Source organism: Ovis aries, chromosome 3, assembly GCF_016772045.2.
Source record: "Ovis aries strain OAR_USU_Benz2616 breed Rambouillet chromosome 3, ARS-UI_Ramb_v3.0, whole genome shotgun sequence".
Taxonomy (NCBI): domain Eukaryota; kingdom Metazoa; phylum Chordata; class Mammalia; order Artiodactyla; family Bovidae; genus Ovis; species Ovis aries.
The window spans coordinates 13,467,175-13,539,263 of NC_056056.1; the positions used below are offsets into that span (position 1 = coordinate 13,467,175).

The 72,089-nt window shown below is 45.7% G+C and overlaps 1 protein-coding gene, 1 long non-coding RNA gene, 1 other non-coding gene and 2 pseudogenes across 4 annotated transcripts in view; 3 read left to right on the plus strand and 2 right to left on the minus strand.

The window, feature by feature from the left end:
* The first annotated feature begins 25,843 nt into the window (after positions 1 to 25,843).
* Positions 25,844 to 26,788, plus strand: LOC101121338 (olfactory receptor 1L3-like; annotated as a pseudogene).
* A 7,110-nt stretch (positions 26,789 to 33,898) lies between these two features.
* On the minus strand, positions 33,899 to 35,248 carry LOC101121591 (RNA-binding protein with multiple splicing 2-like; annotated as a pseudogene).
* Positions 35,249 to 48,739: 13,491 nt separating this feature from the next.
* Positions 48,740 to 72,089, minus strand: part of PTGS1 (prostaglandin-endoperoxide synthase 1) — a 24,629-nt gene continuing 1,279 nt past the window's right edge. The window contains 9 exon segments of one of the 2 annotated variants that reach the window (NM_001009476.1): positions 48,743 to 49,867; positions 51,498 to 51,645; positions 57,775 to 58,061; positions 60,407 to 60,653; positions 62,572 to 62,655; positions 62,767 to 62,948; positions 65,542 to 65,685; positions 66,042 to 66,182; positions 66,611 to 66,727. In NM_001009476.1, the coding sequence (NP_001009476.1) occupies positions 49,512 to 49,867; positions 51,498 to 51,645; positions 57,775 to 58,061; positions 60,407 to 60,653; positions 62,572 to 62,655; positions 62,767 to 62,948; positions 65,542 to 65,685; positions 66,042 to 66,182; positions 66,611 to 66,727 (1,706 nt within the window). In that variant the 3' untranslated portion in view covers positions 48,743 to 49,511. 2 annotated transcript variants of the gene reach the window in all.
* TRNAS-GGA (transfer RNA serine (anticodon GGA)) lies at positions 50,822 to 50,895 on the plus strand. Its single transcript has one exon. It is a non-coding gene; the product is annotated as a tRNA-Ser (tRNA).
* Positions 70,580 to 72,089, plus strand: part of LOC121819000 (uncharacterized) — an 11,197-nt gene continuing 9,687 nt past the window's right edge. The window contains exon 1 of the long non-coding RNA XR_009600104.1: positions 70,580 to 70,764. This is a non-coding gene — a long non-coding RNA (uncharacterized LOC121819000). The remainder of the gene's footprint in view (positions 70,765 to 72,089) is intronic.

Consider the following 72,089-nt stretch of genomic DNA (forward strand, 5'->3'; position numbering starts at 1 on the left):
AGGCTATTGTGGACACTTAAAATCCATTGATGATGGTCCATCGATTGGCTCTGCCTCTGGCTACAGTCATGATGCTCTTCACCACTATTTCTCCTCTCTCATATGAAGATTCATCACTTTCCTCTCTTCCAAATGTTGCTTTAAATTAAGCCTTTTCCCACAGATATTTCCTAACAGATTTTTCTTTTGTTGAGAATTAGCCTCAAAAATCTTTCACATTTCTGTATATTGCTAAAAATAATTACTTAATTTATTTGCTGTTGAGTGTCCTTGACAATGTTTGAAAGAGGAAAGAATGAATAGAGAGGGAAGAAGAGGAGGTGTACCTTTTAGCTAATTTCCACAATCTGAGAATCTTTATAGTTCCTTATTTTTCTTTTTAAAAATTTTTTCTTGCTTAAAAATTGTTTTCATTATTATTCTTTTCTTATCTACCCTTCCTTTATTATATTGCTATGGCTTTATTTCTTTTCAAATCCATTTTATTTTTTTAAGTTCAGTTCAGTTCAGTCACTCAGTCATGTCCAACTCTTTGCGACCCCATGGACTGCAGTATGCCAGGCTTCCCTGTCCATCACCAACTCCCAGAGCTTGCTCAAGCTCATGTCCTTTGAGTCAGTGATGCTATCCAACCATCTCATCCTCTGTCATCCTCTTCTCCTCCCACCTTCAATCTTTCTCAGCATCAGGGTTTTCTCCAATGAGTTTTTTTCCAACGTTTTTTTACCAAACAATAAAAAATGCTAATGGACAGAAGGAACAAGTGCAACAATGATAACATGAAAATTATCCATTCCACAATGGGGATTTTGGAAACTTTGTTACTTCCATCCATCCATAAAGTTGTGTGTATAAAAATATGTGATTTAATATTTTATTTTAGAAATTCCCACTTTTAAAAGTCTGACTTATAAAAATATTATCATAAATGTACATACAATATTGAGGATTTTTTTAAAGTGAGTCTCAGTTTAAGAGATAAAAACTAGCAAAAAACCTAAAATCCCAATAACAGGAAAAAAGTAATTATGACCAATTACATAGAATGTAACCATATTCAACAACTTGAAAGAATCAAACAGATCTCTATTACTTCTTTGGAAAGAAATTAAGTAGAAAAATAAAGCTGTAGAACAAAGTGTAAAAGCATTAACCCATCATGGTTTAAAAAATTATATGAACGTGGGACCTCTGTGGCAGTCCAGTGGTTGGGACTCCATGATCCCACTGCAGGCAGCTTGAGTTTAATCCCTGGTTGGGGAAAGAAGATCCTGTGTGCTGCAGAGAATAGGCAAAAAGTAATAACTATTATATGAATATGTATGTGTGTACAGTCACTGCAGTAAGAATGGAAGAGTGAGGGGAGACAGAGAGGGAGAGAATTTCCACTTCTTGATTCACATTGGTAGTGTCTGAATTTGTTCAAATAAATATTTGTAGCTTGTGGAATTTAAGACTACTAATCAATCAGATGACCAATGCAATGTTGAAAGACATTCTTTGTAAGATTCAGCTGAAGGGAAACTTTCTGGGTGTTGCAATTAGAAAAACATCATTGTTTGGCTCTTAGACTTGAATGATCATTTGATAGGATACAGCGTTCTCAGCACCAAAACTATTGAAACTTTGAGGATGTATCTCACTGTTGTCCTGCCATCAGGTGCTTTTGGTGAGAAGCAAGAGGTCATTCTAATGTGTCCTTCATGATCTTCTCACCTAAGCATAGTCTACACCCTACATCCAACGTGACCATGTTGCCTCTACTTAGACCTTATGAGTGAAGACCTTGATTTCACTCATTTACTCAAAGCCTAGGCAAAGAATCTTGGTTATTGTCCATGGAAACAGACAAGCCAATTCTAAAATTTAAATGGAACTTTGCCAAAAAAAAGTCTGTCTAGTCACATCTATGGTTTTTCCAGTGGTCATGTATGGATGTGCAAGTTGGATTATAAAGAAAGCTGAGCCCCAAAGAATTGATGCTTTTGAACTGTGGTGTTGGAGAAGACTCTTGAGAGTCCCTTGGACTGCAAAGAGATCCAACCAGTCCATCCTAAAGGAGATCAGTCCTGGTGCTCATTGGAAGGACTGATGTTGAAGCTGAAACTCCAATACTTTGGCCGCCTGATGCAAAGAGCTGACTCATTTGAAAAGACCCTGATGCTGGGAAAGATTGAGGGCAGGAGGAGAAGGGGATGACAGAAGATAAGATGGTTAGATGGCATCACCGACTCGATGGACATGGGTTTTGGTGGACTCCGGGAGTTGGTGATGGACAGGGAGGCTTGGCGTGCTGCAGTTCAAGGGGTCACAAAGAGTCGGACACGACTGAGAGACTGAACTGAACTGAACTGAAAATGTCCTTGAACAGTCAAGGCAATCTTGAAAAAACCACGAAGTTGGAGGACACACATTACCAAACCAACTACAAAGTTAAAGTTATTTGTATGCGTATTTTTATAAGAACCTATAAATAGATCAATGTAACAGAATAGAGAATATCAGGGCTTCCCTGATAGCTCAGTTGGTAAGAATCCTCCTGCAACATGGGAGACCTCGGTGAGATTCCTGAGTCAGGAAGATCTGCTGGAGAAGGGATAGGCTACCCACTCCAGTATTCTCGGGCTTCTCTTGTGGCTCAGCTGGTAAAGAATCTGCCCACAATGCGGGAGGCCTGAGTTCAATCCCTGGGTTGGGAAAATCCCCTGGAGAATGGAAAGGCTACCCACTCCAGTATTCTGGCCTGGAGAATTCCATGGATTGTAGAATCCATGGAGTCGCAAAGAGTCAGACACGACTGACTGAGCGACTCGCACTATACTATAACAAAATAGAGAACTCAGAAATAAATCTTTATTTATACAATCATTTCATTGTTGGCAGAGTGCCAGTGCCATTTAATGTGGAGAAGATGAGGCATAGAGTAACTGGATGTGCACACAGGAAACAGTTAAACCTTGACCCCTTACTCTATACTACACATAAAAATTAATTCAGAGGGGCTCATAGACCTAAATGAAGGGAATAAAATTATAAAATTTCTTGAAGAAAAAAAAATATATTTTTAAAATATTTGTGATCTTTAGATAAGTGAAGATTCCTTGATCAAGAAACAAAAAGGACTAATCACACAAAGAAAGTATTAAATTGGATTTATTAATTTAAATTTTCATCAAAAGACACCTTAAGAAAATGAAAAAGGAAAAAATATTCACAACTCATGTTCCTGACTAGAGACATACCAGAATATACAGAGAACTCACATGAATCATAGGTAGACACATACTCAGTTTGTTCAGATGGCCACAAACGTGAACACTCATTTCACGATAAAAGATATTCTAATGGCCAATACCATATATGAAAAGGTGAAGGTGAAGTCGCTCAGTCGTGTCCGACTCTTTGCGACCCGGTGGACTGTAGCCTACCAGGCTTCTCTGTCCATGGGATTCTCCAGGCAAGAATACTGGAGTGGGTTACCACTTCCTTCTCCAGGGAATCTTCCCAACCTAGGGATCGAACCTGTGTCTCCGGCATTGGAGGCAGACGCTTTAACATCTGAGCCACCAGGGAAGCCCATAGATGAAAAGACATGCTGCTAAATGCCTCTAGAGGGCAGTATGCTGCTGCTGCTAAGTCACTTCAGAAGTGTCTGACTCTGTGCGACCCCATAGACGGCTGTCCACCAGGCTCCCCCGTTCCTGGGATTCTCCAGGCAAGAACACCAGAGTGGTTTGCCATTTCCTTCTCCAATGCATGAAGGTGAAAAGAGAAAGTGAAGTAGCTTAGTCGTGTCTGACTCTTAGCCACCCCATGGACTGTAGCCTACCAGGCTCCTCCGTCAATGGGATTTTCCAGGCAAGAGTACTGGAGTGGGGTGCCATTGCCTTCTCCGAGAGGGCAGTATAGCTGAGCCATTGATGCCAAACAAACTCAATCAGGTTTGACAGATTGGGAAAAATGGGAGGACTATGGGATCGCGAAGTCAGACACGACTGAGCAACTTCACTTTCACTTTTCACTCTCATGCATTGGAGAAGGAAATGGCAACTCACTCGGCTGTTCTTGCCTGGAGAATCCCAGGGACAGAAGAGCCTGGTAGGCTGCCATCTCTGGGGTCGCACAGAGTCGGACACGACTGAAGTGACTTAGCAGTAGCAGCAGCATGAGTGCTGAAAAGAGATCACATAATGGGAAATAATAGCAGGAAAGGTATTTTCATAAGAAACTATCTCACAGCAAGACAGTAATATTCTCAGCTGTTTCTCTCATACATGGTACTGGGTCAGGGCCAAAACAAGATGCTCCAGGATATATTCTCTACTGAAAAGAATTGGAACTAGGTCACATTACTACAATTTCCTGAGAACTTATGTATACAGTTTGGAGAGAAGACGTTAATGAGTTCCTTGCTGTTGCCGTTTAGTTGCTCAGTTGTGTGGGACTCTTTTTTACCTCAGGGACTGTAGTCCGCCAGACTCCTCTGTCCAGGGGACTTCCCAGGCAAGAATGCTGGAATGGGTTGCCATTTCCATTTCCAAGGAATCGTCCTGACTGACCCAGGGATCAAACATTATATTTCTGTAATCAGGATAATCGAAGTCACTCAGTCTTGCCTGACTTTTTGCAACCCCATGGACTGCAGCCTAGCAGGCTTCTCTGTCCATGAGATTTTCCAGGCAAGAGTATTGGAGTGGGTTGCCATTTCCTTCTCCAGGGAATCTTCCTGACCCAGGGATCGAACTCAGGTCTCCTGCATTGCAGACAGACACTTTACCCTCTGAGCCACTGGGGAAACCTTGATTAAAGCAGATACCTGAGTGTAAAAGAGACACGTTGCCATCTTCTGCAAATTGAATTTTCTCTTTTAACTGTCCCAGATATTATTGTGGATGGAAGACTATGCTGGCAGAAATTCAAGGGTCACAGTGATGTCTAAGAGTAGAAAGTTGACATGACAGAGTTGTCACACATCAATTACTTCACTCTGGAACTTCAGAAAAAAAAGATTTCGGGGCAGGCTTTGAGTTATTTGAACTAAATCACATTTGTTAAGTGAAGATGCTCACCTGACAATCCCCTGAGGAACTCAACACCATTTCGGAGCATGTGTGTGTGCACGTGCTAAGTCACTTCAGTCATGTCTGACTCTTTGCAACCCCATGGACTGTAGCCCTCCAGGCTTCTCTGTCCATGGGATTCTCCAGTTAAGAGCGCTGGAGTGGGTTGCCATGTCCTCCTCTGCCGGGAGCCAGCGTGAGGAACTCCGCCCATGGCAAAGGTAATGAGGAAGGAGGCTTCAGCATACGCAAAGGCGAGATCGAGCCTCAGGAAACCCCCTGTTCCCGAGCATCTACCCCCAAAACCAGGGTCTGCCTACTTTACTGTTTTATGCTCTCACCTATACCTCTGACTTTACAAGGGGCTGACCCCCATTACCTCTCTCAGAGAAGGAGTTAACTTACAGCTCCAAGTCGATAAAAATTCCTGGGTGTGACAAGAGTGTTTCAAATTACAAACTCCTCTGAAGGTTATCTAGCCTGCCTGTACAGGTTTGTCCGGCCACATGTGATTGTTTACAGCCTCCCAACCATGAGAGGCACGAGATGTTTTAGACTTACTAAAGGCAAATTCTTTAGGGAAGTTAGAAATTATTAGTATAGTGGATTGGTTAGGAATTATATTGGTGAAGGGTTTTTCATTTGTTGTGCCAATAATTGCTGCTAATTCCCTGCCCTGGGTGTGACAAGGGTGTCTCAGGTCAAACCTCTCTGCTGACGGACTAGCTTGTATGACAACCTCTCAACCATAAACAGCACAGAGAGTTTGGAGTATTTTGAAAGTCTTAATTAGCAGAGGGCTTTTCTCATTGTTGAGTCAATGATTGCCGCCAGGCCTCCATATCCTTAGGCACCTGGGAATATATTAATCAATGTATTTGGAATATAGAAAAGGAAGTCCGTTATACACATATGTGTATATGTGTATACATATACCCTCAGAGGGAGAGGGAGAGGGTGGGATGATTTGGGAGAATGACATTCTAACATGTATACTATCATGTGAATTGAATCGCCAGTCTATGTCTGACGCAGGATGCAGCATGCTTGGGGCTGGTGCATGGGGATGACCCAGAAAGTTGTTATGGGGAGGGAGGTGGGAGGGGGGTTCATGTTTGGGAATGCATGTAAGAATTAAAGATTTTAAAATTTAAAAATAAAAAAATAAAATTTAAAAAAAAAAAGAAAAGGAAATAAAGTAGTTTTTGATGTTAGCAATACTAGGCTCTTTGAGTTAATGAATTTTCTCTCTTGTTATAGATCACTGTACTTTGTCATAAGTCACTGTGTCCTCGCTATGTAAAAATGTAACCTTATCACTATCTTAAGACTAAATAGATCTTAAGGGAAACATTGGTGAAGGTTTTCATTTGTTGGGCTGATGTTTGCTGCTAAATCTCCATATTCCCTGCCCTTATAATGAATATAACTAGCATATAGGAGAAATAAGTATTAACCTTTAAGATTAATCATGCTAACCTTAGGTTAAATAAATTCCTTTCTTAGTTGTAACCCACTACACCCTCACCCTATAGGAATGCAGCTTTATCTGGTACCTTCAGAGGGTGGCGCCTGGTTTAAGAAAAAACACCCTTGGAAAAAAATAAGTTTTTTGGTTATCAGAAAGAAAGGATCATAAAATGTCAGCAGGCCTCATGGCCAGAAGATAATGTAAAACCCCTAAGACCTTTTTTTTATATACATTTATGTGAAGCACCTGATTTTGATAAAGGTCAGGACTGCTGACCCCCGCGTGACTTTAAAATTTCCATTTGTCTCTATGTGTAACAAAAGGTATATAAGCAAACCTAAAAAATAAAGAAATCAGATCAGTTTCTGGAAAGACTGATTCCCCTGTGTCGTTTCTTTCTTGCTCCCCGTTTTTCTGGCTGAATTCCCATCTGAAGCGTGGGTGCTCACCACGTCTACTTACTTGCCCTGGCTTTTAAGTTCCACGTGAGAAGGAGCCCAAGGAGGGGCACCTTCCGATATTCAAGTGGCGCCAGTGGCCCAACGTAGATGGTGCAAATTCCTTGTCTTGGAATTTTATTGGTATCCCATGTAAACCAAGTTATTCAGCCTCTTTTTCTCCACTAATATTTCCTACTACACTATCCTTTTCTAATCTCTCTTTATACTTTTAATTAAATAAGCTTTTTCCTAGGTCGCCTACTCCATCTCCCCTTCGAATTACCCTGGATCCACTGGGGCTGGACCCTGGCACTTCTCCAGGGGATCTTTCCAACCCAGAGATCGAACCTGTGTCTCTTATGGCTACCTGTGGTGATAAGCAGGTTCTTTACCGCTAGTGCCACGTGGGAAGCCCTTTAGTGCACGCAGTGTGCTTGAACTAGTTTCATGCCACGAATACTATGGCAACGATGCTTGTGATCATATAACATTGGCCCAGAGAACTAAGAGGGACTTAGGAAGTTGGGAACTTGGTTAAGTGTGTTGACTTAAATAGAAACACTTTCCTGGAGACTCACCATTATAGTCTGTTGGTCACTAGAGGGAGTCCAGTTTCCTCTCCAGGAAACTGACTAACTTGGCAATTAGCTCAGAAATATGATGAAGTAATATTTGAATAGACCATGCATTTGCTAAACTGAGTCCGTATCTTGCTTGTTCATAACTGTGGGAAAGAACACATACCCTCAGCCAGGAAGGAACAACTGCCATTTGATAGCAATAGTATCTGATATATTTAAACAGTAGTGGTTAGTTGTGCTACGGCTTAGGCAAGAAGAAGTTTATTTGTGAGAACACTATGAACAGGGTAAACCAAGGCAAGATTTTACTGGTAAGCCTGACATTTGCTGAATCTCCATCAGAACTGCAGTGTTAAAAAGTGTAATTGACTCTTTATAATACAATTGGTAGAGTTTGAACAGGTTACAGATCAACTTTGGGATATCCCGATGGGGGACAGATGGGCAGGGCTCCAAAATGATACCTAGACCCTGAGTGAATATAAAATTTGTTCTTTGGTGGATGAACTATAATTATGCCTAAAGACTAGATGCAACCTAGAGTTTACTGAGCCATGACTTTTAGAAATTATACCAGTTATGAGAAATAACAGATATATGAGCAAACTATTTTTCTAGGAAAGTTTAGAAAATTAGCCTTGTTATAGCAACCAGTGTATATTATGCTGCTGCTGCTGCTAAGTCACTTCAGTCGTGTCCAACTCTGTGTGATCCCATAAACAGCAGCCCACCAGGCTCCCCTGTCCCTGGGATTCTCCTGGCAAGAACAATGGAGTGGGTTGCCATTTCCTTCTCCAATGCATGAAAGTGAAAAGTGAAAGTGAAGTCACTCAGTCATGTCCAACTCCTAGCCACCCCATGGACTGCAGCCTTCCAGGCTCCTCCATCCATGGGATTTTCCAGGCAGGAGTACTGGAGTGGGGTACCATTGCCTTCTCCAATGTATATTATATGTATGTGCAAATGATTTATTCTCTCTGCCACAGCTACACAGCATAGTAAAGAATTTTAGACTAAGTTATAAAAATTAATGAAAATGGAAGAAACATAGGTATGAAATGGTTGCAGAGAGGCGGCCAAAGCAGCAGAGGAGGCAAACCCTGAACGCACCTCCTCCCATGGACACACTAAAATTACAGCTACTTACAGAGCAAATGAGCTTCCCAGGTAGCACAGTGGTAAATAATCCTACAACAAATGCAGGAGATGCAAGAGTCATGGGCTCAATTCCTGGAACTGAGAAAAAACCTGGAGGAGGAAATGACAGCCCATTCAAGTATTCTTGCTTGGGAAATCCCATGGACAGAAGAGCCTAGTATGCTATAGTACATGGGGTTGCAAAGAATTGAACACAATTTAGCAATTGAGCCCACAGAGCAAATATCTATGAGAATGACCTGAGGACTAGCAGAAAAGATTTATAACAACTAAAGACATAAAGGAGGAACCACAATGAGACAGGTAGAAAGGGTGGAGATGCAATGCAGTTAGGACCCATCCAGCCAGGTCGTGCATGGGTGCATGCTAAGTCGCTTCAGTTGTGTCCAACTCTGTGCAACCCTATGGACTGTAGCCCTCCAGGCTCCTCTGTCCAGGGGATTCTCCGGGCAATAATACTGGGGTAGATTACCAAGCCCTCCTCCAGGGAATCTTCCTGGCCCAGGGATGGAACTGGCATCTCTTATGTCTCCTGCTTTGGCAGATGTGTTCTTTACCACTAGCGCCACCCATGTCAGCAATCTGCAAATTAGAGGCATACCACAATTGCAGAGATCATCCCCCAAGAGCAAGGTGTCTGAGCTTCACAGCAGGCTGCCCAGCAGGAGGTCCTGCACTAGGAAGATGGGCTCCTAGAATATGCAGCTTTGAAAACCAGCAGGACCATATTTAGAAGAGCTAGACTGCTATTAATACTAAAAAGAGACATCCTACTCTTAATGAGCATCTACAAAATCTCACATGATGCAAATCCAGTACAAAGGAAGTAGTTTGAAAGTGGCCTGGTTCAGATCCGCATTGATCTTGGAGTGACTTCTAGAGAGGCAAGGGACAACCAGGACTCCCCTTAGGGATGGAGATCATAGTGGCAGCCATTTTTGAGCTTGTTCTACAATAACACCTGCACTACTGGCAAATACCATCTTGGAATTCTCCTTCTATTAGTGCCCAGTGCTTGGCTGCACACACTAAAGGCCAGACCAGTCCCAAGCCCCACTCTCCCCCAGGCCCAATCCATGTCAGGCAGACAGCTGCACAGAAACCTGGCCCCATCCACCAGCAGGCAGACACCAGCCCCTAGCCCCTGGGCTGCAGTCAACTGTGCAAGAAGGCTATCCCACCCTCCAGTGGGTCCACAGCCATCAGATAAGTGAGTCACAGTCACACAGACAAGTAGCAATCATCCCAGGGATACAAGGATGGTTTAATACCCACAGATTTGTTAAACTGACTCATCACATTAACAAAATGAAGAATAAAAACCTTATAATCATCTCAGTAGATGTATAAAAATTATTTACAAATTTCCACATCTGTTTTTAATTTTAAAAAGCTCTAAGGTTTCCTTGGAAGCTCAGTGGTAAAGAATCCACCTGCCAATGCAGGAGACACGAGTTCAATCCCTGATTCAGGAAGATCCCGCATGCCGTGTGCCACAACTATTGAACATGCACTCTAGAGCCTGGGAGCTGCAACTACTGAGACTCTGTGCCGGGAGCCAGAGTGAGGAACTCCACCCGTGGCAAAGGTCATGAGGAAGGAGGCTCAGCATTACACAAAGGTGAGATCGAGCCTTAGGAGACCCCCTGTTCCTGAGCATCTACCCCCAAAACCAGAGTGCCTACTTTACTGTTTTATGCTCTCACCTATATCTCTGACTTTACGAGGGGCTGACCCCCCACCACCTCTCTCGGAGAAGGAGTTAACTTGCAGCTCCAGTTAATAAAAATTCCTGGACATGACAAGAGTGTTTCAACTTACAAACTCCTCTGAAGGTTCTCTAGCCTGCCTGAGCAGGTTCGTCCGGCCACATGTGATTGTTTACAGCCTCCCAACCATGAGAGGCATGAGATGCTTTAAATTTTCTATATACAGATTCTTTTGAGAAGTTACAAAATTATTAGTATAGTATAGTGGGTTGATTAGAAATTATATTGGTGAAGGGTTTTTCATTTGTTGAGCCAATATTTGCTGCTAAATCTCCATATTCCCTGCCCTTATAATGAATATAACTAACATATAGGCGAAATAAGTATTAATCTTTAAGATTAATCATGTTAAACCTTAGGCTAAGTAAATTCCTTTTCTTGATTGTAACCCGCTACACCCTCACCCTATAGGAATGCAACTTTATCTGGTGCCTTCAGAGGGTGGCACCTGGTTTAAGAAAAAATCACCCCTAGAAAAAATAAGTTTTCTGGTTGACTGACCATTATCAGAAAGGGCCATAAAATGTCAGCGGCCTCAAGGCCATAAGATGATGCAAAACCCCTAAGACCTTTGTATACTTTTATATGAAGCACCTGATTTTGATAAAGGTCAGGTCTGCTGACCCCATGTGACTCTGTATTCATCCCTATGTATAACAAAAAGTATATAAGCAAACCTGAAAATAAAGAAAACAGATCAGTTTCTGGAAAGACTGATTCCCCTGTATTGTTTCTTTCTTGTTCTCCTTTTTCCTGGCTGAATTCCCATCTGGAGCGTGGGTGCTCACCAAGCCTGCTAATTTTGCCTGGGCTTCTAAGATCTAACTGAGGAGGCCTCAGTGCCTCCTCTCCTTTGGGAGAATGGAAAGACGCCTGTGGCCTACATAGGTGGTGCAAGTTCCTTGTCTTGGAGTTTTATTGGTATTCCACGTAAACCAAGTTACTCAGCCTCTTTTTCTCCACTAATTTTCCTACTACACTATTCCTTTCTAATCTCTCTTTATATCTGTAATTAAATAAGCTTTTTCCTAGGATGCCTACTCTGTCTCCCCTTCGAATTACCCTGGATCCACTGGGGCTGGACCCCGGCAACTCTGTTCCTGAAGCTCACATGCCCTAGAGCCCATGTTCCACAGCAAGAGAAATGATGGCGATGAGAAGCCTGTGCATGCACAGGAATGAAAGAATAGCCCCACTTGCACAACTAGAGAAAAGCCTGGGGAAGCCATGAAGACCTAGCATAGCCAAAAATAAGATAAACTTAAAAAATAAATCGCAAGTAAGTCAATATTAAGGGAACGTACCTCAACATATTAAAAGCCATATAGAGCAAACCCACAGCCAATGTAAGACTCAATGATGAAAAGCTGAAGGCGTTTCCTTCAAGATCAGGAACAAGACAAGGATGCCCACTCTTGCCTCTTTTAGTCAGCATAATATTGGAAGTCAGCCACAGCAGTCAGAAGACAAAAAAATAAAATAAAATGAATCCAGATTAGAAAGGAAAAAATTTGCAGATGACATAATGGTATATATAGAAAATCCTAAAGATACTGTCAAAAAACTATTAGAATTAATAAATGAATTCATTAAAGTTGCAAAATACAACATTATGTACAGAAATTTGTTACATTTTCATATACTAAAAATGAAATATCAGAAAGATAAATTAAGAAAACAATCCTATTTACAATTGTATCAAAAAGAATAAAATATCTAGGAATAAATCAAATCAAATAGTTAAAAGACATATTCTGAAAACTGCAAAACACTTATGAAAGAAATTGAAGACATAAATAAATAAATAAATAAATAAATTTATTTATGAAGACATAAATAAATGGGAAGATGTACCATGCACATGGATTGCAAAAATTGATGTTGTTAAAATGACCATACAAATCAGGACAATCTTTAGATCCAATGCAATCTCTATCAAAATACCACAGGCATTTTTCACAGAACTAGAATAAAAGGTTTTAAACTTTGTTCAGAGACACAGAAGATTCTAAATAGCAAAAGCCATGTTGAAAAAGAAGAATAAAACTAGAGGTAACACACTCTCCCATTTTAAATTATACTGCAGTGCAACAGTAATCAAAATAGTATGGTACTCACACAAAAATTATTCAGTGGGGCAGAACAGAAGCCCAGAATTAAAGCCACACTTACATGGGCAATTAATCTATGATAAAGGAGGCCACGGGGAAGGGGGACTTCTGAGATGCTAGTAAGAGTTCAGCCATGGTTAAGTCCCTGTTTTCATCTTGTGATTATTCAAATCTCTTGGGACTTGTATAATTTTCTATATGTGTATCACACTTCCACAAAATATTTTTAAATCAATCCATAAACTATGTATAAACCAATAAATTATTTTGAAAGTATTGAAATGATTTGACAAGTTACTTGGCTTTCAGCTTTTAATGATTTACTTTTGTTTGTTAAGCAATTCTATAATATTTGGCAGAGTTCAGCAAATGTTTTGAGAAGGCCCCAGATAGTAATGTTTTGCAGGCCATACAATCTCGGTCATAGCTATTCAATTCCCTGTCACAGTGCAGAAACAGTCATAGATGATATGTTAGTGGGTGAGTGTATTATGTTCAATAAAACTTTTTGTTTAAATAATGTAAATGTATTATACAACAAAAATGGGTGGTGGGCCTGTTTTCATAGCAGGCCATAGTTTACGGACCCTTGGTGTTTACAGTTTAGTTTTAGACACTAAATAGAAATCTATTTTTTTAATTTATATATTAATTTACATTAGTATAGAAGGAAGTGAAAGTTTTAGTCTCTCGGTCATGTCCTACTTGGTGTGACCCCATGAACTGCAGCCCACTGGGCCCCTCTATCCATGGCATTCTCCAGGCAAGAATACTGGAATGGGTAACCATTCCCTTTTCCAGGGGATCTTCTCAACCCAGGGATCAAACCTGGGTCTCCCACATTGCAGGCAGATACTTTACCATCTGAGCCACATTAGTATGCCAGTTGGTCAACATTCTTAACATTAGTGTTGCCTATAGGAACTGAAACAATATTCTGTGGGAGGAAGAAGTTACAGGATATAAACAGCATAGTTTCATTTGTGCTTCTACTTTGTACACAAATGGAAGAGTTCTTTGGAAACAGGGAGGTGAAGACTTTCATTTTTACTAACTAAACATCTGAATTATTTGAATATTTGGCAGTGAGCATACACTACTTTGGAAATTTAAACACGGAACTACAGAAGGGAAGTTCCGGGCTTAAATGATCGTGACCCTGCTCTCTGGCATGAAAAATTAGTGGCCTTGAGTATTGTGTTAGAACAGACACCAGATTTCTCCTCTATAGGACGTTTGGATATATCAGGGGAAGTTTACAGACTCACATCCAAGCAAAACTAACTTCCTAAGCAGGTAAGAGTGTATTGTCCCGTTCCACAAGATACCAGTATCATTAACTAGAATGAGCAAAGGCCCCATCCTCATTCTGCTAAGTCACTTCAGTTGTGTCTGACTCTGTGCAACACTATGGACTGTAGCCTGCCTGTCTCTTCTGTCCATGGAATTTTCCAGTCAAGAATACTGGAGTGGGTTGCCATTTCCTTCTCCAGGGGATCTTCCCGACAACTCCTCAGTCTCCCCAGCAAGATCTCAGCCATATCCTTTCATGACTGACGTGTGCGCTAAGGCCATGTGCATGGGCGTGCCAAGTCATTTCAGTCGTGTCTGACTCTTTGTGACCCTATGGACTGTAGCCCACCAGGCTCTTCTGTCTATGGGATTCTCCAGGAAAGAAAACTGAAGTGGGTTGCCATGCCCTTCTCCTGAGGATCTTCCCAATCCAGGAATGGAGCCCAAGTCTCTTATATCTCCTGCATTGGCAGGCAGGTTTTTTTACCACTAGCATCACCGGGGACAGTGAAAGCTAATTGTCCAACCCTTTAGTGTCAGACTTTATTTTTTGAGGCTCCAAAATCACTGCAGATGGTGACTGCAGCCATGAAATTAAAAGACGCTTACTCCTTGGAAGAAAAGTTATAACCAACCTAGATAGCATATTCAAAAGCAGAGACATTACTTTACCGACTAAGGTCCAGCTAGTCAAGGCTATGGTTTTTCCAGTAGTCATGTATGGATGTGAGTTGGACTGTGAAGAAGGCTGAGCACCGAAGAATTGATGCTTTTGAACTGTGGTGTTGGAGAAGACTCTTGAGAGTCCCTTGGACTGCAAGGAGATCCAACCAGTCCATTCTGAAGATCAACCCTGGGATTTCTTTGGAAGGAATGATGCTAAAGCTGAAGCTCCAGTACTTTGGCCACCTCATGCGAAGAGTTGACTCATTGGAAAAGACTCTGATGCTGGGAGGGATTGGGGGCAGGAGAAGAAGGGGATGACCGAGGATGAGATGGCTGGATGGCATCATGGACCCGATGGACGTGAGTCTGAGTGAACTCCGGGAGATGGTAATGGACAGGGAGGCCTGGCGTGCTGTGATTCATGGGGTCGCAAAGAGTCAGACACGACTGAGTGACTGAACGGAACTGAACTGAACTACTAGACATGCAGGACTTTCTAAGTGGGGCTAGTGGTAAAGAATCCACTTGCCAATTCAGGAGATGCAAGAGATGTTGGATCGAAATCCTAAAATTGGGAAGATCCCCTGGAGTAGGAAATGGCAACCCACTTCAGTATTGTTGCCCCAAAATTTCCATGGACAGAGGAGCCTGGTGCTATGGAATTGCAAAGAGCTGGACGTGACTGAACACACTTTCACAGACACGCAGAGGAGTGGCCCTCTGCACACTTGCTAATAGAGGACTCATCACCACTAACTCAGTTATTAAAACCTAACAGAGGGACTTCCCTAGTAGTCCAGGGATTAAAAATTCGCCTTGCAATGCAGTGGACCCAGATTTGATTTCTGGAAACTGAGGAGCCTGTGTGTGGAAATTAAAGATTCCACTTGGTGCAGTGAAAAATGAAGATCCCCATGCTGCAACTAAGACCTGGTGCAGCTAAATAAAGGACAAATACCTCATGAAGATAAGTTATATTCATGGAGGGCTTCAGCCCTCTGCATAGATGGCTCAACCTATTTTAGGCCAAGGATCATTGCGAGCATCTGATGATAATAATGTACACCATCCCGGAGGGAGAGAGTAGGAAGCACATTTCTACATATATACAAAAGGCACATGCCATGTCGGAGGGCACATGGTCTTGTGTAGCCCAACTAACAATTTTCTTGGAGAGTCAGAGGCATTCCTAAATTGAGAACCACTGCCCTTAAGTAAAGACTAATGTTGAAATAAACCAGATCATCAGAGGGCAGAATACCTGCAAATACTATGGACACCCTTAGGATCACTGCCACTAAATTAGATCTTGGCAAATTGCCCCCTAGGTCCCACTGAGGACCTTTAGAAGAATTGAGAAGAATGCTTCCTCTAAGGATCTTGTTGAAAAGGCTTAGCTTTGCATTGCACAGTAATCGCTTCATGAAAATCCATGGGACACAGTTCTCATAAATCACAGAGCCAGAATTGGTAATGCATGTCCAAAATAATCTGCTTGTTTTTATCTCTTAGATACTAAGAATCATTTAAATCATCTTCTCACCTTCTTCACGTTGGTCATTGGTGAGTTTAGAGTCAACTGAACTTGTAACAAAGTTATCAGAACTTCTTTTTGAGTTTGTACATTTATTTTACACTTGTTCAGTCATTCAGTCATGTCCAACTCTTTGCGACCCCATGGACTGCAGCACACCAGGCTTGCCTGTCCTTCACGGTTTTCTCAAACTCATACTCACTGATGCCATCCAACCATCTCATCCTCTGTAGCCCCCTTCTCCTCCTGCCTTTATTCTTTCCCAGCATCAGGGTCTTTTCCAATGAGTAGGCTCTTTGCATCAGGTGGCCAAAGTATTGGAACTTCAGCTTTAGCATCAGTCCTTCCAATGAATATTCAGGGTTGCTCTTTTTCTTACACTTTGCTTTTTTTTAAGATTTGTTTATGCGGACCATTTTTAAAGTATTTTTCAAATTTGTCACAGTATTGCTTCTGTTTTATATTTTGGATTTTTGGCCACGAGGCACGTGGGATATTAGCTCACAGACTGGGATTGAACCTGCATCCCCTACAGTGGAAGTCTCAACAACGGGACCAACAAGAGAGTCCCATCCTACACTTTTACTTTTTTTCCTTCTTGTCCCTATGTTATTTTTTATGTTTTTGCTTGCTGTATCTACCTTTCTAAACAATCCCATTCTTTTTGGAAGTAAATACAGTGGGAAAAAATAAAAGAAACAAAAGGAAGAAAAAGGAAAGAGCAAGTGAAAAAAAAAGAAAGAAAAGAGGATTGGGAGGAAGAAATCCAGCCAGACACATACTTGGTTAGTTTCTTTTCTTGTGAACCTGGGGTATTTCAAAGTATGACTTAGTGACCCCAAGATGTAAATGAACGGAAAGTCAGGTCTCTCTCCTGAACAAGACCCCAGCTCCTGTGATATGTACAGAACTCTTGAGGATGCTTCCCAGAATTCAAAGGACCAGGCCTACATCCTTCTTAGCTCAGGAGCCAGAGGTATTCCCTAGAGACTAGTGATTCCACATCAGCTAACAGATAACTGGAAAGAGCTGTTTGGCCAATGCTGCAGTTGAAACTGAAACTGCTAAGAGCCATCCCAATTTATAAATCATATAAAACATTATTGTAACTCCATACTGAAAATTCACTCTGAGGGGCACCTGACATCAAGATGTCTAGAACGCAAAGAAGCTGATGGTACTTCGTAAACCAATCTGGAATTCTATCCTACCTTCATCACTTGTCTGTGGATTAGCATTAGCACACACACACACACAGACACACACAAACACACACACCACATACTTTTTCATCACCTGAAGCCTATTGTTCTCCCATGTTACTTCATGGCAAGTAGATGGGGAAGCAATGGAAATAGTGACAAACTTTATTTTGGGGGCCCCAAAATCACTGTGGACAGTGACTGCAACCATGAACTTGAAAGATGCTTGCTTCTTGGAAGAAAAACAATGACAAACCTAGACTGCATATTAAAAAGCAGAGACATTACTTTGCCTCCAAAGGTCCAGAGGTATAGTCAAAGCTATGGTTTTTTCAGTAGTCGTGTACAGATGTGAGAGCTGAACTATAAAAAAGGCTGAGTGTCAAAGAATTGGTGCCTTCAATCTGTGGTGCTGGAGAAGACTCTTGAGAGTCCCTTGGACAGAAAGGAGATCAAACCAGTCAATCCTAAAGGAAATCAACCCTGAATATTCATTGGAAGGACTGATGCTGAAACTAAAGCTCCAATACTTTGGCCACCTGATGTGAAGAGCTGACTCATTGGAGAAGACCCTGATGCTGGAAAAGATTGAGGGCAGGATGAGAAGGGGGTGACAGAGGATGAGATGGTTGGATACCATCATCAACTCAATGGACACGAGTTTGAGCAAACCCTGGGAGATGGTGCAGAACAGAGAAGCCTGGCATGCTGCAGTCCATGGGGTCGCAAATAGTTGGACATGACTGAGCAACTGAACAACAACAACATATAACTCTATCCCCTATCTTTAAAAAAAAAATCCCTATTTTCCAGAATACCCACCATTGTTCCTCAGTCCTAGTGGTCAATAAGTGGGGCAGCTGAGTCACACCCATGAGACATGAACATGAATCCAAGGAGGCTCTGGGAATATTCTCAACACTAAGCGGGAGGCACCTGACATTCTTCATCCCCCTTGGGCTGTGTTTTGCTGCCAAAACTTGGAGAAAGCATACAGGAGAGTTCCCTGGGGTCTAGCAGGAAGAGAAAACACCTTCTCTCTCTGAGATAAGGAGCTCCAAAGAGGCCAAGCAAAAGGATGTTAAACTATTATGGGCTGGGAGGATCCTCAGCTCAATGATTCTGGGAAGCTCTGTCTTCTGAAAAGAAGAGTCAGGATGAAGCTGGGCACCAGAGGTGGGGAAAGAGAAAGGATTTGAAACAGTGTCAGGAAACCCATCACTCTTATTGATCACGTTCTCAGTGGTTTCCTTTAACAGAGGTTGGGGAGGAGGGTAAGGAGGCAGGGACCTTCAGCTGGAGAGTGGGTTCTGAATAAACTTGCCAACATGGCATGGAAAAGTCCTCCACATCTGGAGAGACAGCTGTGGGAGAGAAAATATCTGGACTCAGGAAACAACCAGGACTAAACAATCCACACTGACCGGGCACGCCTTCCTCCCTGCGCGCCATCTGAAATCAGTGAGTCCCAAAATGGCCATGAATCAAACCCTGTCAAAAAACTTGAATGTTTTGATGTCAGTGAATCAGGAAAATGTCATCCTTGTGTTATTGTCAAAACTAACCCAGTGAAATCGAGTGCTATCTATGTGTACACAAAGGAATGAGTGACCCCTGTGAGTAAGCCTCTGGTTTTCATATGTTTGGTTACCTAATTGCAGACCAGGCAGACTTCCAACATTTAACCATGACTGGTTGCTTACTTGATCAAAATATTTTTCTCTGCCTCGTAGTATAAGTAGCTAACTTTGGGGGTGGAGGTGCTGACGTTAGGTATTGTGGTTTGACGTTAGTTCTCTGAGTCCTCCCAACCACTCTAGGAGATAGGGCCTCCCATTATCCCCACTTTGAGGGTGGAGAAACTGTGCCCCAGAGAGGTTAAGTAACTTGCCCTAGACCATTTACCTGATGAGGACAGCACCCCAGACCTAGAAAGGGGGCCAGAGCCCGAGCTCTTAGCCTCTCTGCATCCATATCAGGCAAAGCATAACCTAAGCTTCAGGGAGAAGCCAAGTTGCCTGGGTTGCAGTCCTGGTTCTAACAATTAAAGTGCGATGATAATAAGGTCCTCCCACCCCCCATGCCTTCATTTCCCCCTTCTTTAAGACAAGCAAATTGGACTACAGTCTTCCCTGGTGGCTCAGTGACAGAGAACCCACCTGCCAATGCAAGAGATGCAGGTTTGATCCCTGGGTCAGGAAGATCCCCTGGAGAAGGAAATGGAAACCCAGTATTCTTGCCTGGGAATTCCCATGGACAGAGGATCCTGGCAGGCTACAGCCCACGGGATCACAAAGAGTCAGACAGGATTTGGCAACTGAGCACCCACAAATTAGACTACACAATCTCTAAGAGTTTCTCTGGCTCAGAACTCCACTGTGTGTGCTTTAAAGTTGAAGCAATGAGAAATCAAGAGGCACCTTCCAGGAGCGCAGGCTCGAGCTATTCCTGCCTGGGCTCTGCCCCAACCGCATGCGGTGAATGAAATGGAATGCTGCTCTTAAGATTGCGACTTGAGATCTGCCGCAACTCTTCCTTCCATCTGTTGAAACTCCTAAATGACCATCCAGGCATGCTTTCATTTTATAAATATTTATCAAGGGATTTTTATGTCCCAGGCACGGCGCCAGAGTGGGTGGTGTAATGAAGAACCAGACACAATCCTCATTCTTGTGCAGCTTAAGTAGGGAAGACAGCCTTGTAAGTACTGAGATTCAGTTCTGTGCTATGTGTGTGTTGTGTGTGCCAACCACACCTCGGTGAGGTGCCCATCCAGGAAGAAGGGCAGGCCAAGCTTCAGAAAGGATGGGGTATCCATTCTGAGCGACCACCAGCCACCAGGGCTAACAAACAAGGCACGGGGAACATTTCAAACAGATGGAACAGTAAGTCCCCAAGGCGAGAAGAAGCAAGAAATGCTGGCATGAAAGAGAATAGAGAGGGAGGCCAGAGATGAGATGCAGAACCCAGCAAGAGACACATCATAGGATGCACTGTAAGCTCAGGAAGGAGTTGGCCTTTAGTCTGTGGGTAACAGGGAGGCTGGGGCTTCCCAGTTAGCTCCAGTGGTAAAGAACCTGCCTGTCAATGCCAGTGCAGGAGACATAAGAGATGCCGGTTCGATCCCTGAGTCAGGAAGATCCCCTGAAGAAGGAAATGGCAACCCACCCCACTATTCTTCCCTGGAGAATCCTATGGACAGAGGAGCCTGGTGGGCTACAGTTCATAGGGTCACAAAGAGTTGGACACTACTGAAGCAATTTAGCAACAAGGAGTCTTCTGCAGTAGAAAAGTGACTATCATGAGTTGAATTGTAACCCCCCTCAAAAAAAGATATATTGGAGCTCTAATCCCAAGAACCTCAGATTGTGACCTTATTCATAAACAGGATCTTTAAGATTCTGAAATTATTTTTTTAATATTTATTTATTTATGGCTGCATCTGGTCTTAGTTGCAGCTCATGGGATCTTTGTGGCAGCGAACGGGCTTTTCTCTAGTGGTGGCTTGGGGGCTTGAGAGCACATGGGCTCTGTAGTTGGTGGCATGTGGGATCTTGGTTCCCCGACCAGGGATCAAACTTGCATCCCCTACCTTGGAAGGCAGATTCTTAACCACTGGACCACCAGGGAAGTCCTCTGGAGGTAGGGCCTTTTCAGAGATAATCAAGTTAAAGTGAGGTTATCAGGGTGGATCCTAATCTAACATGACTGGCATCCTCATTAAAAGGGGAAATTTGGACACAGAAACATACAAATGCAAAATGCAAAATGCAAAATGGAAGAGGATGAGAAGAGACACAGGGAGAAGACCCCATCTGTAAGTCAAGTGCAGAGGCATGGAATAGACACTTCCTCACAGCCCTCAGAAGGAACCAACCATGCTGACCCTTTGTGGACTTTCAGTCCCGACAACTGTGAGACAGTACGTTTCCATTGTTTACGCCTCTCAATGCATGGTACTTTGTTTGAACAGCCCCAGAAAACTAATACAGCGAGTTATTCAAATTTGCACTTTAGAAAAACTGACCTGCCTACAGTGCAGGAAATTGAAAGACAAGTATGGCTGCCAGGAGGCTATTTTGGAAGCTGGAGATGATGAAGGTCTCCACTTGAGCAGTGCTGGCAGAGACCAAGAGAGGTGGGCAGGCAACATTGATAGGATGTGATCATCAGTGGGATGTGGGAAATGAGAGAAAATGCAGAATCAAGAGCAGTGTCTGGGCTGGGTTTGTAGCTCAGGTAAACACGTTGCCAGAGCCAAGTCTAGTCAACCAGCCCATCAGGAATCACAGACACAAGTTCTACACAGACAAGCAACTTGAGGACACAAGGCATCATCACCTCCTTCATCGTAACACCCAACTCTGACTTTTATCTTGTGGTGCCCCAGCCTCAATGCCAGGTGTGGTTTCATTTCCTCCACAAACACTGTGCTAAACTCTGGGGATAGAATAGTGAGGGAAAGGAAACTGGATTCCTGTGTTTGGTCAAGACAAACACCACTCACAGAAATAAATGAATAATTACAGACTGTGATATGTGCCGTAAAGGAAGGGAAAGGAGTTCCATGAGAGCATAAAACAGGGTGACTTGACCCAGAAAAAGTATCAGCTGAGTTGATACCCAAAGGACAATAGAAAGAAAAAGCATGCAGGGCGAGGGGCAAGGACCACCAGATAGGAATGTGTTTGAAGACCAGGAGGAAGTCCCTGGGGAAACAGGAATGTGATGGGACTGGAGGAGAATAGGAGTTCAATTCATATTAAATGAAGAGGGGCTTGAGTAGTGTCCCCCCTACCACCGAATTTATATTCACCAAAAACTCCAGAAAGTGACCTAATTTTTTTATTTTCAGTGCCTTAAATTTATTCATAAAAATATCCTTAAAATGTATGCTGTTTCCTTTTTAACAAAGTATAATAGCAGGATATTTGACATTTACAATTCAAAATCAAATTAGCAGAATATTAAATATTTACAAAATTATATCTTTTAAAATATGTGTAAAGTAACAGGCAATTGTGTAGAACTGACATAAAAGGATGGTTCAAAAATGGGAGTATTTTCCTTCATTCCTAAAAAGGAATTATGTCAATTATGTCTCTAACAGAAACTGAAGATTCTTAAGTACACTGTTTTCAGATAGGATTTGGTATGGAACAGGATGAGACCTAACTTGACAGTAGGGTCTTTGTACATATAATCAAGTTAAGATGAGGTTACAGTGGAGTCAGGTGGGCCGTAGAGGCTGGTGTCTTTCTTAGAAGGAATTCTGGACACAGGCACAGAGAGGGAGAGGGCTGTATAAAGAAATGGAGCAAAAGATGGCCATGTGAAGACAGAGGCAGAGACCAAAGTGAGGCCTCTCCAAGTCAAGGAGTATCAAGGATTGCCCGTATCCACCAGAAGCTGGGCAAGAGGCCTGGAGCAGACTCTCCCTAAGCATCTGCAGAAGGAACGAAGCCTGCCACAAGCTTGACTTTGTACTTCTAGCCTCCGGAACCATGAGAAAAGGCGTTCTGATGGTTTTAAGTCAGGCCTTATGCAACACTATTTGCATGATTCTGTGACCTGAGGAGATCTAAACCAGAAGGTCATGCCCTCTGATCCCAGCAATCTGAGGTGACTTCTCGGGCTCCTCAAGCCCAGTGCTGCACTCTTGACCCCCTATAATAAGATGCATGAAGAGTGAGAGCTTCCTGTCACATTGGCTGTGAGCCCAGAGAAGGAAGCATGTTTGCAGGAGGGACCTGGCATTTTCTGCGTAAAACTTGGGAAGGGCCAGTACCAGGTGCCGGGCACCCTGGGTTTGCAGGAGGCCCGACTCTGTTCCAGAGTCTTGGCCAAGTCGCCACCTCTCCCTGAGACTTCGTGTCCCTCACTGGGCCCTGAATGAGCACCAAGCAAGCTCCAAAGAGTCTCTGACCTTACTGTTGGATAATCACTGAAGCTGTGTTGGGGAGACCCAGGTAAGATACCAGGAGGGACTCCCTGGAGGCCCATTCTCCAAGGATTCTGGGCCAAGGGTGATGCCAGAGCTCCACTCTGGAGAGAGTTTTCCAACCACATCTCTCTGATATGATACCTCGTTACAGTAGCCCTAGGAAACAAACAGACTTCAACCTCAAAAGTTAGGTGATCACATTTATTGTTAAAAGATCACTGTGGCTGCATGGCAGAGAATGATTGGGGAGGGGCTGTCAAGAGAGGACAGGGGAACAAAATACATCGTTTAGGTGAGGCTGCAACAATCTGAATGGGAAATGATGGCTTTCAACAGAGTGCTGACCAGGGAGAAGAAGAGTTGCAAGATTCGAGAGAGACCTAGCAGGAGAAACCACGGAGATCCTTAAAGAAACAAAGCCCATGCTGATGAGTACTACACGGAATGGAATAAAATAGGAAAATCACTGATTCCAGTAACATCCATCTACTCTGCTTCTAGACTCAGCCTGGTCTGTTCTCAGAGCCAAACTCCCTTCCTGTGTCTGCATTCCATCTAGCTCCACCTCACCTTCCCCTGATGCTACTTTCTTCTTTATCAGACATTTCCCAGTCATCCTGCTGACATATACCGTGTTTGTGGTTTTCACACCCATGTTCCTCCTTTTTCTCTTGAGAGCAGTTTTATCTTAATGATTAGGAAAGTGAAACTCAGAGTGATGAAGGGAGTTTGCCAGACACATTGTGAGTAGACGGTGGAGCCCAGATCTGAACCCACGTCTCCTGGCTCTGTCTCCTGAATGTTTCCCTCCGCCCTGGCACAGCTGCACAGAACCACAGCTCCCAGTCCACACAAGGCTTGGGAGAGGTCCTGTCTCTAGCAGTTACAGTAAGAGACTACACGCAACACTGATTTTGCAAGCCTGTCGTCACTGGAATAGAGATGTTAACGGTGGAAAATTCCACAGTGGAAAACAACTCCCCTGCACGTTTGCTTCTAGCATAAACTTCTGAAGCTTTATGAAAGCATTTTGTGCTTAAGACTATCCTGTTTGGGATCTAGGCTCTGGCCCTTCTAGGTTGTGTGATCTTGAGGAAAGCTCTCAACATCTAACCTCAATGTTCTCGTCTATTGAAAGGGACTGTTGCTGAGAACCAGGTTAGAGAGTTGTTGTCTGTGATATACATAAAGCATTTAGCTCACTGCCTAATACACAGTAAAGCTTAATAGGTCTTGAAAGTGAAAGTGAAGTTGCTCAGTCGTATCCGACTCTTCGTGACCCCATGGACTGTAGCCTATCAGGCTCCTCCGTCCTTGGGATTCTCCAGGCAAGAGTGCTGGAGTGGATTGCCATTTCCTTCTCCAGGGATCTTCCCAACCCAGGAATCGAACCCGGGTCTCCTGCATTGTGGGCAGACGCTTTACCGTCTAAGCCACCAGGGAAGCTTAGGTCTTAAGCATGACTATTGTTTCTCTTAATTGTGCATTCATTTTCAAATCATACAAAACACAAATAAGTGTTTCTCCCACCAAGTCTCATAAACTTGGGTGAAGCACAGTCAAACAATGAAAAATATGAAAACTATGAGGTTTTGCAGAGAAGTACAGAATAACTGTTTTCAAGAGCATCCAGGGACACCTGACAAAGGAGAGGATTTGGGCAGGAAGTAAAGGAAGACGTGAAGACAATGGTGGAGCAGAAGAGGAAGCCGAGAAGGGAGGTATTTACTATCCCAGATTACAGAGAAGGACACCAGGAAACAGAGATGTTAGGTAATCAGCCCAAAGCCACACAGCCAGAAAGTGAAGGAGCCGATTTCAAAATACACGCTCTTCTCAAAGACACCACATGATGCTCGCTGCTTTTCAATAAGTCTATCACCATACCTGTAGAATTTTGTGGCAGTTATTTGTGTAAAAGTTTGTCTTTCCTGCCAGACTATAACCACCTTAAGAATAGGAACTGAGAATCACTCATCTTTTTAATCTCAGTGTCGGGTTCCTAGTGAGTGTTTAAAACAGTGATACTGAATAATTGTGAGACCATGAATCCTCAATGTTTATGAATGTTCTAATGCATAGGTTCAAATATTAGGCTGACCAAAAAGTTCATTCGGGTTTTTCCATACCATCTTATGGAAAACCCCAAATGAAATTTTGGCCAACTCTATAATACAGCTTTTTTTTTTTTTTCCTCAAACCAGGTTTAAATTAAAATACTGGCTCTGAAAGGGTGACTATTGACACTGTGTGCCTATGGCAGCAGTTATCTTATTTACCTGATTCACTGTTTTGTTTTTTGCTTATTTGTTTTGTTTTGTTTGCAAGGATGGTGGAGAGATGAACTTCAGCAAATCTAATAAATATGTGTAGGGAAATAAGAATTGTGCATTGCTGAAGTCTATCTGGGATTCTTTCTGAAAGGAAATTCACTCTCTGATGTCCTTGCACTTAACACAGGTTCAATTTTATTGTTCAACTTACTTTTGTGGACTGTGGAAAGGATGACAAAATCATGGACTTTTTATAGGAATCCTAGGAAAGAGAGGAATGAGTTGAAATTTGTCGAATTAAAATATATTTTTTTACTATATATTTGAATATATGTATTGGCCTATGCAGGACCATGGAGAGAGTTAACCAAACCAGCAGTGTCTCCGAGTTCATCCTCCTGGGACTCTCCTCCCGGCCCGAGGACCAGAAGCCACTCTTTGCCCTCTTCTTCATCATGTACGTAGTCACCATAGTGGGAAACGTGCTTATCATCCTGGCCATCCGCTCTGACACTCAGCTCCAGACACCCATGTATTTTTTCCTTAGCATTTTATCCTTTATTGATGTTTGCTACACAACCACCATAGTTCCCAAGATGCTGGTGAACTTTCTGTCAAAGCAGAAGTCCATCTCCTATGCTGAGTGTATGACCCAGATGTATTTCTTCTTGGCTTTTGCCAACACAGAGAGTTACCTCCTGGAAGCCATGGCCATTGACCGCTATGTGGCCATCTGTGACCCCTTCCACTATGTCACCACCATGAGCCGCCGCCCCTGTGTCCTGCTGGTGACCTTCTCCTGCTCCATCTCTCACCTCCATTCCCTCTTACTTGTTCTCCTGATAAATCGTCTTCTCTTTTGTAACTCCAATATCATCCACCACTTCCTCTGCGACATCAACCCTCTACTGAAACTGTCCTGCTCCTCCACATTTGTCAATGAAATTGTAATTAACACTGAAGGACTGGCAACCCTGGTGAGCCCTTTCATATGAGTAATCATCTCTTACCTACGAATCCTCACTGTTGTTCTTAAGATCCCTTCAGCTGCTGGGAAACATAAAGCTTTCTCTACCTGTGGTTCCCATGTCACCATGGTGACCCTCTTTTATGGAAGCATTATTTATGTTTATTTCTGACCCCTGTCTACCTACACCATCAAGGACCGAGTGGCAACAGTCATCTACACTGTTCTGTCTTCCATGCTGAACCCTTTTATCTACAGCCTGAGGAACAAAGATACGAAGAGAGGCCTGAGGAAGCTGATGAACAGGAGGATGTCCTAGGCAGCCTCCTGTAACCCTTCTCCTGAGGCCCCTCACTTCTGATGGTTCTTGGTGTGTACATCAAGCTACTGAAGGTTAGCACTCCTAAGCCAAGAGTCCATTAAAAATGGTGTAGATGACTGTTGAGACTAGAATATACAGTCTTATTTATAGTATAATTATATAAGTATACAATATATTCATATATATACATATATATCCACCAATCAAAGCCACCTTATTGCAGTCCCCCAACTGGCCAGAGTCTTCATACCCAGTCCTCATCTCCCCTCCCATTCTCTTTTGTCATTCACTCCTTTCAAGTGCAGCTGAAAATGAATATCCTGCGTTAACTTCTCTTGACCAAATATCTCCTTATTCTATCAGTCATGGGCACAGAATGGCTGATTACATGAGTATCTGGAACCTAGAAACAGATAAGGGGAAACCCTTCTCTTTTCAGGGCTCTTGAGAAGCCCTTGAGCTCTGACTATGATAGATGTTGAGAAGACCTCCATGTCTAGGGACAGGAAATGCCTTTGTCCACTTGGAGACAGGCTAGCAGCTGGCCTGATGATTTCTTAGAAGTTAGGGCCTATTGCTATTCTTGAAAGTAGTTTCTATGGTGTAGTTCTCTTTTCTATTGTGTAATTCTTCAATAAAATATTAACAATAGGCATTTGTTATTGCTCAGTCTCTCAGTCATGTCCGACTCTTTGCAACCCCATAGACTGCAGCATGCCAGTCCTCCCTGTCCTTCTCTATCTCCCAGAGTTGGCTCAAACTCATGTCCTTTGAGTCAGTGATGCCATCCAACCATCTCATCCACTGTCATCCCCTTCTCCTCCTGCCTTCAATCCTTCCCAGCATCAATGTCATTTCCAATAATTCAGCTCTTCCCATCAGGTGGCCAAAGTTTTGGAGCTTCTGCTTCAACATCAGTCCTTCCAATGATTATTCAGGACTGATTTCCTTTAGAATTAACTGGTTTGATCTCCTTGCAGTCCAAGGGACTCTCAAGAGTCTCCTCCTGCATCACAGTTTGAAAGCATCAATCCTTTGATGGTCAGCCTTCTTTAAGGTCCAGCTCTCATATCTGTAGGTGACTACTGGAAAAATCATAGCTCTGACTAGATGGATCTGTGTCAGAAAAGTGATGTCTGCTTTTTAATATGCTGTCTAGGTTTGTCAACAGATATAGCCTTATGAAATTAAAAGATGCTTGCTCTTTGGAAGGAAAGTTATGACCAACCTGGACAGCATATTAAAAAGTAGAGACATTACTTTGTCAACAAAGGTCCTTCTAGTCAAGGCTATGGTTTTTCCAGTGGTCATGTATGGATGTGAGAGTTGGACTATAAAGAAAGCTGAGTGCCGAAGAATTGATGCTTTTGAACTATGGTGTTGGAGAAGACTCTTGAGAGTCCCTTGGACTGCAAAGAGATCCAACCAGTCCATCCTACAGGAGATCAGTCCTGGGTGTTCCTTGGAAGAACTGATGCTGAGGCTGAAACTCCAATACTTTGGCCATCTGACGTGAAGAGCTGACTCATTTGAAAAGACCCTGATGCTGGGAAAGATTGAGGGCAGACGGAGAAGGGGACGACAGAGGATGAGATGGTTGGATGGCATCACCGACTCAATGGACATGGGTTTGTTGTGGACTCTGGGAATTGGCGATGGACAGGGAGGCCTGGTGTGCTGCAGTTCATGGGGTCGCAAAGAGTCAGACATGACCGAGCGACTGAACTGAACTGAACTTACTGTACTCTGGCCACCTGAGGAAGACTCTATGTCTATGCCTGACAAAATGGAGCAGGGTACAGCAGTGTTTTCTTCCTTCTGGGCAGATTGGGATGTCTGCAAAAGCTTCTGGCCACATCAGAGTCTGGCAGCAAAAACACAAGCATCAGCTCCTGATTCTCTGAGGTGAGTTCTGGGAAAATACTCAGAAAAATCTGGGAAATGGGGAGATGTAGCCTTCTATGTCCCATTCTAGACTAGGTGAATCAGAATCTACAGAAGAAGGAATTCCCTGGTGGTCCAGTGGCTAAGACTCTGGATTCTCATTACAGGCAGCCTGGGTTCCATTCCTGGTGAGGGAACTAGATCCCATATGCTGCAACTAAAGATCCTGCATGCTGCAACTAAGACCCAGTGCAGTCAGATAAACACATTTTTTTAAATAAAATTAGGTAACAAAAATTTTCTAAAAGAATCTACAGAGGAGAGGCTCAGGGATTTTTCATAAGCTTCTCAGATGATCTGAGGCAACTGGCATTACACCATGTACTGGAACTGCATTTATGTATGACAACTCTACACCAGGACTTCTGTAGCTACCTGGATAAAACAAGGGGCTCTGCAAGACACAGAAGATAGAAAGTATCAGAACTCAGTAGCTAGAACTCCACTTTAATTGCCCCTGTACATGTGCGATCAGTTTCTCAAACATGTCTGACTCTTTTGTGACCCCATGGACAGTAGCCCGCCAGGCTCCTCTGTCCATGGAATTTTCCAGGCAAGAATATTGGAGTGAGTAGTCATTTCCTCCTCCAAGGGATCTTCCCCATCCAGGGATCGAACCTTCATCTTGCATCTCCTGCACTGGCAGGCAGATTCTTTACTATCAGTTCTTTACTATTGTGCCATCAATTGCGACTGCAGTAGAAAAGTAGCCTGTCAGCAGCCTAGTGGGCAGCTCTACCATCCTCCCATTTGCCTTCCCAAACCCACTGCCTCCATTATGATTCTTCTCTTAGATCCACTTTTTCCTTCTCTGCCCAACCTCCCCTGGAGCCACTGGTTTCAAGTGCTACACACCTGAAGACCACTCTCCGTTATGCTCCGAAGAAAGATGGGCATTTAGACTCATCAGAGTAGTCAAATTACATGCCATATCCACTCTTTCAGAAGAAAGAAAACATCATCATTTAGAAAGATTGTTTATAAAAAGATGGTTTGTGTTCACCCTCAGGAGTGATTAGGAAAACTTACAACCAGGGTGAGATATTATTTTACACACAGCAGATGAACAAGAAAAAAAATATTTCTGGCAATTCTGAACACCGGTGAGTGCAGGGAACAGTGAAGGTCTATGAGTGCACAAAGGAGTATAATTTGGTTTGGTCACTTGGAGAACAATTGCCCTCATTTTTCAACATTAACATTGAATACAGTGTAGTGAGATGACAATCTGAGCTCTATGAGGTATATAATAGGCTAGTTTCACTGCCTTAGAAATGCTCTCTATTTCACCTATTCATTTCCTCCCACCGAGAAAGACAAAAAACCCTCCAGGATTTCCCTGGTGGTGCAGTGGTCAAGAATCCACCTGCCAGTGCAGGAAACGCGAGTTCAGTCCCTGGTCGGGGGAGATTCCACATGTCTTGGAGCAGCTAAGCCCATGAGCCACAGCTACTGAGCCTGTGTTTTAGAGCCCACGAGTGAAACTGCTGAGCCGCTGTGCACAGCTACTGAAGCCCGCAGGCCTAGAGCACGTGCTCAACAAGAGAAGCCACCACATGAATCCGCCACAGGTGTACACGTGTTCCCCATCCTGAACCCCCCTCCCACCTCCCTCCCCATACCATCCCTCTGGGTCATCCCAGTGCACCGGCCCCAAGCATCCTGTATCATGCATCAAACCTGGACTGGCGATTCGTTTCACATATGATAATACACATGTTTCAATGCCATTCTCCCAAATCATCCCACCCTCTCCCTCTCCCACAGAGTCCAAAAGACTGTTCTATACATCTGTGTCTCTTTTGCTGTCTCGCATACAGGGTTATCATTCCCATCTCTCTAAATTCCATATATATGCATTAGTATACTATATTGGTGTTTTTCTTTTTGGCTTACTTCACTCTGTATAATAGGCTCCAGTTTCATCCACCTCCTTAGAACTGATTCAAATGTATTCTTTTTAATGGCTGAGTAATACTCCATTGTGTATATGTACCACAGCTTTCTTATCCATTCATCTGCTGATGGACATCTAGGTTGCTTCCATGTCCTGGCTATTATAAACAGTGCTGCGATGAACACTGGGGTACACGTGTCTCTTTCAATTCTGGTTTCCTCAGTGTGTATGCCCAGCAGTGGGATTGCTGGGTCATATGGCAGTTCTATTTCCAGTTTTTTAAGGACTCTCCACACTGTTCTCCATAGTAGACCTCACTGACACTTGATGTTTATCAAAAGGTTAACTAAAGGAAAAATTATCTGGAGAAGATTGCCCAAATGACGTGTATAACATCCATACCTTCTCACGGATCTGATATCCAGTATATTGTCAATGCAGATCACTGGAGATATAAACATCTGTGTGCTCAGCCACTCAGTCATGTCCAACTCTTTGCAACTCCATTGACTGTAGCCCAGCAGGCTCCCTTGTCCATGGGATTTACTAGGCAAGAATACTTGCCATTTCCTACTCCAGGGGGTCTTCTCGGCCCAGGGATTGAACCCACAATTCTCATGTCTTCTGCATTGGCAGGTGGAGTCTTTACCACTAGTGCTATCTAGACAGTGTGATTTTTGCCTCCAAACCATTACGAATATTAATTTTGATGCACCAACGTGATTTCCAAAAGCCTCTAGCAGAAGCTGCTTAAAAGAAAGCTCATGCATTGTGTCTGTTCTTAGAACACAGATGTTAGTATTTCATCTAAGCGACTGTTTATTTTTATCTTTGGTTGTGAATTCTGTGACTGATCAGAAAGCTTGGAGCCAAATCTAAGGCTCACCCGTAACAAGGGTCATTACCATCTGCACTTTCAGAGTCATTCCTGGCTCAATTTTATGTCCCCACCCTTGTTTATTCCTTCTTTTGTGCTTGTCTAACCTAATTTTCAGTTTACCCATCTTGTAGCTTATATGTTCCTCCTAGCTGCCTTAAACTCTTCAGAAGTAAGATCTACTATAAAGATAAATAATTTTTAAGTCAGAGAAGAAAACCCACCAAACTGGAAAAACAATGGTCATCTCTGGGTAGCAGAAGTATAGTTTTTTAAAATTTACTTCCCCATAAGGGATATCAAAATAAGATAAAAATATTAAAAACCAAAAGTTAATTTAATTCTATCAGTTTTTTATAGAAATTTAAAAAAAATTATTCTAAAATTTGTATGAAAATGCCAAAGAACCTAGAAGAATCTAAATAAATTTGAGAAAAAATAAGAAGGAGGGGACTCATACTACCTAGCTTCAAGACTTACTAAGCTACAATAATCGACAGTGTGCTATTGTTTTTTTTTTTTTAATTTTTACTTTGGATGATTTCTTTTATTTTGTGTTTCACATATTATCCAGTTTCACATTCTCACAAGATCAGCAATTACAAGAGCCATCTCATCTTCTAAGTCTGAAAATGGCAAGACAGCCACAGCTGCAGCCAACAGCAAAGCACTGACGTGCTCCCAAAACAAAAAGTTGCACAATTTTTCCTTCATTTTTCTTAAACTAAGAAAATGCTAAGGCTCACTGCTGAAGAAAGGAAACCCTTTTCTTCTTCATGCCTCAAAAGAAAACGTTAAACTTATCTGACAAGGCTGACAAGGGTTCTTCAGTAATTAATTGCACACACACACGAAGCTTTCAGTTCAGTTCAGTTCAATTCAGTCACAGTCGTGTCCGACTCTTTGTGACCGCATGGACTGCAGCACCGCCAGAATTTCCTGTCCATCACCAACTCCCGGAGCTGCCTCAGACTCACATCCATTAAGTCAGTGATGCCATCCAAACATCTCATCCTCCATCATCCCCTTCTCCTCCTGCCTTTAATCCTTCCCAGCATCAGGGTCTTTTCCCAATGAGTCAGTTCTTCACATCAGGTGGCCAAAGTATTGGAGCTTCAGCTTCAGCATCAGTCTTCCCAATGAATATTCAAGACTGATTTCCTTTAGGATTGACTGGTTTGATCTCCTTGCAGTCCAAGGGACTCTCAAGAGTCTTCTTCAACACCACAGTTCAAAAGCATCAGTTTTTTGGCACTCAGCTTTCCTTATAGTCCAACTCTCACATCCATATATGACTACTGGAAAAACCATAGCTTTGACTAGACGGACCCTTGTCAGCAAAGTAATGTCTCTGCTTTTTAATATGCTGTCTAGGTTGGTCATGAAGGAAATGGCACCCCACTCCAGTACTCCTGCCTGGAAAATCCCGTGGATGGAGGAGTCTAGTAGTCTACATTCCATGGGGTCGCAAAGAGTCAGACACTACTGAGTGACTAAACTTTCACTTTCAAACTTAGGTTGGTCATAGCAAGCAGCAAGGGTCTTTTACTTTCATATCTGCAGTGATTTTGGAGCCCAAAAAAATAAAGTCCACCACTGTTTCCATTGTTTCCCCATCTATTTGCCATGAAGTGATAACAGGATGGGATGCCATGATCTTAGTTTTTTTAATGTTGAGCTTTAAGTCAGCCTTTTCACTCTCCTCTTTCATGTTGCATAAACATTTTGTTACACAGGGTACAAAAACGCTTTCACTTTTTTCGTTGGTTTCAAAGTTTGGAAAGACTGAGGAGCCACGGCAGGGGTGGGATGTGCCAGGGTACACCGGGGAGAGGTAAGCAAAGTGAGCAGAGAAAGGATTTTCTTAATGGTTGTTGGCCCATCTGAGGAGGAGGAAGCAGAGCCCCCTGATTTGAAATGACCAGGAAAACGCTCTGTCTTGGCTGGGTGGTCCTTCCTGTTCAGCCTGGAAGTGAGTAGGGGGGTGGTGGTGGTGGAGTGCCAGCCACCGAGCAGAACTGGCTACAGGGCTTGGTCCTCGATGAAGCCAGGTGGGTGCAGGGCAGAGGGGTAGGGAGAGGGACCCAGAATGACGATGAGCCCTTAGTGGCCAGGCCTTGTTGCCATGGTGAAGCAATGTGAGAACTCATGTACACGTAGTTTTAAGTGTCTTAATTCATGCCAGAAAACATTCAAAACTAAATGCTTCAGTGTCTTGAGGTGGGGTTACGGAAGCAGATTTGGGAGGTTGGGACTTGCTCAGTCCCCACGGAGCCCTGACTTCAGCAAGAAAGGCCCTGAATCCAGCCCTGAGGCCTTGGAGACAGACTGTGGGGCAGGACAGGGCTGAGGAGGAAGAGAGGAAGAAAAAGAGTTCACTGAGTCAGGCTTAAAATTCGCAGTCTTTGGAGGGCAGCAGCTCTGCAGGGCCACCTGGGGGCACGGGGCACTCAGAGTGGCTTCCTCCCCTGTGGGGCGGGGGCCTCGAGCTGTGGTGACAAGGGTAAAGAGCCAACAGAAGTGCCGCTATTTCCATCCTGGCTGGGTGGTGTCAGAGGAAGTGTACCAGCACACCTGGTGCTTCTGATCTGTGGTGTTGGAGAAGACTCTTGAGAGTCTCTTGGACTGCAAGGAGATTCAACCAGTCCATCCTAAAGGAAATCAGTCTTGAATATTCATTGGAAGGACTGATCCTGAAGCTGAAGCTCCAATACTTTGGCCACCTGATGCGAAGAACTGACTCATTGGGAAAAGACCCTGATGCTGGGAAAGACTCAAGGCGAGAGGAGAAGGGGATGACAGAGGATGAGATGTTTGGATGGCATCACTGACTCAATGGATGTGAGTTTGAGGCAGCTCCAGGAGTTGGGATAGACAGGGAAGCCTGGAGTGCTGCAGTCCATGGGGTCACAAAAAGTCGGATGCGATTGAGCAATTGAACTGAGCTGAACTGAACCAGTGCACCTGAGCATGCAGGGTGCAGCAGCAGCGGTGGCGACTGGGTAGGTGAACCGGCGGTATGTGAGATAGCTGGGATCAGCTCCATAGTGTACAGAGGGTAGGGGGCCCAGGCCTCTGGGGATTCGGGGATCGGAGCGGCCCCCATCGGGTTATAGGTGTCCCCTGAGATGAAGTGCGCTCCAAGGGTGGGGCGGGCAATGGTAGGATTTGGTGTAGCCATTCACTTGTTCTTCCCTTTAGCTCGTCGTCTTCCCTTGTGGTTCCGCTAGTAAAGGATCCGCCTGCAATGCCAGAGACCTGGGTCCGAACCCTAGGTTAGGAAGATACCCTGGAAAAGGGAACGGCTACCCACTCCAGTATTCTGGCCTGGAGAAGTCCATGGACTGTATAGTCCATGGGGTCGCAAAGAGTTGGACACGACTGAGTGACTTTCACTTTAGCTTGTTCTTGGCCATCTTGGTGTTGGCTTTGGCAAACTCTAGCCTCAAAGACTGCGGGTTTTCAGCATCAAAGCAAATACCGTTCAATGCATTCTTGGCGGTGGCTGCTCCTGCCCAACAGTCAAAGACCACAAAACAAACAGGCTGTCTTGATGTGAGCATGATCAGGGATGATTCATACCCCTTGAAAGGCCTGAAGAGCAGGTCGAGTTGTCTGGGTTTAATGTCCACAGGGAACCCACTGACCCGCAGTGTCCTGACCTCCTCCTCCTCCAGGGTGCCGCCGGAGCCCACGCCATGCCAGTGCTGTGCTCGCCGTCAGGCTTCAGGTTGCTCATGGTGCTGCCTGAGGGCTAGCTTGGCGCGGCCGGGAGAGGAAATTTTAAAGACTGACAATCCAAGTCCTGAGCATCTGGAAATCTCATTCATTGCAAAAATGGAACAGTTGCTTAAAATGATTTGACAGTTTCTTAAAAGGTTTAACATACCCCTATCATGTAACCCAGAAATCCCACTCCTAGATACTCCAAAAGAAATGAAAATTGTGCTTACACAAAGAAATGTATGCCAGTATTTTGTAGCATCTTTATTCATACTAGCCAAAATCTAAGACAGTCTAGGAACTGCTGGGTGGATCAACAAATAATGGTATATCTACACAGGAAATGATACTGAACTAAAAAGGCAAGAACTATGATGATACAACAACTTGGATGAAACTCAAAAGCAGTATGCAAAGTGAAAGAAGCTAAATAAACAAACTACAAAGCTACATACTGTGTGATCCTATTTATATTACGTTTTTTCTGGAGGTGGGGGAGACAGGAAATCAGATCAGTGTTTGCCTGGAGCTGGGAGGGGGAGAAGAAAAATTACTAGAGGGGCAAGAGAAATGTCCAGGGTGCTGAAAATGTTCTCTGTCTTGATAGTAATTGCTACAAAACAGAAGACAATTGTCAAAATTCATTAACAAAATACTTAACATGAATAAATTTTATTGTATATAAATTGTACTTTATGTGTAATAAGACTTCATCTTAAAAATAACATTGTAGAAAATAAAGAGAGTCATATTTTAGGCCTTGGGCTAGAGAAACGTTTCTTAAGTAAAAAGAAAATGCATTGACAACAAAATACTGACAGATGGTCTACAGGGTCCTACATGAACTGGTTCTCTGATCAGGTTGGACTCATCTCCTGCCTCTATCTGCTCATTCAGTCCAGTCCATTCACCCTTTTATTATTCCTCACACACACCGGACACACTTCTGCCTCAGGGCTTTCACCAATCCTGTCTTATAATTGTAGGTCTCCTTCAACACAAAGGAAATTACAAGGGATGTCTACAGCCATGCCAGACCCATCCTCCAACCTGGTGCCTCAGTTCCAAGTGTGATTCCAGAGCAGACCCAGATAGGCCCAACTTATCTGATCGGGAAGTGAGGCAGATAGATGAGCCTGAGAAAGGACCTCTGTCCCTGCGGTGCTTTGAGTTGGTGATGGCCAAAGGCTACGTTTCCATGGAGAAACCCTGCTTAATTCCTAATCACTGCTCAGCTAGGAGAAGCCGAACTTTTAACTATAGATGTTTCTTAATTAAACCACAAACTTCCCTGAGTGGCTAATTAGGACCAAAGCAGGGTAGCTAGGGAATTCGCAAACAGAATTTCTCCCAGGCCTTGTTAACAAGGTCAGAGACTAGAGCAGGCCCAGAGAGGCAGTTCCCAGAATACTGAGACTTTTCTGATATTTCACACTCGAAGCACAGAAACGTTTCTCTTTCCCCAAGAGATTATAATCACCAATTCCATCATCAAAAGCAATTTCCCAGCCTGGTTCCTGGCTAACTAACTCCCCAGCCTCAATTACTCTTCATGACATCTCATTCTCTCATCCCCAGAACAACAAATAAGTTTCACCTCTTATGCCACTACCACTTAATTAAGAGTAGCTGCCTAGTATGTTCATTTGAGAATGGTTCAAGGCCTCTGCTCAATCCCAGTGAGGAAAATGCTCTGTGATAGTTGAGCTATGTCTGCCACGGATATGGAATGGGAGGAGATTGCAGCAAGTCAGCTATGCATTCACCATCCATGTGTGTGTGCGCCAAGTTGCTTCAGTCATGTCTGACTCTTTGTGACATCATGAACTGTAGCCCTCCAGGCTCCACTGTCCATGGGATTCTCCAGACAAGAATACTGGAGTGGGTTGCTATGCCCTCCTCCAGGGCATCTTCCCAACCCAGGGATTGAATCCCCATCTCTTGCATTTCCTGCACTGGCAGGTGGGTTCTGTACCACTAGCACCACCTGGGAAGCCCAACTGACCATCAATACCCTATATCAAATTCTGAACTATGCTGCATTCCCCAGACACTTCTTTTTACACACCTCCATGTTTTCATATGGGATTGTAATATCTTTGCCTCTTTTCCACTTAGTTGTGTGTGCTTAGTCACTCAGTCATGTCCAACTCTTTTTGACCTCGTGGACTATAGCTTGCCAGGTACCTCTGTCCATGGGGATTCTCCAGGGAAGTATACTGAAATAGGTTGCCATGCCCTCCTCCAGGAGGTCTTCCCAACCCAGGGATTGAACCCAGGTCTCCCACATTGCAGGTAGATTCTTTATCATCTGTACCACCAGGGAAGCCCTTTCCACTTAGTTAATGCCTAGTTACCATCCCTTGAGGCCTGACATCACCTCTATGGCTTTCTCTGAGCATTCTTCTTATCCTTGGGTCCAAATGGGATTAATAACTCTCTCTATTGTGCTTTAGTATTGGATTATCATTGCAAGTACCACACTGATCTGGGTAATTGGGATGCTGTGCAAGAATAAACTAGAGGGACGTTCTTGGTGGATGGGCTAAAAGACAGACCAGAACAGAGACTGGTAGTAACACTCATGGGAAAAGGAAAACAAAAAAGAGTAGAGATGTTTGTGGTGGGGGAATAGGAGACAAAAAATAGAACCTATAAGAATTTGTTGTTAATGTCGTTTAGTCGCTAAGTCACGTCTGACTCTTTGCCATGCCATGGGCTGTAGCCCACCAGGTTCCTCTGTCCTCAGAATTTTCCAGCAAGAATACTGGAGTTGGTTGCCATTTCCTTCTTCATGAGATCTTCCTGACCCAGGGATCAAACCCGAGTCTCCTGCATCTCCTGCTTTGGCAGGCAGATTCTTCATCACTGCGCCATCAGGGAAGCCCATATTATGATGCTACTTAAACATAAATAATAATAGAGCTATGTATAAATAAATGTCTTAGGCTAACGTACTTATACAAGATGAGGTCTCATCCCCACCTTTTGGAGATTACAAATAAGAAGAATGAAAACATGCAAAAACCAATTCCTTAATTCAAATAAATAAATACATTTGGTAATTAAAAAAAGAACAATAATAAACAGCAAAACTAATAAATTAATAGCATTAATTTAATGTTATGCATTATATCATTTTGCTGAAACTAAATTATATTTCATAACATGAAGTGACTCTTCAATGGCATAGTGAGCATAACATATTATTGTATGCTGTGGGATGACTCATTCCTCCCACCACTTTATTCCAGCTACCAAGAAATTGCATTATGCACAGCAGACCTGGCATAGGACCAAATCACATAGTTTACAAAGTCTGACTTCATTTCACATCAACCTGAAATGACTAAAGTAGTACTATCTGATGTTGACGTGCTTGTAAATACAAATACGAATGTGAAGAGTCAAAACAAAAGTTCAAGAGACTCTCCCATTTAAAGCCATTGAGGGTGTAGCTACTGAGCATTCAGAAGAGAGTGAATAATTGGTGAAAAAAAAAGCATAATCTTATATTACTAGAAGTCTCACAAAAGTACACACTAAAGTGTGAAGGAAAATGACCCCAGAGGGAAGCACAAAATGCAGAAAAAAATAAAGCATTGCGCAAAGAGCAAAAATACAGGTAAATGAATATTAATGAATTAATATTCATTAAAAGTGAATATTGCCTGTTTAACCAAAAGTAAGGGTGTCTTATGAAGTTTAAAATACATTTTGAATTAAAATATATTACCACTATAGCATAAAAGTCAAGAAGAAGGGAAATGGAGTTCAAATATTCTAGCGTTCTTGAATTTACCAGGACATGGTAAAAAAAAATTATAGATATGGGACTTTAATAAGTAAATGATATACATTATAATGTCTAAGGTAAGCACTAAGAGAATAGTTTAAAATATATAACTAATAAGCTAATCTTAAAAAGGAAAAGAAAGTTGGAGAATTGCATTGAACAATTTCAAGACTTACACTGATGCGTGCACCCTGTCATGTGTAAACTAGCTAGCTAGTAGACTCCTGCACAGGGAGCTCAGTTCAGTGCTCTGTGGTGACCTAGATGGGTGCGATGGGAGGATAGGAGGGAGGTCGAAGAAGAAGGCATGTGTATACATATATATAGCTGATCCACTTCATTATTCGGCGGAAACTAATGCAACATTGTAAAGCAATTATCACCCTTTGGCTCAGTCTCAGTCACATCCCACTTTTTGTGATGCCATGGACTATAGTCTGCCAGTTTCCTCTGTCCATGGAATTTTTCAGGCAAGAATACTGGAGTGGGTTGCCATTTCCTCCTCCAGGGGATCTTCCCAACCCAGGGATGGAAACTGTCTCTTGTATTTCCTGTATTGGCAGGTGGATTCTTTACCACTGCACCACCTGGGAAGCCCATAGAGCAATTATATCCCAACTGAAAAGAAAAACCAAAACACCTTACTATAAAGCTAAAAGTCAGTGTGGTCTTGTCATAGGATAAACAAATCAGTGAAACATAGCAGAGTCCAGAAATAGACCCACACACATGGAGTGGCTTAATTATTTATAAAGGTGCCGGAGCACCGTTGGGGTGGCCAAGAGTTGGACACAGCTTATTGACTTGTTATGAACAAGAAGTGAACTAAAACCCACCTCAAGATACATGTAGACTATACATATGGAAAGTATATTAGCTGTGGCATATGGATGCATTTTTAATCTGTTTGGTAGGAGGTAGGCTGAAGTGTTCAGAAAAGATTAGCCTTAATAGCAAGGAGGTTTTCTATTAGCCTTAATAGCAACATTTTCCAAGAAAATGTTGATGACATATCAATTGTAACTTTTCTATTAAATCTCTGTGCAAAAGGAGATTGCAATTGCTTCTTCCATTTCTGGAACCACAAGGGAAGTCAGTCTACACAGTCTGGGAACCAGGAGCTCAAGCTCTTGAAGAGAGAGTCCAGATGATGAGCACACAAGACCTAGGCATCTGGTACTCGTTAGAGTCTTCCCTTCATGGGACTCCCCTCAGCCTGGGCCACATTTGGAATCACTCCATTGCTTCTTATTCTGCTGCCTCGCGTGCGGTTCCAAGATTTGAAAAGGCGACCGGCAGTGTCTTGGGTCACATTATCTGGGATCTTGCCACCAAGCTACTTCCCTCAAGCCAGCATCCCAGATCCTGGAAAATTCCAAAAGCCTAAATCAGTTGAACATGTGCTAACTGCATTTTTTTTGTGACCACTGACCTTCAGAATGGAAAGAATATGGAGCTTAGGCGCCACTCAGACGTATGCCATGTTCATCACAGGAAAGGCCTCTTAGATCTGGGTCATCGGTGAGCACAGCTTGGACACAGCACTTGGCCATGGCTTCTCTTCCTGGTTCTGCCATTTACAGGCTTTATGACTTCACAGAAGTCTCTCTTTTCTGAGTCTCAGTCATCTAATCTGGAAATACAAGGAGGAACCCCAATTTCACAGAGCTGCTTTCATGATAATTAATAAGATATTGTGTATGATGAGATTAGCACAATACAACGCTATCAAATAGGGAGCAGATGAACAGCTTGGGGGTAGGGGAAGAGTAGGAAATGGAGAATGACTATTCAGTGGGTGCAGGGTTTCCTTTTGGAATGCTGAAAATGTTCTGGAACTAAGTACTGCACCATAGTGGATGCACTAAATCCCACTCAATAGTATACTTTAAAATGGTTAAAGTGGTCAACTTTATGTTCAAAAGAAACAAACAAGAAAAGCCCTGCTATATCTCCCACCTCTCTACCTCACAGGGTGAGTGGGGAGGAGGTAGAAACCAGGATCTGTCCTGAGTCCCTCCCTAAAGAGATGAAAACTGGGAACTAAGACAAGAGCAGGCACTCAAGTATCCCTGTGATGAGGGAAGGGGGGGCTCCAGGTTGGAGCTTCACCCAAAGTGGCCAGAAGGGAGGCGGGGAGGGGAAGTTAGCAGCAGATGGGAGGTTTGTGGGGACAGCTTTTTGGTGAACATTATCACGGCGTGCAGAGTGCAAGTCACAGATCAGAAAGAAGATAGCAAGCCTGGAAAAAGTGAGTCACAAGGAGAGGAAAGAAAAAAACGTCAGTCATCTAAAGAGGAAATGAATGACCAAGAGGCAGCCCAGTAGGGTGCACGGTCTCCATCTGAGGCTCATCAACAGAATCATCTGGAAGTATATCACCATCACCAATGCCCACCACATCACCGCACCCTCCACCCTTCTTCCCGCCCCCGCCCCCCTTGCCCATCCCTGCTGAGTCTCTGGTTCTGGAGGTCTTGAGCCTTAGGGCATGTGGTGGAAACTGACCACACATTGGAATTACACTGCTCCCTCCCACAACTTTGTAGCTGTACCACTCTGGACAAGCAACTTGATTTTTCTGCATCTTAGTTTCCCCTTTATGAAACAGGAAAATCTACTCATAGGCTATTGGTAAGAGTTAATGAAATTGACAGGTAAACTACATGTCACAGAGTAGGCTCTTAATAAATATTTGATTCCCTTTCCCCTCATCCAGTGGTGCATGTCACACTTTGAATCCACTGGGTCTTTCCATCAGGTCACAAAGCAAAAGAAGGAATAGCAGGGGATTTTAAATAGAGAACAGGAACCATTTCCCATAATAAATGTGTTTGAAAGGTGACTTTTTTATCCACTTATTTTTGTGGAGTATAATTGCTTTATGTTGTGTTAGTGTCTGTTGTACAACAAAATGAAGCCGCTGTGAGTATATGTATATCCCCTTCCTCTTGAGCTTCCCTCCCGCCCTCATCCCACCCCTCTAGTTTATCACAGAGCGCCAAGCCGAGCTCCTCGTGCTACACAGCAGCTTCCCACTAGCTATCTATTTTACACCTGGTTGTGTCTGTGTGTCAACCCAGTTTGTCCCACTCTCCCCTTCACTCCTGCGTTCACACGTTCATTCTCTACGTCTGTGAAAAGATGACATTTTTATTTTAGTTTATTTTTCTTTATTTTTAAATTTTCTTCATTTTTTTTTATTCTTTTAGTTTAAAAGATGACTTTTTAAAAGAGAGTCCTTGTTTAAGGGTTAAAATCTGCCCTAGAGGCAGCATTATTCACAATAATTTTTTTCAAAAAAAAGAAAGAAACAACCAAACTGTCTATGGACAATTGACCAGAAAAGATTAAGTCAACTGTGGTATACATTAAATATTTACATGGCAATAAAGAATATCAGATGGCTGATCCACACAACAACATGGATGTCAACTGATATGCTGAGCAAAAATGTCAGACACAAAAGGGTACATTCTGTATCCCAGTAGTGTTCTGTATACTGTGTGCTATATCTCTGATCTGCACTTCTGTGATTTCACTTGATAAGTTCTTGGCTGGCAATAACGTTGAGCTGTGGTCAGGTCAACAGTTGTGATGTTCTTTGCAGTGTTCTCAGGGGCAAAACAGAACTTAAAAACTCAGACCCACCAAGGCGGACTACCTCTGCTTGCCAGCCCCTTTGGACACCCTCCCATGGATAGAGACGATGCCACATTATGGGTCCCTCCTTCCCAATGTTCAAGCCAGAAAGCTCACTTTTCCACCTCCTCTTGGAGCCAGAGTGCAGGCTTGTGAGGTAGGCTCTAACAATCAGACATGAAGTAAAAGTAACTTGAATTTGAAGTAGAGAAAAGTGGGCAAGCAGGCACTGTGCAGAATGAATGCATTTTCTGGCAAGGATGGGTAGCAGCAGCCAGCTTTCAGGGGCAGCAGCGGTGGGGTTTGGCCAGCAGAGGCTCAGCCGGAGATGTCTGCGTCCCGTGGCAGCAGCAGAGGTGTCTTCTCTGGGGCGGCAGCTGCTGTTCCTGGGTGTGAAGCCTCTGAGCCTCATTCTCTGGTCCCGTAGCTGTTTCCATGAGCTACACAATGTCCTTTAATAAACTCCTTCCTGCTGAAATGGGCTAGAGGAACCCATTTGTTCTAATTCTTTGGAGAACCCTGAATGTTACAGTGGGTGATCCACTCAGGGCTCTTAGCAAAATAGGACATATATTTATATATGTATGTATGTATATATGTACTTCTGTATGTATGTATATATGTATGTATGTACATGGGAGAGATAGATATATAGAAATTATATAAATATATATATGTATGTGTATATGTATATGTGGGAGATAGATATATAGAGATGATTAGACATAAATACAGAGATACAGGTGGCTTTATTTTGGGGTATTGGCTCCCACCATTGTCAGGGTTGGAAAGTCTAACATCCACAGCGCTCTCAGTCACTCAGGCATGTCTGACTCTTTGGGACCTCATGCACTGTAGCCCACCAGGATCCTCTGTCCATTGAATTCTCCAGGCAAGAATACTAGAATGTGTCACCATTTCCTCCTCTAGGGTATCTTCCCCACCCAGGGATCGAACTCCTGTAGCCTATGACCCCTGCATTGGCAGGCAGATTCTTTACAACTGAGTCACCTGGGAAGCCCAAAACCCAGAAGGGTAGAATAAAATCCACTGGGCAGGCCAGCAGGCAGGAAACTCAGATAGGAGTTGATATTGTTCTCTTGAAGCAGAATTTAGGAGTTTGGGATTAACTGATACACACTACTATATATAAAATAGGTAAACAACTTAGGACCTACCATATAGCACAGGGAATTACATTCAAAGTCTTGTATTAACTTATAATGGAAATGAATCTGGAAAAGAATATATACATATAATATGTATATGTCTTATATATGTAACTAAATCACTTTGTTGTATACCAGAAACTAATATAATATTTTAAATCCACTCTACTACTATTTTTAAACTAATTTAAAATTTTAAATCCACTCTACTACTAATTTTATTCTTAGTAGAGTGTATTTAAAATGTTATATTAGTTTCAGGTATACAGCAAGATGATTCTGTTACATATATACTACATATACACATTATATATACAATTCAGTTACGTACACATATGTTCTCTTGGAAGCATCAGCTTTTGTTCTTAAGGCTTTTCAAACTAGATGAGGCCAAGCTACAGTATCAAGAGTCATCTCCTTTCTTAAAATCAACTGATTGCAGTATTAAGTAGTCTGCAAAATACCTTGGACAGCCACACCCAGATTAGTGTTTGATTAAAGAATTATAGCCCAGCCAAGTTGACACAGAAGATGAATCATCACACCCATCAAATCAAAATTCCAGGAATGAGCACTGAAATTATGAACATTAAGATCTTCACTCTTAGGAGGGCTTCCCTGGTGGCTCAACAGTAAAGAATCTTGCCTGCAGTGCAGGAGATGTGGGTTCAATTCCTGGATCAAGAGGATCCCCTGGAGGAGGAAATGGTAACCCACTCCAGTATTCTTGCCTTGGAAATCCCATGGACAGAGAAGCCTGGAGGACTACAGTCCATAGGGTCGCAAGAGTTGGGCACAATTTAGAGACTAAACAACAACTCCTAGGAGAAATATCAAATGACATCCCTTATATGTGGCATCTAAAAAGAAATGATACAAATGAACTTATTTACAAAACAGAAGATTCACTTTTAGAGAGTGAACTTGTGGTTGCCAGCAGGGAAGGACAGGGGAAAAAGATAGAAAGTTTGGGATGAACATGTACACACTATATTTAAAATGCATAGCCAACAAGGACTTTGGTATAGCACAAAGAACTCTGCTCAATGTTATGTGGAAGCCTGGATGAGAGTGGAGTTTGGGGGAGAATGGATACATGTACTTGCATGGCTGCGTCCCTTTAATGTCTACCTGAAACTATCACAAAATTATTAATTGGCTATACTCCAATAAATATTTTTTTCAAATTTATTTATTTTAATTGGAGGCTAATTACAATATTGTATTGGTTTTTGGCATACATTGACGTGAATCAGACATGGGTGTACACTTAAAGAGCCTTCATTCTTTTTTTTTTAATTAATTTATTTATTTTAATTGTGGAGGCTAATTACTTTACAATACTGTGGTGATATTTGCCATACACTGACCTGAATCAACCACCAGTACCCATGTGTCCCCCCCATGCTGAAACCCCTCCCTACCCCATCCCTCTAGGTTGTCTCAGAGCACTAGATTTGAGTGCCCTGCTTCATGCATCAAATTTGCACTGATCGTCTATTTTACATATGGTAATATACATGTTTCAATGCTATTCTCTCAAATCATCCCACCCTCGCCTTCTCCCACAGAGTCCCAAGTCTGTTCTTCACATCTGTGTCTCTTTTGCTGCCTTGCATATAGGGTCATCATTACCATCTTTCTAAATTCCATATATATGTGTTAATATACTGCATTGGTGTTTCTCTTTCTGACTTACTTCACTCTGTATAATAGGCTCCAGTTTCATCCACCTCATTAGAACTGACTCAAATGCATTCTTTTTCATGGCTGAGTAATATTCCATTGTGTACATGTACCACAGCTTCCTTATCCGTTCATCTGCTGATGGACATCTAGGTTGCTTCCATGTCCTAGTTATTGTAAACAGTGTTGCAAAGATCCTTCATTCTTAAGAAGTCTTCTTGGTAAGTTTGACAGAGTTTCTATTTACAAAAGTTCCACACACAGTTGTCCATACAAAACAAAGTCCCCCTAATCTAGGAACCTTCATTTAAAAAAAGACCATCTCTAGGATCTATCCCATCCTCCCATCGCCACAGCCCTTCACCTGGCACCCAGCTGCCATCCTGTCTCAGCTGGACCACAGCCACAGCCTCGTTACGTTCTGTCTCCCTATGGTCCTCCCTGCTCTACTCTGCCATCCACCCTACCCGAGGCTGCTTTTTCTAAATCTCCAGACTGATTGTGTCTCTGCTGATTCAATTCCTTCCAGAGCCATCCTACTGCATCTGTCAGCAGCTATTAATGTTTGGTTACAAGCAGTAGACTCCCAACTCTGACCAATTTAAGTGACAGAGGATTTTATGGACCGGCCCCCCAGGATGGAAGGAATAGCTAACATTTTGCGAAGGTCAGCAATCCAGGCTTCCCTGGAGATGTTGAAAGCAAGAACAAATGGACAGTGTTTTCAGAGCCCAGCTGTGGAGACTTCTGGGGCAGTCCAGTGATTAAAACTCCATGCTCCCAATGCGGAGATGCATGAGGCTCTGGTTCAATCCCTGGTCAGGGAACTAAGATCCCACATGATGCTTGGCACAGCCAAAAGCAAAGAGAGAGAGAGAGGAGAGAGAGGGGGAAAAGCCCAGTCTTCTCAGTCTCCATGCAACTCTACACAGGGGCTGGTGTATAAAAAGAGGGTGTTTCATCAACCAGGATGGATTCACAGGCCCACCTCTTGGCCAGGAAAGGACCCTGGAAAGAACCACCAAGACTGAAATTAACACAGAGGGAAGGATTCTCAGCAAAGTCAAAGTATTAGCAGAAGAGAGAAAATAGATACAGGTCCAGCAAAGACAAGACACAGCTCTGCCATGCCCTCTTACAGCACCCGAAGGGTCCTTCCACATCAGAGCAGCTGGGGGAGCAGGCAAGGATTGCATTCTCTTAATTCAACAGGACCAGGGAGAAATGATGGAAGCAGTCCCCAATCAGCTTAGGAGAGACAAGGACTTTTTGGACCACAAGACAATAGACCCAGCCAGGGACCCTCAGCCTGGACCCCACTTTCCTGCATTGTTTCTGTCATCATTTCTCATAAGGAACTCTAAACCCAAAATGGGAGCATGAAGAAGCTTTTCCAACCTCTTACCTCATCCCTCTGACCTCTCCTCCCTCGTTGCTGGCTATTGGGGTCTGTGTGGCTGGGCAGAGCCTGAGGGCTCCAGAGTCAAGCAGGGTAGGACAGTGTGAGTTAGAAGGGAGATCACACTCACCTGAGTTCTCTCCTTTCTTTGTTTTCCTCTTTATTGTCTGCTTTGCCCTCGCTGGAATGTGAGCTCCATGCAGGCTGAAGCCTGTCATTTCTTAAGACTTCGAACTTTATAGGAGACACTTTTAAATTATTTTATTATTGAGGTAGAGTTGATTTACTATATTATATTTCATGTGTACAACATAGTGATTCAATATTTTCATAGATTATACTCCATTTAAAGTGAAAGGGAAGTCAGTCATGTCCAACTCTTTGTGACCCCATGGACTGTAGCCTACCAGGATCCTCCATCCATGGGATTTTCCAGGCAAGAATACTGGAGTGGGTTGCCATTCCCTTCTCCAGGGGATCTTCCCAACCCAGGGATCAAACCCAGGTCTCCCACATTGGAGGCAGATGCTTTACCATCTGAGCCACCATACTCCATTTAAAGTTACTATAAAAGAGTGGCTACATTCCGCGTGCTGTACAATGTATGAAATAAACTACAATGACATATTGCACAGCCTTATCTATTGATCACTCACTGCTGTAGCCCCAAGTCTGAGACAGTAACTAGCATGCAATTAGGAATATAAACATTTCTGACTGAACAAATACTCTGCAAGTAAGGTGGAGGATACAGCCCACCTCTGCCCTTGACCCTGAGCCAGACAAGCAAGATCAGGTCTGGAAGTGAGTCAAACCAGGAAGCAAGAGGAAGCCGGATGGGGGAATGAGCACAGCTTTAGATTCAACCAGACCTGGGTCGCAATCTGGCTCTGGCATGTTGAGGGCATGTCACTTAACCACCCTAAGTCTCCATCTCCTTGTTTTTTGTTTTTCACTTTTTAAAATGCTTTTGTTTTGTTTTTTTTGGCCAGGTGACATGTGAGATCTTAATTCTCCAACCAGGAATGGAACTCACACCCCTAGCATTGAAGTGCAGAGTCTCAACCACTGGGTCACCAGGGAAGTCCCGGTTTCCTTGGTCTGGAAACAGGGATCATACCACCAACTTCACACTGTTGGGTTGAAAATAACCAAGAAATGAAATATGTGAAACTGGCACAGAGTGAATGCTCTCCTCCCCAAATGCCTTTCAGCTCTGTTGCATGCTCAGTAAGAGAGGAAGTTGCTCTAATCAGATTGTGGGAACTGAATGCCACATTTCCTGGGGCTGGGAAGTTGTGTATTTTAGGAGAACAGCCTGGAAAAGGCAATGCCTAACCCATGTCCGGAGAAGGCAATCACAACCCACTCCAGTACTCTTGCCTGGAAAATCCCTTGGACAGAGGAGCCTGGCAGGCTGCAGTCCATGGGGTCGCGAAGAGTCGGGCATGACTGAATGACTTCACTTTCACTTTCATGCATTGGAGAAGGAAATGGCAACCCACTCCAGTATTCTTGCCTAGAGAATCCCAGGGACAGAGGAGTCTAGTGGGCTGCCATCTATGGGGTCGCACAGAGCCCGACTGAAGCGACTTAGCAGCAACAGCAGCAGCAGCCCATGTCAGAAGGGTGGGGGTGGGAGGGGCAGGATGAAACATCAGTGATGAAAGATCTAGACAGTGACAGGCCCTGGGGATCCAGAGAAAAATCTCCTGCAAACCTCCAGCACATGGAGCCTGTGGTCAGGAGAAAGGTCTCTTCTGTATTATCCCTGCTTCTGGGGATGGGATCAAAAGAGACACAGACAGCAGGCAATTTGGAAAAAGCATTTTATTAACTTCATGAAAAACAGCTGCCGTGAGTTGAGACCTGGATGAGGACAGAGCTCTGGTGGCTTCCAACCAATGGCCTGGAGAAAGCCACCTGTTCTCTCCATATCCAGGGTCTCATCAGGGGTCCCACTGAGAAGACGAACACCCCACTTCCTTGCCCTCTCCATGCAGGCACAGATCCAGGCAATGCGTTCTTGTAGGACACGAGATCCTCCTGCTCCGTGGCTGTCTCACTGAACAGGAAAATGAATTCTCAACACTCTAGACATTCGGATCAGGACTGATCTAGAATGCCAGCCACTGTTCTGGATCAGCAACTCGGAGCACAACATTCCGGATAACCAGTCAGAAAGTCGACATTCTGGAGGGCCACCCAGAATTCTAGAATGCAAAATAAAAACCCCCTCACTTTCCAGATGATTCCATCAGGAGTCCCATATTTCAGAGTGCCTAAATTCCGGATCAACTAGAAATCTGACATTCTAGGTGGTCACCCAGGAACCCAGTGTTCTGGCATGCTGAAGGGATAACCACTCCTAACATTCTCAATGGTTTACCAGGAATTCAGCATTCTAGAACAACAAACAAGGAACACAGTATTCCAGACCATGGGTGAGAGACCTAGAGTTCTAAACGTCCACACTGATGCTCTCGACACCAAATCAGAAACCCAACATCAAAGACAATCCACCCCGTGGCATTCTGGAATGGCAAGCAGGAAGCTCTACCATCCAGAATGCTGCTGCCCAGCCCCTTCAGAGCTCTGTGGGTGGCCGCTCCACCCCAGGCCTGTCCTCCTGACGGGGGTCTGGCACGTGGAAGGAGACATAGGGACAAGTCTTGGTGTTGAGGCAAACCAGCTTCTTTAGCGTGGCCGTCTTGACAAGGTTGAAGCCCACCTCACCGCCAAATGTGCTCGCCTTCCAGTACTCTGGAGAACAGATGGGGTTTCCTAAGAGGCCCTTAAGGGAAAAAGGAGCCCCCATTTCTATCATACTCTCCCCAAAGATGGAGTTCGGATGGCACTTCTCAAGAAGTAGCCCCGGGTAGAATTCCAAAGCATCGATGTCTCCATACAGCTCCTCCAATTCAGCTGCCATCTCCTTCTCACCTGCAAGAGGGGGGAAGCCAGAGTCAGAATTATGATGCCATCCATTAAGGTTCAGGAGGGAACATTCTAGGTCCACCCTATTCCAGGGAGAAGAAGGGGCTTCAGAAGATCAACTTGAGCAAATGAGCAAGTGACCTAAAATCTGACCTGGCTGACTGACCCTGCTCCAGGGCTGCCTGGAGAGAGGGAATTTGCTACCGCAGATGGAGTCAAGGGCCTGGGTCTGCAACCAGACTGTGTGTACCTTGAAACAACTCACTCCATATCTCTGTGCCCTGACGACCTGATCCTTGCAACAGAAAGAATCTCCCCATCTGGTTTCCTTCATGGGCAGGTTTCAAGGCCTTATCCTGGCCCAGGACCTTCCATGCCACTGGAGCTTCAAGTTCACACTTTTCCAAGTTCACATAAAGATTTAGCGACAGCGTTCTGTCTGTCTCTCTGGACTGTTATGGGAAACAGATGTGGAGCACCACTACCCGTTTCCTCAAGTCCACCCTCCATGGGGCACCAGTACACGTCAGGGGTCAGGTCACACCCTGGCCATAGCCTTTCGGTGGCCTCTCATCATCTGTGACAAGAGTTTCCGAACTTGCCTTCCCAACAACTGGGTATCTTGAGCAACAACAAATATTTATATATATATATATATATATATATATATATATATATATATAAAATATAATACATATGTTATATATGTGAGTGTTATATACATATGCGTGCTTTATGTTACACACATATGTATACATGTATGCATACTATTGTGTCTATATACGTGTCTGTATATACACACACACATATATATTCTTGGGCACCACCTGTGTGCTAAGTCTAGGCCTACTGAATCAGAATCTCTAGAAGAGACATCTCAGATTTGGTATTTTCAATTAGTTTTCTAAGTGAGTTTTAGGAAGCTGATCCATAAATGGGATTTAGGAACCACTAGACAGAGTCCCTGGTGGCTCAGAGGTTAAAGCGTCTGCCTGGAATGCAGGAGGCCCGGGTTCGATTCCTGGGTTGGGGCGATCCCCTGGAGAAGGAAAATGGCACCCCACTCCAGTGCTCTTGCCTGGTGAATCCCATGGAAGGAGGAGCCTGGTAGACTACAGTCCACGGGGTCGCAAAGAGTCAGACACTACTGAGCGACTTCACTTCACTTCACTTCAGACAGAATAAAACTCAAAATCTTAGCATAGAATCCAAGATTCCACACGGTATGAGCCAGCCTCCTATCACCAACTCCACCCTCTGCCTCACAAGCCTCTTGCTCCAGCCACACCTAGGACTGTTTTCCTGAATAGGCCAGGATCTTTTCAAGGCTCATTCTTTTTAACCCCTGTGTTTTGTACTTTCTGTTCCTCCACCTAGAAAGCTCTTCCCTCTCTTCTTCACTGCAAAATCCCTTTTCATCTTCAAACCCAGGTGAGAACCCACCTTCTCTCCCCAGGCTGAGTCATCTGCAACACTCACCAGCCCTGGCACCATGCTCCCATGCCCCTCAAGTCCCACGGTCACAGGGCTGGCCACATGGGACCATGGATCATCCCGTTCTGTTTCCTCGAGGTCTCCTTCACGTCAGCATGAGCCCCTGGAGGGCAGGAATCGTGGTCAGGAAGCAGCTGCTCACCTGTGAGCTCCTGGAAAGAGGTGTAGGGCTTCATGCCAAACCTCTTGCGGTACTCATTGAAGGGCTGCAGCCTCAGCACCCGTGATTCCTTGATGACATCCACGGCCACGTGCAGGATGTGGTGGTCTATGTTCCTACCCCCACCAATCTGCCAAGAGATAAACACAGTGGTGGTCTGAGAGCCAAGCCATGTTGTCCTGGAGAAGAACTGCAGGTCAGGAATCCTTCCTGAGTAGAAAGTAGGGCTCCATCTAGCAAGCACCAAGCTGTGAGCCCTGCCTAGATCTGCATGGCTACGCTTCTCAGCTTCCTCACCTTATTTAGTTATTTATATTTGTATTTTTGGCCACATGGAGTGGCAAGCAGGATGTTAATTCCCCGATTAGGGATGGAACCCACACACCCCTGCACTGGGAACTTAGAGTCTTAACCATGGAAGTCCCAGCAGCTTCCTCATCTTTAGACTGTAGAGTGGGCCAGGAGGACTTCTCTAGTCACTCACTGGACACAAGGTTCCCCAGCCGTTTGAATTTAGGTGAGGACCTCCAACATCCTGTTAAGGAAGGTTCTGGAGGTATTAGATACAACAACTAGGATTCTGCAGAGGAGATGGCCAACACGGCCACAGTCAAGAGCTCAAGCAGAGGGGACTGGCATTTCAGATCTGGAAATAAAAGGCAGAAAGGTTTCTGAGCTTTTAAGTGATATAAACTGATGCATGGACAGACACTAGTTTGAGGGGCCAAAACTTTATGACTTTCCTGGGATATTTTTTAAACTCTACCTGGCAGAACTGATATGTCTGTCATTCCCCAAATCAGTTCTGATCACAGAACAAAGACAGTCTTTTAATGGATCTTGCTGAGGAACCTGGGGCTTGCCAGGTGGTGCCAGTGGTAAAGAATCTGCCTGCCAATACAGGAGACATAAGAGATGTGGGTTCAATCCCTGGGTCAGGAAGATCTCCTGAAGGAGGGCATGGCAACCCACTCTGGTACTCTTGCCTGGAGAATTCCATGGACTGAGGGGGCTGGTGGGCTATAGTCCACAGTGTCCAGCAGAGTCGGACACGACTGAAGCGACTCAGCAGGAACACATACTGAAGAACCTATTTCTATTGTTTTCCACTCTCTGTAGCACAGAATTGAGATTAAACAAAATTTACTGAGTGTCTAGTATTAAAAAGTGAACCCCTAATAACTGGCTGCCACTAAAAAAGAGAAACTGAGCTAGGAGGTAGGAACACACAGCATCAAGTCACTTCATCCAGACCAGAAAAAGCTGCACACAGGAATGCAGGTGACCCCATCTGCTTCTCCTTTTTGCCAAGCCTCCTGGGAAAGGAACTGTTGTAAGTTAGCAGCTGCTAAGTCACTTCAGTCGTGTCTGACTCTGTGCGACCCCATAGACGGCAGCCCACTAGGCTCCTCTGTCCCTGGGATTCTCCAGACAAGAATACTGGAGTGGGTTGCCATTTCCTTCTCCAATGCATGAAAGTGAAAAGTAAAAGTGAAGTCGTTCACTCTCTTAGCGATCCCATGGACTGTAGCCTACCAGGCTCCTCCATCCATGGGATTTTCCAGGTGGGATTTCCCAGGCAAAAACTAAAATCTCACCTTGAAAAGTGTAATATATAAGCACATTTAGTTTAAGTAAACAGAGCTTTACTCCAAGACCAAGGGACAATATCTTGTGAAGGGACGGAAATGGGGTTCAAAGCCTAGGTAATCTGATGAGATAAAGAAGGTGCTTCAAAGAGAATTCCCTGATGGTCCAGCGGTTAGCACTTTCACTTCCCAGGGTCCAGCTTCCATCCCTGGTCAAGGAACTAAGATTCCACAGCCATGCTTGCATACTAAGTCACTTCAGTCCTGTCTCAATCTTTGGGACCCCTTGGACTGTAGCCCGCCAGGCTCTTCTGCCCATGGGATTCTCCAGGCAAGAACATTGGTGTGGATTGCCATGCTCTGCTCCACAGGATCTTCCTGATCCAGGGATCAAACCCACATATCTTATGGCTCCAGCACTGGCAGGTGGATTCTTTACCACTAGTACCACCTGAGAAGCCAAGCAACACAGCCCAAAAGAAAAAAAAAAAAAGGATTCCAGAAAAATCTGATTCATAACTGTTAAGGAGCATAGGTCTAAAGAAAGTTTTATTGTTCTAGATGATTTAATAATAATGCTTAAGAAAGTGTTCAGTTTGGATAAAACAAGGACAGTTGGGTAAGAAAGAGGAAAAGCATATTTGGCTAAAAGTATACACCCTGAGATAAAGCCAACAGAAGCTCGTGCCAATCTCAGCTGAACTGGGAGGCTATTGTGTGTTGACTTGGGTGTGTCCCCAAAAGATACGTTGACGTCCCAACCCCTCTGCACTTGTGAATGTGACCTTATATGGACATAGATGTGATCAAGGTCATACTCCATTAGGGTGGGCCCTAATCCAACAACTGGTGTCCTGATAAAAAGAGGAAACAGAGACACAAGGAGGACTCCACGTTATAGTGATGCTTCTCCCAGCCAAGGAACCCCAAGCATTGTCCATCAGCACCAGAAGCCGAGAGAAAGGCAAGGACCAATTCTCCCCTGGAGACTTCAGCAAGAGTATGACCCTGCCCATACCTTGATGTTGGATTTCTAGCCTCCAGAACTAGAAAGAAAAAATTTATGATTACTATTTGTGGAGTTAACTCTAAGGGCTTTCTAGAGAAATGTTTAAAGATGGATCTCTTTTAATGGCCTAGATATTAGTAATGTGTAATAAAGTCTTAATGGAGGTTTGGGTGGATCAATGAATAACAGGTATTAATTCTCAGGTGTCAGCTAGGAATATTTCTTTCATTTTCTGGATGTTTCTGGCTCAGATGGTAAAGAATCTGCTTGCAAGTGTGGGAGACCCAGGTTCAATCCCTGGAAGAAGATCCCTAGAAAAAGGAATAGCTACCCACTCCAGTACTCTTGCCTGGAGAATTCCATGGACAGAGGATCCCGGCGGGCTACAGCCCATGTGTGCGTGCAAGCATGCTCAGTCATGTCAGACTCTTTGCCACCCCATGGACTATAGCCTGCCAGGCACCTCTGTCCAAGGGATTCTCCAGGCAAGAGTACCAGAGTGGATTGCCATGCCCTCCTCCCAGGGATCTTCCTGACCCAGGGATCGAACCGGGTCTCCTGAATTACAAGTGGATTCTTTACCGCTAAGCCCCAGGGAAACCCAGTCCCTAGGGTCACACAGAGTCAGACACGATTGAGCAACTAATGATTTCACTTCACTACTTTGTTTATGGAGGAAACCCCAGTAGCCTAACAGTCTTAGCATCTTTTTCCAACCTCTCCCACTCACTGCTTATCAGAAGAGGAGGAGTGACGTAGTATCACTGGTGAATTTTAGAGCAGTAACTAGGCGTGCATTGTACAAGCAATCCTCGCTACTGCTCTTGAACTCAGTTGACACCAAGGAGTATGCTTCCTCTCATACTCCTTATTCTGGGGGATGAGGAGGAGGTTGGGAGATATTTTCCTTGTTTCGATGCCTCCATGTTGTGGTAGCCAAATTTGTCTAATTTGAGGGTTTAGTATTTAAAAGCCTGCTTGTCAGCATAGAATTATTTAAGTTTTCTAGAATCAGCTTAATCAGTAATAAAGGTGATATTTTAAACTTCCAAAAAAGAAAAATAAAAAAGGAAAAGAATAAATGTCTGCAGCTTAAAGCCCCTTGGTTTGTGGTCCTTTTGTGGCCCTGGGCAACAAAAACCATAGGCAAATTACTTATGCTAAGTCTGTTACCTCCTATGCAAAAATGAGGAAGGCGGAAGCATCTATCTGATACAGCTGTGGTGGAATCGAGATGAATGCAAAGCAGCTATCACAGTGTTGGTCACGGTAACCCTGTAGTGCGACCATGTGTGGGAATTCTCGGGGGAAGCCCTGTTTTATCACTTCTCACACTCTCTTTAATATCCTGAGATATCCTAAGAACCTTTGATATGCTGGTCCTTCTGCTGGTGTCAGGAAATAGCAGGGCTCTTTACACACATCACCAGGGTCACTGCTTGAAAAGTCTTTGGAAACCATACAGCCCCACACACAAGCGACTGTCTCTGCTCCTTTCTGTGCCCCCACAAAGAACACAGACCTGAACCCCATTGGTGGCAGCCTATGCTAACTGCAGTCAAATTACCAGGAGGAAACCCAGACCCCCATGGTGCCACACCTTTATGGTAGGGCTCAGGGATAAGGAAGACAGAGCAGCAGGTTGGAGGAGATGGGAGAGCCCAAACAAAGGGAAGGGACGATTGAGGCTGGAGCTGGTTGAACATCCCAGGGGTAGGACTAATAGCTTGCTCGGGCTGCCATAACAAAGTGCCACAGACTGGATGGCTTAAACAAATAGAAACAGAGGCCTGCCTAGTGGCCCAGTGGTTGGGACTCCATGCTTCCACTGTGGGGGACATGGGTTCTATCCCTGGTCAGGGAACTAGGATCCCACACACCAGGCAGCACAGCCAAATAAACAGATAATAAATGAAAAAAAAACTTAAAATAAAAACCAATAGCACTTTCCTGGTCGGCGGGGTGGGCAGTGGCGGTCAATGCTGGGGACACGGGTTCGATCCTGGGTCTGGGAAGATCTCAGGTGCCTTAGAGCAACAAAGCCCGTGTGCTACGACTACTGAGCCTGTTCCCTGGAGACCACAAGCTAAAACTTCTGAGCCCTCAAGCTCCCACTACTGAAGCCCACGCACCAGGGTCTGCGCTCCCCAACGAGAGAAGCCACCACAGCGAGAAGCCTGCACACCTCAACCAGAGTCAGCCTGCACAGCAACGAAAACCCAGCGCAGCCAAGAATACATAAATAAATTACTTTAAAAGCAAAAGAACAAAAAACTGGAAATATGTTTCCCCACAGTTCTGGAGGCTAGAAGTCCAAGACCAAGGTGTCAGCAGGGTTGGTCTCATCCTCAGGCCTCTCCGTGGCTTAGAGATGGCCATCTTCTCCTTTTGCTTTCCCTTTGTGCACACCTATATCCTAATCTCCTCTTCTTATAAGGACACCAGTCATAGCAGGACCCACCCAATGACCCCATTTACCCTAATCAGCTCTTTAAAGACCCTGCCTCCGGACACAGTCACATGCTGAGGTCTTAGAAGTGAAGACTTCAACATGTGAATTTGGGGCAAGGGGGACTTCAGCCCAAAACAGAGGCCTACAAGTTAATAAAGATCTCCTCTGTGTAGGCACTTCTGCACACATCACCATACCCTGAATGTCTTCTTGGTCCTCAAACTGCCATGCTCTCTGACTCCTGGGCCTTTGCTATGCCACCCCCTCCATCCTAACACAATCCTAACACAGTAGATCACAAATGCTACTTCTTGCCCTGGGAGACCCCTATCCATCCTTTGAATCCCTGCTCAACTATCACTTCCTTATCCACAGCCCCCAACTCTGGGCCTGAAGTCTGGGCCTCCAAGTTCCCAGAGCATGCAGGCTTCTATAATGTGATTCCTAACCTGCTCTTAGAATTCTGAGAACCTCAGGAAAGACCTTGGCACAGCACCTAATCTATAGTAAGTGCTCTAACGATGCTAGTCATCACACAACTGACTGCTCCTTTCTAGGGTATCCTGTTATTTACACGCTAACACTCTGCTGCGACTCCAGGGACTATAGCCCACCAGGCTCCTCTGTCCCTGGGATTTCCCAGGCAAGAATACTAGAATGGGTTGCCATTTTCTTCTCCAGGGGATATTCCTGACCTGGGGATCAAACCCAAGTATCCTGTATAGGCAGGTGGATTCTTTACCACTGAGCCACTGGAGAAGCCCTTTCTAGGGTAAATGAGTGTGAGTGTTAGTCACTCCACTATGATTCCATGAACTATAGCCTACCAGGCTCTTCTGTCCATGGGATTCTCCAGGCAAGGATACTGGAGTAGGTTGCCATTCCCTTCTCCAGAAGATCTTCCCAACCCAGGGATCGAACTCAGGTCTTCTGCACTGCAGGCAGATTCTTTTTACTATTTGAGCCACTAAGGTGGCATGTGCCAAAAAAATACAAGGACCCGAGAACTACACTGACCTTGTTCACCACTGTATCTCCAGCACCTGGAGTAATGGCTGGTACCATTGAATGAATGAAAGAACAAGAGAATGAATGAAGGAATGAGCCCCACCACCACCCTGGAGGGGTGACACTCTCTCCCTTTTACGGAAAACTGGGGTTTGGATCCCATAGCCCAGCTGCCCTCCCCAGTGCTCCCCTGAGGCTCACCCGGCCTGCAGGCTGGCGAGAAAAGGCGTCCACCAGGGCCTCGACCCCGTAGTCCACCAGCATGGAGGTGTTGAACAGAAACTGCTCGTAGCTGTAGTCCTGGGGGCCCACCCGGAAGGAGTCGGGCATGAGCGGGTGCCAGTGGTACAGCTGGTTGAACTCCATGGCGATGCGGTTGCGGTACTGGAACTGGGCCCCGAACAGCAGCTCTGGGTCGAACTTGAGCTGCAGGAAGTAGCCGCTCAGCTGCTGCACATACTCCTCTATCACAATCTTGATGGTCTCCCCTGGGGCAAAGGATGGGGCACGGGGTCAGCAGAGTGCAGGGAGTCAGCCATCGGGCTTGGGAAGCGGGCTGGTTCATGCAAAGGGCTTGGTTTGACTTCTTTCTCGTGGCTAAGGTTGTTTGACTTTGTTGGGCCACTTTCACCTTGTCTTTTTGTCACTGGTTGTGAAAATGGAAGCTTCTCTCTCAGGCTGGATAAGACAGGAGCCTGTCCCAAGACAGGAGCCACCCGCTAGTCCCATGTTCCATGGGGAGGTCACAGGCCTGGCTGAGCATGACATGGAGAGGAAGTATCTGAGAATGGGTTTTGTGACCCATGGTGGCCACCATCCCATTAAAAGAGGCTTAGTGAGGCCACAAAAGATGGGCCGGTGGAGATTAACTTAGTGAGGGAATCTCAGCGGGCCTGAGGAGGGAGGGCGATGGGAGCTCCCAAGAGACCATTCTAAGGCTACAGCAAGAAACAAGGGACATGGCAGACCTAAGCGAATCTCATCCCAAGTATAATCCCCATATCTTCTTATGTATCGAATTCTTACGAGTAATTTTCCTCTGCCCTCTCAGGAACCAGCTCAGAGCAAAGAGCCAGGGAAGACACAAAACGAATCTTCCATAGCAAAATGAAAACTGGTGAACTAGCTATTAAAAACCACATTTTGGCCAATGAGCCACTAGACAAATGGACTTTTAGCAAACTGGGCTGGAGCCATTGGAATTGCCAGCAGCAGACTTGGGTCTAAACCTTGATGTCACCACTTCCAGCCACCTGGGCTGGAGCTGTGTGACTTACTCTAAATTCCTTATCTGTAAAATGTGTATTATAGTAACATCAGTATAGGGACTTCCTTGGCAGGCCAGTGGGTTAAGACTCCAAGCTTCCCCTGCAGAGGGAGCAAGTTTGATTGCTGGTGGGGTGGTGGGGCACAGGAGGTAGAACTAAGATTCCCACATGCTGCCTGATGCAGCCAGACAATAAATAAATAAGAAAATAAGTAAAACATGTTCACAAAGGAAATTTAAAAAAATAATGACATCAGTATAACATTCACAGGGTCACCAGGAGGAGTAGACAATGAACACATCTGTACTGCCTGGCACAGGGCCTGGCAGAATAGGGAGGGTCCACACATGTAGAAGTAGGAATCCCCTCCCCACACTCACATGTCACGAAAGATCAGACTAGGGCTCGCACCCTCTCCCCACACAGGAAATTACTCCCTGCATGACATGGTCGAAGCAGCATGAAGTCTGGTGGCAGCCAGATCTGGTTCAAGTCTCTCTCCACTGAAAGGCCTTGGAGAATTCACCTACTCTCTCTGCATCCTAACTTTCATAACAAGGATAATCACAGCTGAGTCATAAGGCTGTTGGGGGGGGGGCGTTGAATGAAGCACTAGAGGTACCCTACCTGTGGAGTCCTGCCTTTGGCCACAAGCTTCATCACCAGTCGGTGTGCTGGGCAGCCTGCAGACACAGACTTGCCCTCTCTGGTCAAAGTCTCTGCAATCCTGGGACTTCTGAGCCAGCCCCTTCTCGTTCTTTAGGTCATTCCTATGCCTGATGCGTGGCTTTTCCAGGCTCCATTGACTTGGGTACTAAAACTGGGAACAGCCATGCCCAGAGATGCCCAGAGGCGGAGGCAAGGACTCACTGGTGACTCAGAGCAAATACGGTCTGGACAGGAGTGTTAGGGGCCAAGCTCCCACGCAGGAAACCATCTGATATTTTAGGCTACAGACTCGCCCCCGTAGGGGACACAAAAATATCTTGTCCCTGAGTCACCAAGAAGCTACCAACCTTCAGGAAGGCAGATGCATGCGGGGCAGGAAACCCAAGGATTCTGAAGCCTAGGCAAGCTGGGTTTTGACCTGTGCTTGCTGAGGATGCCCCCAAGTGCTCCTGGATGCAGTACAATGGGGAAACTGAGACAAGGTGGCTGATCAGATTTGTTGCCAGCCACCCACTGAATAATCAGCTATCACAGCACCCCATTTTCTGAAGGCCTGTTATGTGCCTATTACTTTCCCATTCATCATATCAACTAATCCTTAAAATCATTATAATTCCCAGGACCCCCCATCAGCTCAGTGGCGAAGACTCTGCCTTCCAATGCAGGGGGTGTGGGTTCAATCCCTGGTCTGGAAACTAAGATCCCACCTGCCACACTGCGTGGCCAAAAAAAAAAAAAGGCATCATTATTCCCATTGTACAGATTTGGAAAGTGAGGCTCACCTAGGGGAAGGGTCCTGCTCAGGATTCTAATCTCACTGTCCCCAAACCCTCCACTTCCCGCTTCTCAGGACAGAGGGGGCGACTTTCCAGGGCAGGGCTGGTGGGAGGCCTCACCGATGAGGATGAGGCGGGCCGTCTGGAAGAGCTGCTCGTCGCCCCAGGTGGGGTGCTCAGCCTTCAGCAGGTCACACACGCGGTTGTGCTCACGCAGCCAGATCGTGGCGTAGAGCATGAGCCCAGGAAGCAGCCCAAACACCTCCTGGCCCACAGCCATCTGGCTCTGGGGCGGGATGCCCCGGGGGTAGTGCATCAGCACGGGCGCCTCTTCCACCGATGGCGGGTACACCTCTCCATTGAGCATCTGAGGGATGGAGTCACCTGGTAACCTGGGGAGGGGGCGGAGCGCCGGCACCTGCACAGCTGACATCCGCCCACTCCTACTGATAGCTGCCCATAACACGGAGGGCAGCTGTCCGGCCTTCCTAACCAAGGCCTGTGGATTCTATCTCCTAAAGCTCTCCTAACATGAGTCCCTTTCTCTCTCCCCATGGCCACCATGCTCTTCCAAGCCACCCTCATCTTCCACCCTGACTCCCCTTGTACGTGACTCTATCCTCTAGGTGTCCTTCTCAGCTCTGCAGCCAGAGCAGTGCTTTAAAAGAGGGGTCCCCAACCTCCACGATCTAATGCCTGATGAGCTGAGGTGGAGCTGATGTAACAATAATAGAAATAAAGTGTAGAGTAAATATAAGGCGCTCACATCATCCTGAAACCATCCCTTCTCCCACCTGTCCATGGGAAAATAGTCTTCCCTGAAACTGGTCCCTAGTACCAAAAAGGTAGGGGACCCTTGCTTTAAAACATCCAAATCGAGCATCACACCCTGGCTTAAAAAACCTTCCAAGTCTTCTCTCTGCTCTTGGCAGAAATCAGAAATCCTTAATACGACCCATGCTCATCAGATGTCCAGCAGCATCTCCCTTGTTTCACTGCCTCAGAGTCACTCAAGCGACTGCCCCTCTCCAGCCTTGATACCTGAGAATCTGGACAGCCCTGGGCCCTTCTTGGCCTCCTTGCCTCCTCCTTATCCTTCATGCAACTCTTGGTTTATTCATAATTCCTAAGGAAGCCTTCCCCAGCCTCTGCACACTCTCCTGGCTTCTCCCTGCGGCAGCTATCACAGGTGTAATTAATTATATGGCAGTTTCCTCATTCACTCAGTAAATAAACATAGAGGACCTACTATACGCCAGATACTGTTCTTAGCTCGAAAGATTCAGCAGTGAACTTTCCATCTTGGTTTTTGTTTGTTTCGATTCGCATGGTCCAGCGTGGAAGCCACTAGCCACGTGCAGCTACTGAGGACTAGAAATGTGGCTGATGTGAATAAAAAGCTCAATTTTTAATTTCATTTACTTCAGATTTACATTTTTAAATCAAGACCCCAGCTATCAGAAAGTCTTTATGCTTAGAACAACTTGGACATGGGAATCTACTTTCTCAACTGCAAATTTTATAAAATCTAAATGCTGATCAGAATCGCCAATGAAAACTTGGCACCCGAATTGAGATGTGCTGTAAGATATGGGTCAGAATGTGAAGATTTAGCACAAATAGTGAGATAGTTCATTGACAATTTTTGTGTTGATTACATGTTGAAATGAGGATATCCTGGATATATTGGGTTAAATTCAAAATATATTGTTAAAATCAATATTGCTTGTTGCTTTTTACATTTTTAATGTGGCCACTAGAAAAATTTTAATAACCTGGATGTGGCTTACATCTATAAAAGAGGGCAAATGGTACCTAGCTTATGCAGTAGATCTGAGGCGTGCAAGAGATAATCACCTATGTGGCCCTCACATTCCTGGACAGTGCGAGTTCAGACAAAAAGTCCTCATGGCACTAGTACCCTAGGGTTTGTGTCTGTGGGCTTGAGGGCAGGGCTTATGACTACCACAGCCACTGCTCACCTGCCCGGCACACCACGGTGCCCAATTAATATTGGGGAATGATTAAATGAATAAACGCAGACTGGAACTGTCCATTTTCTGTGGAGCCCCAAAATCCAGCTCCCAAGAGAACACGAGAGCCCACGTCTGCTCCTTGTCTGCTTCTCTTGCCTGGCACCTTCTCCCAGGGTTTATCGTCGCTTCTTCTCCCAGGCACCTACAGCTTCTGCCATAGGACACCACCAAGGGCCCCCACCAACACCCTCTGCCAGACGAGACCGTGGAAGGCCCTTCCCAAGACCCCAGCCCCAGGCCCAGTGCTACCTGGTACTTCAGCTTCCCATCCTTAAAGAGCCGCAGCTGATACTGACGTTCCAGATTGTCTCCATAAATGTGGCCGAGGTCTACCTAAAGACAGAGACAGAGTCTACTCAGATCCCTGGGTCCTGCCCCACCAGCAACAGCCTACCTGTGCCCCGTGCGGCCCAGAGACGTCCAGAGCCCCTCCTAGGTACTCACCCCGTGGCCCAGCGCCTTGGTGAAGCCAGGACCCATCTTGCCGGAAGTTTTGAAGAACTGATGGGTGAAGTGTTGGGCAAAGAAGGCAAACATGAGGTTGGTGCCTTGAGGGTCAGGGATGAACTTCCTCCTGAGCAGGAAGCGACGGCTCAGGAACTCCGCATCTGGCAATTGCTTCTTCCCTGATTGGGGAGGTAGGAAAGAGCAGTAGCTGCTTCCTGTCTGGGTCTTTGTGCCCCAGAGCTTTCTGGGCTCGCCAGACCAAACTGATTCACACAGGAACCCCAGAGGGGACCCCAAAGGACCACCTCCCTCCCACCAGACTGCCCCTTGCACCTTCTCTACCAAAAGACCCTAGGAAATGGAAGGATGTTTGGAATATGCTTTTAAAACTGAAATATATACATTACTGTATGTAAAATAGATAGCTAGTGGGAAGTTGCTATATAACACAGGGAGCTCAACCCGCTAGTCTGTGACATCCTAGAGGGGTGGGATGGGGTGGGGGAGTAGGGAGGTTCAAGAGGGAGGAGACGTATGTATATTTATGGCTGATTTATGGTGCTGTACGGCAGAACCAATGCAACATTGTAAAGAAACTATTCTCCAATTAAGAAGAAAATAAGGTGAAGGGGATAGATGAAGTAACATTGGCAAATTGTGGACAAATCTTGAAATCTGGAGATGGATGCATAGGACTTCATTATCCTTTTCTCTCAACTTTTGTGTATGTTTGCTGCTTTGTACAAGCTCACCCTTCCTCACTTCCAAAAAGAAAAAGGGAAAACAACAACAACAAAAAAAAAACTTGGACTCCCCCAACCCTGGAACAAGGTTGCTGTGTTCGAAATGGGTTGTGCCGTTTATTAAGTGTGTGAACATAGAGAAGTCATTCCATCTTTCTGAGCCTCAATTTCTTCATCTATAAAATAGGGCAAATGATATCTCTCTTATGCAATGGATTTGAGGAGTGCCCGTGTAAGCATAATAGAAAACCAGTGAGATGGAATCTCTTAAATGAAAAGTCAGAAAACTTTTCCGTACAAGTCCAAATAGTCAATATTTGAGGCTTTGTTGACGTATGGTCTCTGTTACATCTACTCAGATTTGCTGGTGCTGCAGGAAGGCAGATAATACCTAAGGAACATGACTATGTTTCAACCAGGCTTTATTTGCAAAATAGGGGGTGGGGTGGATTTGGCCTTCAGGCTGGAGTTTGCCAATCTGTTTTAAAACTCCAGTACTCTTGCCTGGAAAATCCCATGGATGGAGGAGCCTGGTAGGCTGCAGTCCATGGGGTCGCTAAGAGTCGGGCATGACTGACTTCACTTTCACTTTTCACTTTCATGCATTGGAGAAGGAAATGGCAACCCACTCCAGTATTCCTGCCTGGAGAATCCCAGGGAGAGAGGAGCCAAGTGGGCTGCCATCTATGGGGTCGCACAGAGTCGGACACGACTGAAGCAACTGAGCAGCAGCAGCAGCAGCAGCAGAACATTCTATGTCTGGGGTAAAGACAAGTCACCTTGAAGCATGTGTCTCTCACCATGAGGACAAGCATTAAGAAGCCTTTCTTAAGTAAGTCAATGTCAGATGACTTGGTACCCAAGACTGCCTTGCAGAAAAGGCAATCATCTTTCACAATACGTCTATGAGGCCCAATGTCACTAGAATAACTCTAGATTGAAATGACTGACTGATTTCCTGTAGCAGGAAAGGTCATCAAGTACCTCAAAGGGAACTCACCCAAAGGGAAGTTAGAGGGAATAGTCTGCACACAGTAGCCTGGATCTATCACTCAGATTACCGCTGAGCATCATCGCCTCAATGGACATGAGTTTGAGCAAACTCTGGGAGATAGTAACGAAGAGGGAGGCCTGGCATGCTGCAGTGCATGGGGCCACAAACAGTCAGGCATGACTGAGCAACTAACAACACAGGACGGGTGCCAGTGGTGTTGGCAGAGTCCAGAAGCTCTGAGAGACCCAGCCCTCCTGCCAGAATGATCATGCTTTGGGAATAGTAGCTACATGGATAGTAAAAACTATCGGAGTAGTGCCCTTGAGACCCAGATAAGAACACTGATACATATGCAAGGTTCTAAACCTGCAAAAGCACACAGCATCTGGGGCTGCACGGGACCAGTGCTCAACAGCGACACCATGTGGTGGGAACTGAAGCAGCAGCAGCGGTGGATTAACATCTTTCGCCCTTTGCGTACTTGAACCTGAACTGATGGCTCTAAATTGAGTAAACCCCCGGGTTTGGGGACAATCAGGAGAGGATGAGGAAGAAGGCCTTGGGAGGAAGACTCCTGCCGATGAGACCAAGTAGGTTCTTGAACAACTGAAGAAAAACTTTGATTTTATGTGTAAAACTGCACTGATGAATCACATAAGACTGCTCACATTAGCAATGAACCAAACACATAAAAAGCTCACTATTCTTTCTTTTCTCCATTCCAACTTTTAAGTCACCCTCTTTTCAGCAGGATCCCACCCACTTAATGGACAAAGTTTGGGTGAAGAGGCACCCTGGAAATACGGGAGCATCAGTTCGACTCTGCCGCTGACCTCAGACAAGACCCTCCCACAACCTCTTTCTGTCCTCTTTCCCCAGCCCCGTCCTCATCCCTGGTTCTGGTTATGCATGTCTTGCCTTGGTGCACCTGTGAAATGGGTCAGCCATTACTCTTCTGCTTGCTTTTTCCCAAAGGGAACGGAGCATCTCCTGTGACCCACCCCAGCCTCAGCCCCCTCACCCCATCACCATTACCTTTGGTGCCCATGGGCGTGGGACAGTCTCGGGGCACGGAGGGCAGAATGCGAGTATAATAGCTCACATTGGAGAAGGACTCCCAGCTGATGTAATCGTGCGCTATGTTGTAGGTGGGAGGGCTGGGGATAAGGTTGGAACGCACTGCAGAGGGCGAAAGTGATGGTGACGAGGGATTCCTGCCTCCAGTTACACCCCTCTTCCCCGCCTTCTCTTGGGTTGTTTTCTTATTTGTTTGTTTTTAGCTACCCTGCACAGCAGCTTGCGGGATCTTAGTTCTCTGACCAGGGATTGAACCAGGGCCCTCGACAGTCAAAGCACAGGGTCCTACTCATTGGACGGTCAGGGAATTCCCTGGGTTCTTTCTTTTTTAACTCGGCACCCAACTCCTTCCCTTACCCCCAACCACTGCCCTGGTCAGATGCCAAGAATTGCAGCAAGCGGCAGGATTTCTTGCTCCCCTAGATTAGAGGGACCCTGCCCCACCCCCCGCCACCCACCTGTGAGTACCAGACGCATGAGCGTGTCCCGGATGAAGGTGGCATTGACAAAATCCCAAAGCCAGCGCCCGTGCGTCAGCAGAAAGTGGATGAAAGAGGGGCTGGGCCGCAAAGTCGTCCGGAGCCAGGTCCATATCTCCGCTGTGGGGGCAGGGGAGCCACTCAGACGGGCCCTCCTAGCAAGATGGGAGGCAGCCAGAGGGGAAGGTGGGAACTGGGGACAGGATCCAGTATGGACAAGGGTGGAATTTAGGAGTCAGGGGTAAACCATAGGACCTTGGGAGTGTGGACACATGACAGAGCCAGAAGCAGACGGGGGTCAGGAGACAGGACCAGGGTTGGAGGCCAGTAAGGCCAGAGCTGGGCAGTGAAGACTCACTACAGAGCCCATAAGCAGGGAGTGAGATGTGTCAAGAGTAAGGGCTTGTGCTAGAGCCAGGTCAGGGACAGTGTCAGGGATCAAAAGTAGGCAAGGAAAGAGGGCCGTGGCCAGAGACAAGGGTAGGAAGTGGGGGTCTTTGGAGGACGAGCCCAGGGGAGAAGGAGTAGGGGCTGGAGGCTCTGCTCACGGATGGTGCAGTTGGGGCCGGAATAGCCCGTGCGGGTGCAGTCACATTGGTAGCGGTCAAGGCCGAAGCGAACACAGATCCCCTGGTGCTGGCATGGATAGTAACAGCAGGGGTTCACTGCAGGGCAGAAACAGAAATCAGGGACCCCTCTCGCTGGGGCCAGAGGCATGGAGTCCAGTCACAGCTCTGTTCTAACTTACCCAGCGTCTGTGTTCCCCTCAGGGCCCACTCTGTCCCCACAGCTATGAACAGAAAGCCCCTGGCCCTTCCGTTTCCAGACCTCGCTCTGGGTTTTCAGTCTTGCCCACATCAGGCCACCAAAGGAAGTCCCCCTTCCCTCCCAGCTGCCACCAAAGTGGTGCAGACACATCCAAGCCTCGGGCTGGGGCACTGAAGGCTAGGCACACAGCTGATAAGTGCCGTGGCCACAGGCTTCTAGAGCATTCACTTTCTGCCAAGTCAGAGCCAAGGGCAGAATTTATGGGGTTCAGAAAAGGGACAAGGATTGGGATTCTCAGGCCAGCCCCTAGCCTCTGGGCACCTGGATACTTAGAAGGTGAGGTCGCCCACCATCCCTCTATTTTTGCAGAAGGGAAGGAAGAGCAGGTGTCCCAACAGATGGGGAAATTGAGGCCAGACAAGGGGAAGCCCAGATGGGTCACCCAGCAAGTAGTACCAGACGACTTGCCCATCCCTTCCCTTCCACCCTCACCCTCATGGACTCAGCAGTCAAGTCCAAGGAAAGACATTTCCCAAAACTCCATGGACAAGGAATGGCTTTGAGGAGAGTTGCAGCTCCCGTTCCTGATGGATCCAGCCCTGGCCCACATCAGGGTGGGGTCTGGACTCTAGGACCTTGAGGGAGGTCAGGGACCATGGGAACAGGAAACATGGGGCCAGAAAACTCTCCCCAGAGGGTGAGTGGAGCTCTGGCATCACCCCTCCCCCTAACCCCCCGGAGAATGGACCTCCAGGAAGTCCCTACTTGTGTCTAATCTGGGTCTCCCCGACCACAGCTTCAGTGATCGTTCGATAGCCAGGTCAGAGACCTCTTGGAGCTTGCTCGGTGCTCATTCAGGGCTCAGCGAGAAACACAAAGGCTCAGGGAGAGGTGGCGACTTGGCCAAGACCATGGAACAGAGTCAGGCCTCCTGCAGACCCAGGGCACCCAGCTCCTGGCAGCGGCTCCTTCCCCAGCCTTACACAGAAAATGCCAGGTCCCTCCTGCAAATGTGCTTCCTTCTCTGGGCTCAGAGCCAACGTGACAGGGAACTCCAATTCTTTGTGCATCTGATTATAGGGGGTCAAGAGGGCAGCAACAGGCATGAGGAGCTCAAGAAGTCACCTCGGGATGCTGGGATCAGAGGGCACGACCTTCTGGTTTAGGTCTCCTCACGTCACAGAATCATGCAAATAGTTTTGCTTAAGCCCTGGAAACTCCCCATGGCCCCACAATAGCATCTCTGTGGCCCCTGCAGGGTGTAAAAGGAAGGAACCGATCGGAAGAAGTCTGGACAAAGAGACCTTATCAGACCAACACAGGCGAACAGGCAGGTTCAGGGGGAACCCAAGGCAGGGGCCTGGTAGGACCCACCTCCCCCTCCCATAGCCACAGGCCCAGAAACGCCAAGGAGCTCTGGGTCAGCCCTGCAGCAGGTTCGGAGATCCTGAACTTATCTCTCCCTCCTATTCAGAACAGTCTGCTGTTCTGCCATGCCTCCCACTGCCCAGCTCCCAACCCTGGTGTGCAGATCATTCTAGCGCTTGGCTGGTACAGGAACTGAGGCCCAGCCCTTTCTGGGCTGTTTCCCCATCCCTCTGCCAGTAGGGATCCCAAACCCAACTCAAGAAGTCCTTCCAGTTGTTCCTGGGGCAGCCCATCTCGCAACCCCAAAGCCAAAAGCTCTGTTCCTCCCTGACCCAGGCTGCAGTTCCTCCCAAGTAAATTCCCTTCTAATCTACCCGACCCAGCCCATTGCGCATGCAACCAGAAAGCCTCCCTAAACATTCATACTCCACTCTCCCTGGACCCAGGTCCCAACCCAACCTGCTCTGCTCCACCACAAGCCTCCAAGAGAAAGGGCTTTCCTGGGCTTTCTCCCCTCTCCCAGAGGCCGTGCGCACAGCTGGGACTCAACCCCAGGTCCTGGAGAGATCCAGCCATCCAGGAAATCCAGATGCTGTGGCCAGAGCTTAACAAATGTTTGTGGAATTTAAAATGAAGTGAGGAGACCGGCTACTCCAAGCTTGGTCAAAGAGACTCTCTCATCTCCCTATCCACTTCCCTCAACTCCCACCCCCAAACACACACACAGCTGGTTCTGAAGTCTTGCCTGAGAGCTTCCTGCCAGGGGCCCAGCAGCAGCAGAGCCATGCCCCCCAGGCTCAGAAGCTCCTGCCCAGGGCATCCCTCTCCTGCCAGGAGAGGCCCCTCCCCCCTGGACCGGCTGCCCAACTTTCCCTCCCTCCTCCTCCTCCAAGATCTTTCCATAAACACCAGTGGCCCCAGGGCAGAAAAAGTCCCCCCTCAACAAGGACTGCAGCTGTCGCTGGGGGCCCCAGGGCGTCAGGGTGGGCAAAGAGAATGGGTGTCACTTTCCACCCTCTTCCAAGCTGACCACAGCTGGACTGTCATGACAGGCCGGAAGTCAGGCCTCTTGCTGACCCTCCAACCTTGTGTATCCACCTCGATTATCTGCTCCTGGGGATGGGTGACCCCCTGACCCCCACCCCCCCGTCACCACCACAGATGAGAGGGCTCGTCCAAGCCCCACTGCTTCAAAGTCGCAAGAGGCAAGACTTGAACTTGCTTCCCTTCCCCTCCTTTCCTCCTCCTGGAGGTGCCCAGGCCAGGATTTGGGGAAGGGATACAGGGAGGGCGAGTCTCCTTGCTTCACAGGCTGGGGATGACCCCAGGTGAGGCAGGTCTGTTACCTTTCCTTCAAGGTGGACCTGAAAATCCTGAATGAATGAAACCAGGACTCCAGAGGAATCACCATCCGCTGCCACACTAGAGCGCTGGGATCTAGTCACAAAGGAAGGCTTTCCTTGAGTCTAACTTAAATCCCACATGCTTTCATGTGTCCAGTGAAGGACATGCTGTACCATAAACCATCCAGAGAGAGACCTGGGGAGATGCCGACACCGAGTGTAAAGTGTCTGGAGTCCCCACACCCAGCACAGGGCCGAGCACCAAGCAGGTGCTGGATGAAGATACATGGGAGAGTGCCTGCTCTTCACAGCGTGTCCTTGGGCAGATACCTTGTGTCCTGTGGGCCTCATTTTTCAGTGTTTTCCAGGAAGGAGAGGGGACAGACGGGCTCTAAGGAAACCTCCCTCTCTTTCTCTCTCCTTCTCAACTCTGGATAAAGCCAGCTTATCTCCAAACACCTCGATTCCTCGCATCAACATGATCCCCGCCCCCCATCAGCAGAGAACTGGGCAGCTTGCTCTGAGTCTTTAAGCCACCCCAGAGGTGGGGCTGATCAGCAAGCTCATAGCACACACATTCCCACCAATGAGGACAGTCTGGGGCCGCCTGGTTTCAGAACTTTCTGAGGATTCAGCAAGGAAGCGTTCCCCAGCCCAGAAGTCAGGATTCCAGGCAGAGTGAGGGAACACCAAGTTCTCAGGAGGCAGAGGCACCAGGCAGCAAGAGGGCCCATTAAAGAGGCTGTACTGAAATTCCATAAGAATAATATTTAGAGAAGTTCCAGGGAGTTGGCAGCCAAAGAGAAAGAAAGAGCCCTGAGCAGCCCAGACATGGGCCCCAACCCCTACATGCAGCGAGGGCAGCAGCCAGTGGCCAGGGACCACCGCACCAGGCCCCAGCAGCCGGAAGAGCCCAGCTGGAAAGGAAGCCCCCTCCCAACCCACAGCCCCAGCTGGTGCTGCAGATAGGAGGAGGCAGGCTGCAGGAAGCCTGCCCCATGTGCCAGGGTTAGCTGGCCTCAGGCCGCTCCGCCTGGCACAGAGCTCCGGTTAGGTCATGCCCCGTCCCTAGCCAAGGAGAGAGCACTCAGCCAAGTCCAGGAGCTGGAAGGGATGAACTTGAGCCTCGAGGATACCCCAGCACAGCCCTGTCCTCTGAGCCGGACTCCACCTCCCATCACAAGAGAGGCAGAAGCAGCATCCTCCCCGCCACCTGCCCCCAGGTAAGCCCTCATCTCCTGGGGGATCAGCCTTTGCTGCCACTCTGGGGACTAGACACAGGGTTTGGCTTTTCAGGGCAGATGCCTCTCCTAAGTGTCCGAGCACTTTGGACCTCAGTTCACCCAGAGACTTAGCGATGGGAAGGCAGCGAAGCCTTCAGCCCACCCTCAACCTGTCTTCCATCCTGTCTTGCAGCAGCCTCCTTCATGGTATCCCAGCCTCCAGTCTCACCTCCAAGTCATCCACTCCATCTCACTCCCCTGCTCCCAGGGGGATATCCTGAGACCCAAGTCCCACTTCTCACTCTGCATCCAAAGGCCCATGTCCGCCAACACCTGCCTCTGTCCTATGGCTTCCTGTGCCTGTCCGCTCCCATCACTCAGACCTTTAGGCTTCTGCTCATACCCTGGCTTCTGCCTGGAAAAGCCCTTCCAGAGTTTGAGAGTAAAACCTCACCATTTTACCTCCCACTCGCCACCTCCTCTAGGGTCCAGGTCAAATGTCATCACCTCCAAGAAGCCTCCTGCAACTCCTCACCCCCGAGCCCCACACACCCCTGAGCTTCCCTCAGTCATGGCCATGACCCCCTTCATGGCAGTCTGTGGGCATTTCTGTCTCCTCCATTGGCCTGCGAGCTCCTCCCAGCTCAGCCTCCAGGCTCCAGCCAAGGCCTGGCAGAAAGCAATCCCCTGGGAATGTTTGTGGCGTGAAAAACACAATTCTGTTTAAACACTTACAATATAAAGATAAGCAGAAAAGGCTAAAAGCAAAAGGGTACAACCATGGCTCACTAAGCACTGGTGAACAGACACAGGAGGACAGGAAAGGTGAGCCTTGGGGCCCTGGGGGCCTGGATGGGGCTGAATGGGGCCTCAGAGGAACTGCTGGGCTGGTCTAGGGGCTAACGCAACAGGCCAGTAGGATGGCGTGGTCAGCCCTGCCTCTGCTACCGGGTCAGCTCTGCCTCTGATGTCTGCGGACTCAAATGGCTCACCCCTCTCTGGGCCTCAGAGTTCCCTTCTGTAGAATGGGACTAACGTCTCCCTGGCAGGGCTGCTATGAACAACAACAACAGAGATGCCCACAGCTAGGTTTTGTAAACTGTAAAGTGCTGGCCCCAGGAGTCTTCTTCCTTGTCTTCCGATAAACTAGACCTCTACACATGCCCAAACTCTTGCCTAAAGCACCCTTTCCTTGGCTTCCCCAAATGCCCGGCACTCAAACCCCCTCCTCCAGGAAGCCTGGTCTGATTCCCAGTCCACAGAGATGTTCTTCCCCTCTCCTCTGAGTACGGAATTCTTTCTCCTCTGAGCATCACAACAGAAGG